The sequence below is a fragment of the Antechinus flavipes genome, chromosome 1 (assembly GCF_016432865.1).
Source record: "Antechinus flavipes isolate AdamAnt ecotype Samford, QLD, Australia chromosome 1, AdamAnt_v2, whole genome shotgun sequence".
Taxonomy (NCBI): domain Eukaryota; kingdom Metazoa; phylum Chordata; class Mammalia; order Dasyuromorphia; family Dasyuridae; genus Antechinus; species Antechinus flavipes.
Window position 1 is genome coordinate 555,773,401 of NC_067398.1, and position 72,089 is coordinate 555,845,489.

General features: G+C 33.4%; 1 pseudogene; it reads right to left on the reverse strand.

Annotated features, from left to right (window-relative positions):
* Nucleotides 1-4,782: 4,782 nt before the first annotated feature.
* Nucleotides 4,783-56,483, reverse strand: LOC127547262 (40S ribosomal protein S20-like; annotated as a pseudogene).
* Nucleotides 56,484-72,089: the final 15,606 nt, after the last annotated feature.

Genomic DNA, 72,089 nt, shown 5'->3' on the forward strand with positions numbered 1-72,089 from the left:
ACCTACCATACTGTGTGAAGTACTATTAGAGACTGTATGTTTTTACATACTATATTTTTAGGGAGCAGCAAAATTCATGAGTACTTTGAACTCAATGCTAAGGCTTAAGATATGAGTCACTGCTTTACTCAACCAAAAAGCACTGAGATATAGTAGGCCAATGTAATAAGGCCAGTCCAAAGATGTCAGGAAATCTAAATCTTATAATAGCATGTCATAAGCTTTACATTCAGTAAAATTTAGAAGATATATACATACATACAAACATGCACGAACAGAGTTTGAGCTCACAGAAAAAAAAAAAAAGATAATTCTACTTGAGAGAAAGAGAAATGAAAATACCAAATAGAAGTAGTTCACCTGTGTAGAAGTGTCTCAGCCCCTAAACAGAGCTATGGTTTATGAGTACCTACCCTAATGAGCTAAACTCCAGTGACCATAAAACTGAAATATAATTATGACATTAAAGATGCCTATATTTGAACTTAATTATTAATTAATTTAATGAGAGAATAGAAGGCTGTAAAATTGCTAATTAAATGGCTCTGTAAAACTGCAGACGGTAGAGGATTTACCAAATGATGAATCCCACAACAGTATTTGTACTATATCAATATTCTATTAATATACAGTATGCCAGAGGTACTGGCTAGTATGCTGCTCACTGGTAAGTTGATGTGACAGGCATACAGAGTGAAACAAAATGAAGGACGTAAAATTCCAAATGACAGCAACCTTGGCAATGATTTCAACTCCCACATCTATAGCAGTTACTAAAATCAGTTAAATAAACCAAGAAGTACAGGATAAAAATCAATCTCACTGCTATAAATGGAAACAAAAGAGTTTCTGGCCGAGAAGTCCACCTCATTTTTCTGGACATGGTAAATATTCCATGGTCTCTAGCTTCAGAGAGAGTCATGGCTAATGGTGATTTGTTGACATATTTTTATGAAACAATTTGAAAAATATATATATATACTTAATACCATTTATGGTAGATAGATGCATTTACACATATATATCATTTATATATTAATAAATACTTATGTGGGTGCATATATATATATATAAACACATATGCATTTGTGTGTATATACACTTATTTAAAATCAGTATCTCCTATTTTCTGATTGATAAAACAAATTTCTGACAACTCACCAAATATAAAACATGGAAATAGAACTAAAAAAGATTTTTTTTTTCTTTTTCCCTCCTTTTCCTCCTTTCTACCCAATTTCCAGAGTATATTGTATTGTGCTATAACAACAGGAATTATTTCACCTCAGAACATAAGGAATATAATAAGATCAACTGATGATAACTAATTTTGAAAAGAAATGTGGTTAGAGACAAAATACCCCATTCACTGTTCAATTCAACTCCAATGTGTCAAAGATATTTTTAAAGGAGCATTTAATTTATATTATTGCCAAGTATAAGAAAGAAAAAAAATACATTTATTAAAAGAAAAGACCCACATATTGCTCAATTGTACATTGTAAGCAGTCAAATATAAATGCAAAATTATCAGATTTTATTTGTTACTTTTTTGGGGGACAGAGCTGAAATATACTTTGTATAAGTAAAACTACTTAGTACAGGAAAAATAACAATTAAGAAACTATTTCACTTAAGTCTATGAAATGATTAAAATATTTGAATGGACTTTCATGCCCACTGATTTTTTAAACCTGCCTTATATAGAATTACTTTCTCCATGCATCATAAAATTGGGAAGTTTTTTTTTTTTTTTTTTTTTTTAATATCAGTGTCAATATGAGAAAAAAAAGTGCTTTGATAAGAAAACCAAGAAATCAGAAACTCAAGAAAGAATGTTTGTCAGTTTTCTTCAGAGAAGAATACATTTAATTTAACATCAAAATAATTACACAGTAGCCCAATTTTCTGGAACAGATTTCATAAACAACTGTGAGATATGCAAAGAGATCAGTTCTTGGCCCAAGGATTCATTTTGGGCCTGCCTCATGGGTCTATCTATAGTTTTTTGATATCTTGATTTCTAAGAGAGGAGTTAGTTTTGTTTTGAACTGAAAGTCTAGAAAGATTAATTAACTAATCTTGGATTTAAAAATTCAGACTAATTGAACAAGGAAAATAATTCAACTTATCAGCCAAGTCTCAGATTGGTATCATATAATACCATTTTGGTGTTCATGATTCAATCATAGATGAACAATGTCACAGCAAAAAGTTCAAAAGCACAGCATGCTTCCCCACTAACTACCCTTTTTTTCTTAAGGATTTAGAGTGAATGATAAAAGCAACGTTCTAGTAGCAAAGTAGTAGGAGGAGGAGGAAGAGGACTAAGAGTAGGAGTAGGAATAATAGTAGCTTAGTAGTAGTCATGTTTAGAATGGAAAAGAATACGTTGATATCCTAAGCAAATCCAAATAAATCAAATTCTTAATTTTCCTGACCTTCATTATCTACTCCATTTACCACTCACCCAAATATCATATTTTTACATAAACCCACATGCATATACATTCATGTGTGTGTGTCTGTGTCTGTGTGTATGTTACCTATATTCAAATACACATATCTTTGCATCCATATGTATATAAACATCAGAGTGAGCTAAATGAAATTATGCCAGTCTAACTGATTAATCCACAAGTATTTATTCAATGTTTGATATATAACAAACAATCTATTGGGTGCCCATAATACAACTGATTCAATTCCAGAAGGTGGTTGAAATCAAGGCAGAGATAAATGAGTATGTAGCTAGTCAGCAAATCCCCATGACAGGTCTTGTAGAAATACAATCTCATCTATGTTTCTTCTGAAGAGGTGTTTGAATAAACATTCATACATATAAATATATATGTACATATATGTACCTGCAAATATGGTTCTCTAGTTCACATATATACTTAGTACTTAGTATGGTGATGTCATGATTCTCTAGTTCACACATATTCAGTATGCTGTAATGATGTAATTATAATAGGGTATTTAAACAGGGGACAAAGTCAGACTCAGGGGGAGACTGGTTGAGACTGCCAGACTGCTAGAGGAACCAGCTCAGACTGAGACTAGGTCAGACTAAGACAGACACAGGCTATATAAGAGAAAATAAAGACTTTGAACTCTATTCTTGTCCATTTTCGAGTTGTCTATCCTGCTGAGAGCTAGGCCCTTCCCGAGAACCTCCAGAAAACTAGCTTGAATATTACATATATGTGTGTGTGTGTGTGTGTGTGTGTGTGTGATACATATATATTGCAAATACCTAGGAGACAGATCTTTTTTCCAGAATTTTTCCAGTTGAAAGGAGAGTAGGGGGCTAGTAGCCTCCAAGTGATCTATATTCACAATTAAATTGAATTTGATCAAGGAATATGGAAGAAGGATGAACAAAGTCTTCACAACATTCAGAAGGATATAGACTTCTAAATAGATTTTGCTTTATAATCATCAATTTTGCTTACTATAGTATAAACTTTTAGGATTCACAAAGCATGTTTTTCTGTATTGTTCCCTCAACACTTAATACAATTTCTTGAATATAGGATATGCTTAATAAATGTCATTTTGAAAAGGTCATTTTACATATATGTATCCTCTTTAGTCTTTTTGCCTCAATTTACCTACTGTAGAGATAAATGTAGTCATAAATTAACATTTGACACCTCATAAAATGAATTTCAGAATAATGGAAAAATTCTTGAAGTTCATTTAAAAAATAAATGGTCTACTTTAAATGTGAAATAATATTAATTAGTGCAGTTTGCTAAAGGGCTAGACTTTCTTAGCTTCATGGATACTATAAATCACTAAATCACAAATTCATCTGAATTTAGTTGAAGGAGAATTGAAAAAGGAATCCATATTTAAACCCCAATTTTACTATCAGTTAATTATGTGTAGGACTTTGTCAAAATAAATTTAACTCTCTGGTCCTCAGTTTCCTCATTTCCAAGGGAGTAATAATATGGCTTTTTAAAAAATAGATGATCATGATAAAATGGATGTATTACTTAAAACAATGAAGCACTTTTGTCACAATAGCCATATAAGCTAGATGAGGCCAATATTACAATTATCCTATTATGCAAGAAAAAAAGAGACTCTGAGAGATAAGTGATTCTACTATAATTACATGGCTAGTAAATGTTTGAGATAGAAATAAAAGAATCAGTGTCCTGACTCTTAAGTCTCATATTTTGATGTTGTTGTTGTTGTTGTTGTTGTTGTTTTGTTTTTATCATTTATCATTTAGGGTAGATTCAATAGAGAAATGAGAAGTAAAAAGCAAACATTTCATGGAAATATCTTTTGGCTCAGTAATAACAATTTTATTTTTCTAATATTCATGTGAAAAAGATTGGATTGTCTTGTGAAGTAGAAAGTTCTTCAGGAAGGATTCAGATAAAAATATATAATTTTTTTTCATATTCTGTGAACTAAATGGATTCTACTTTCCTGACTCACTATCTTATTTTCTTATTCTATGAATTATTCAGTTATAAGACTCAGCTAAAAGCTGAAAAATAAGTGCATATGAATAAGTATGAATGAAAGAATGTATATAGTCAGTCATCACACAGACCTCAGCCATCAGTGAAATCTAGTAAACTTCCAAAGAGTCTGATTAATAAACTTGATATTGCATTCCTGAATTGAAATTTGGACACTCGAGGGTAAAGCCAAAATGGCAGAAAAAAGATAGGGATTTGTCTGAGGTCTCCTAACTTCCTCTCCAAAAACTTTTTTTTAAATAGCTGTAGTCAATTTATTAAAATTGTTGAATGATTAGGCATCTGCATTGGTAACTTCAACTTCTATACCTGGTTCCATGCTGATAGACATCATCTGTCTAACAATTTCAGAAGAACTGTGCAAATCAATAAAGTGTTTGGGGATTATCATCTGAAACTGATGGCAAATCTTTGAACTTTCACCACAGGGAATTTCTCTGGTGATCTGAAGCATCTTAGCTGACATAAGGTCCATTCACTTTCATGTTCTCTTCTTTGGCTCCTCTAATTAGGTCAGCACACACTTTCTTGAGTAATTTCATATTGTGGCTGATGAGGGTGATGCTGATTTATGAATGCCCATGTGGGACTTCACTACAATCTTGCCAGTGTCTTTGAAAACTTCTTGGCCAACTTATTCCTTCATGAGATCAAACAGAGGTGAGTCAGGAGAAGAAATAGGGAATGCCTCCTGGATGTGGTAGAATTCATGATACAAGTACACAAAAAACTTGAAGTATGAGACAGCAACCCTCCACTTCCAGGTCAGAAACCAATATAGCATTGAGATAAAAAGTCAAGAAATAGGTTGAAAAATAAACAAACACAAACCACAACAAAAAGAACCTGGCTATAGAAAGTTACTATGTTCACCATGAAGATCAAACACAAATTCAGAAGACAACAAATTCAAAACTGTATATTCAAAGCTTGTATACAGGCCATGGAAGAACATAAAACTAAATGATTTTAAAACTCAAATAAGAGAGGTAGAGGGGGGAAATGGGAAAATAAACAAGAGTGATGCAAGAAAATCATTAACAAAAGAGTCAACACATTGGTAAATGAATCCCTGCCCCCAAAACAATACTGAAGAAAATAATATATTAAAAAATGTACTGGTAAAAGAAGCAGAAAAATCCATTGAAGTCAAGAATAAAAGCAAAATTGGTCACTTGGGAAAAATATACCAAAAAAATAAATAAATAATAAAACACTGAAGAAAAGAATTCCTTGAAAAGTAAAATTAGTCAAAAAAAAAAAAAGGAAATGCATAACAAAGAAAATAATTCTTTAAAAATTAGAATTGAGTGATTAGAAGCCAATCACTCCATATGACATTAACAAACAAACAAAATTAAAAGGATGAAAAAAAAAGCAGAAAATAATATGAAGTCTGGCATTGGTTAAGCAACTAACCCAAGAAAATAGAATGAAAAGAGATACTTTAAGACACACTAAACTATCGAAAGCAATGATCTTTAAAACAAGAAAGAAAGGAAAAGCCTAGATATCATATTTCAAGAAATTATCAAAGGAAATACATATATTTGAATCAGAGAGTAAAATAAAAATTAAAAGCATTGATCACCCCCTGAAATCCAAGTCCAAAGCTCCCATGTCAAGGAGTAAATATTTCAAGCAGCCAAAGAGAAATAGTTAAAATATTCTTGAGTCAAAGTCAGGTTAATACAAGATTTAGCAACTTGACATTTAAAGAATTGGTGGGGGTGGTGGAGCCAAGATGGTGAAGAGCAGATATGACTTTCTATAATCTCCTCTAACCTTCTCTCAAACCAACAGCAGATTAAGCCTCTAAATTGATTTTGGAGTCAGAGAACCCACAAATATTTGGAGTACAACACATTCCCGGAAGAAGATACCAGGGAAGAACTTCAGAACAGTTCTGTTTCAAACAGACAGGGGGACAATCAGCCAAGCTCAGACCACAACACAGGGACACCAGGACAAAAAGCTGGGGTAGGGAGTCAGAGTGTTTCAGCTTCCACAGACCTGGGAATCTTATGTTAGCCTTTTAGGCTACTCTGTCCTGACTGCAAGCAGGTGGTTTGGCAGATTTGCTACAGAAAGGCAAATTGTAAACCACTGAGTCCTGGAAGAACATAGGACCTAGCCGTAATTACCCAGCACCAGAAGTCAATAAGCAGAACTTCCCCACCCCAAACTAAATCAGCTAATGCTCCTTTTCATTAAAAACAGAACTCAACTATTAAAAAAAGATAAACAAAAAAATCAAAAAGAACTCTCACCATAGACAGATGTTATGGAGAGAGAGAACAGGCCTCAAATCCTGAGGTCCCTAAAAACAAAGCAACTCCAGATGAAGCCCCAAAGGGAGATATAAGCTGGTCCCCATTTCACAAGGTTTTCTTGGAAGATTGCATAAAAGATCTTAAAGAGAATTAGAAAAAAAATAAAAAAAAACAGAGAAAGGAAATGAGATCTTTGCAAGAAGGAATGGAAAAAGCATATAATGCCCTACAAAATAGTTATGAACAAGATGCCATCTCAGTGAAAATCAAAATTTGTGAAATGGAAAAAAAAATACAATGAATAAAACAATTCAATTGACCAAATACAAAAGGAGTTTTAAAAGGTAACTAAAGAAAATAATACACTAAAAATTAGAATTGAACAAATGGAAGTGAATGACTCATTAAAACTTCAAGCATCAGTCAAACAAAAACAAAACAAAAAGAAAAATAGAAAAAAATATGAACTACCTCCTAGAGGGAAAAAAAAAAAAAAACTGACTTTAAAAATAAATCTAGGAGAGACAATCTAAGGATTATTGGACTTCCTGAAAGTCATGATGAAAAAAAGAAACTAGACATTATCTTACAGGAAATCATAAAGGAAAACTTCCATAATATCTTAGAATCAGAAGGTAAAATAATCATTGAAAGAATTTACTGATCAACTCCTGAAAGAAACTCTAAAACTACCCCCCCCCCAGGAATATCATGGCTAAATTTCATAACTAATGCACCAAAGAAAAGATATTGCAAGCAGCCAGAAAGAAACAAGTTAAATACTGAGGAGCCACAATTAGGATTACCCAGGACCTAGCAACTTCCAACATAAAAGATCAAAGGGCCTGGAATCTGAGATTCCAAAAAGCAAAGGGATCGGGATTACAGCCAAGAAAAACCTAACCAATTAAAATGAGCATTATCTTTCAGGGAAGAGGATAGACATTCAATGATATAGGTGAATTTCACCTATTTCTAATGAAAAGACCTTAAGCATAAAAAGGTAAAAAAGGAAAGAACTCTTGAGAACTATATTTATGTTATAAATATACTTAGAGAATGCAGATATAATTTGATTTTATTATGATAATATGAAAAATAAATTAGAGGTGGAAAAGGGATCATACTAGAAAAAAGAAGAGTAAAATAAGGAAAATACATCTCACAAAGAGGCAAAGAAGACCTATTATAATTGAGGAAAAGAAGGGAGGCAGATGAGCATTGTGTGAATCTTACTCATTACATTTGACTCTAAGAAAGAATATCAGACATACTTGGTTTCACAGAGAAACTTGTTTCACCTTGTAGGAAAGTGGGAGAGAAAAGGAGAAAAGAAAGGGAAAGACTAATAGAAGGAAAACCAGAAGTATTAGGGGAAAGGTATAAAAAAGGGGGAGGGGCTTGAAAGAAGTAAGGCTGTTTAAGGGAAGTGGTCATCAAAAGTAAAATACTGGGGAGGAGGAAAGGGGGAAATGAAAGAGAAAAGCATAACTTAGGCTAAATAAGATGGCAGGAAGTACAAAATTACTTATTTTAACTGTGAATGTGAAGGGGATGAACTTTACCATAAAACAGAAGCAGATAGTAGATGGGATTAAAAGCCACAATCCTATAATATGTTATTTACAAGAAACACATTTAAAGCATAGTGATACATACAGAGTGGAGGTAAAGGGGTGGAGCAGAATTTATTATGCTTCAGGTGAAGTAAAAACAAACAAACAAACAAACAAACAAACAAACAAAAGCCAGGGGTAACAATCCTGATCTCAGATCAAATAAAATCAAAGATAGATCTAATTAAAAGAGATAAGGAAGGAAATTATATTTTACTAAAGGGTACCAAAGATAAGGAAGCAATATCAGTACTAAACATAATATGCACCAAGTGGTATAGCATCCAAATTCCTAGAAGAGAAGTTAAGAAAGATGCGAAAAGAAAGAAATAAAACTATACTAGTGGGGGAGCTCAACCTTGCTCTCTCAGAACTAAATAAATTTAATGACAAAATAAATAAGAAAGAAGTTAAGGAGGTAAACAGAATGTTAGGAAAGCTAGGTATATTAGATCTTTGGAGAAAATGGAATGGAGACAGAAAGGAGTTTACTTTTTTCTCGGAGGTTCATAGAACCTATACAAAAATTGATCATGTATTAAGGATAAAATCTAAAAAAAATTAATTTAAGGGAAAGAATGTAAAATTCATTTGCAAAAGGAGAAGGGAAAATACAATGAAGTAAATTATTTCACATAACGGAGACACACAAACAATTTATAATGGAGGAAAAGTGGTTAAAGGGGGCCACATTTGGACCTTACACACATTAGAATTGGTTTAATTAGGGAATGTCATCAGTTGATCTTACTATCCTAGAAAATAGAAAAATAAGGGGATAATATAAGATGAGATGCAGCTAGAATGGAGGATAAATTGGGGGAAGTGGTAATCAGAAGCAAAATACTTTTAAGGGTGGAGAGAGTGAAAGGAAAAAATAAAATTGGATAAAAGAGTAGTAAGATGGAGAGACAAAGCATAGTGAAAATAAGTGTGAAAAAACTATGACAAATATCTCTGATAAAGACTTAATTTCTCAAATACACAGAAAACTGATTCAACTTTTTAAAAATAAGATCCATTCCCTCACTGGTAAATGGTCAAATGATATGATCAGGCAATTTTCAGAAGAAGAAATCAAAGCTATATATAGTTATGGGGAAAAGTTGTTTAAATCATTATTGATTATAAAATACAAATTATGGCAACTAAGAGATAATCATTCCCCAGCCTAACCTCTCACACTGGCAAATATAGCAGAAAAGAAAAAGGACAACAATTGAAGGCAGTGAGGGAAAAATTGAAATGATAATGCATTGTCAGTGAAATTGTAAACTGATTCAACATTATTGAGAGCAATGTGAAGCTATGCTCAAACTGCTCTAAAACCATGGATAGACTTGCACCTAACAATACCATTATTCAATTTATATCCCAATGAGATTTTTTAGAAAAGCAAAAGGACCAATATATATATAAATACCTATATTAGTTATTTTTGGTGGCAATGAATTGGAAATTGGGGGGATACTTAGTTATTGAGGAGTGGCTGAACCTGTTGTGGTACATGAATGTGATAGAATATTTTTGTGCTATAAGAAATTATGAATGGGATGCTCTCAGAAAAAAAAAATGACCCCTTACATGAACTGAACTGATGCAAAGTGAAGTGAGCAGAACCTGAACATTGTATATAATAGGGCTTCTTAAATCTTTTCCACTAGTGACCCCTTTTTTACCTAAGACATTTTTACATGACCTTGGATATGTAGATATGTAAAATTAGTATACAATTCAAACATTTATTAATAATAAATCATAAGAAAATTTATTTTAAAATAATTATTTGATATAGATATAATTTTCTCATTTATTAAAGATGACAGCAAATTTGCATGGAATGGATGTGCTTATTTTTACATATAAAATTGAATCTTGGCAGAATATTTATATCTTATACTGTTGCCAAATTTTCTTAACTCCTCATTCAGTTATATGACACCATATGATCCACAGTTCAAGAAATTTTGCTAAATACTAATAACAACATAATAATCAACTATGAATAATTTAGCTATCCTTAGCAATACAATGATCTAAGACAATTCTGAAGACTTTATGATGAAAATGCTATTCCATTCCAGAAAAAAAATAATTTACGGACTCTGAATGCTGATATATATATATATACATATACATGTATATATACATGTGTGTATATATATATATATATATATATATATATATATATATATATGTATGTTTGTATATATATTTCTTCATTTCCTTGCTTTTTTATTCTGTTTTCTTGCATAAAATGATTAATATGGAAATATATATTTCCCCTCATTGTACATGTATGTTATTTATCAAGTTGTTTGCCTTCTCAATAAGGAGGGGGGCGGGGAGAAAATATAATCAGGGAGAAAATTTGAAATTCAAAATTTTAAAAGAAAATTTTTTAAAATTGTTTTTACATGTAATTGTAGAAATAAAATTGTATATAAGCACATGTAAGTATATATGTATGTATATATGCACATATATGTACAGATAGGTAAGCATATATGTATATATGTGTGTATATATATATATGTATATGTATATATATATATATATATATAAAATACTAAGAAGCTGAGATGCATTAGGGTTTAGTTTCTTCCATGTCCTTTCAATGCATGTCCTTATATAGTTTTTTTTTTTTCTCTTTAATACTAAATAATAAGAGGAAATTTGCCAGAAATTTTGGAATTCAACTTTTAATTGCCAACAAATCACTGCAGAGACTTCAAAACTAGCATTTTATACCTACAAAAGAAATGATTTTTTTTTCTAGAAAATATAATTACTTATGGCCAGCAGTAAATGCTACTTTGTTCTTTATCCATATCTTTATTTTTTTCATTTTGAATTATATTTTTAAAATAAAATGTCATAAAATTTTCTATAAATATACAAAAATACTTGATTTAATTTTTTAAAGATATGAATCATTTGATATGAATGTTTCAAATGAAAATAAGGTTCAAGTGCTTTCCCACCCCAAAGTTGCCACATTTCAATGTAAAAACTCTTTTATTTGAGGTAATTTATCCCCATTCAACTCTCCCTTTTCCTTTTCCCTTTTCCATAATACATTTTCTTTTTAACTCTATTTTTTTAGATTTTTTTTTGATATTATCCCATCAAAATAAATTCACAATCTCTAAATATACTGCTTCTAACTGTCTAATTATGATAAAGTTCTTAGGAATTATAAGTGTTATCGTCACATGTAGGAATGTAAACTTTATTCTTACAATGGAGAAACAAAATCTTTCTCCTCACAGAATGATCATAAGGAGATGAGTCCTATATGTGATTGATAAAATATATATCTATTTAATTTTTTAATGCTACATTGGTCATATTCCTGAGCCTTTGATGTGTTTAGTTTTTTCTGCATCAATTAACTGTAACTTAATTGTAGATTTAATTAAAACAAGTCACTTACAAAAGCCTAGGACATTATTTGTTCAGACATTTTTTAGTCTTTAGATCTTAAAATTCTAACATGACACTAAGGCCCTAACTTCAAATCTTCTCCATAAATAATGATGATGATGATGATGATGACAATGACCACAAATATGATGGCTTTTTTTTGTTCACTGTAACTCTTTTCTCTTCTCTTCCACATGTCAAAATCTTTTAGCATCAACTCTGTTCTTGAACAGTTCTAGTCACTGATTATATTGGCAAAGGCATATTAATTTTCTACAATTAATTAATATAAATATTAATAATTATATAATTAATATAAATAATTAATTGTTTTTATAATCTTCCCCTTTTTTCTAATATTAATTATCTCCTCTTCTGGTTTTTTTCCTCCTCTTTGTTTATAACCATATCCAAATATTTCCCCATTATGCAAAATCCTTCATTAGTTCCTACCATACCCACTAATCATCCTCCTCATTTTTCTTCTTTCTAACAAAACTAACAGAAAGTCATCTTCATTTTCCCTCCACTCATTTACTTTTTAAAAGATTTTTGTAAATTGACTTTCAGTCTCCTCACTCAACAGAAACTTCTCCCTCCTAAGTTACCAATTATCTCTTAAATGCTAAATTTGATGAATCAGTTCTTATCCTTCTTGACATCATGACAGCATTTGATATGGTTGAATGTCCTGGCTTTTAGATTATGAATTTCTCTGGATTTTGTGAATTTCTTTTCTCTGGTCTTTTGTAAACTGTTTCCTGTACTCCTCGGTCTCCTTTGCTGGATCATTTTTCATGGCCTACATACCAATACTTTATTTCAGGTTCTCTTCTTCTTCTTCTTTTTTTTTTTTTTTTGTGCTTTCTCAATTGATGACCTCATCAACTACTACCAAATGTTAACTTATCATTTCTATAAAGATGATAATTAGAAATCTCTCTAACCAGAATGGATTGCTCTCCTGAGAGGCAATTCAGAATAACAAATTTCCTGTTGTATATTTCAAATTAGATCTCGCCAATCTCTCAAACTCTAACTATCTCAAGCAGAACTCACTGTCTTTTCCTGAAAAAAAAATCCATATTTTGAATTTCCCTGTTTCTGATGAAATCATATCTGTCCTTTCAAGATTACAGGTTTGCAACTTCAATGATAACACCTTTATTTCTCACTCATCTTATCATATCCATTCAATTGACAAATTCTATAGTTTCAGCTTCTCCAGTATTAGTCACACCAGCCCCCTTCTCTCTATTCTCAAAGTTTCTTCTTAGGTCAGGTCTTATTTTCCCCCTAAATTGATTATTGCAAAAGCTTTCTGATTTGTCTGAATAAAATCCATACTCTCTATAATACATCCTCTGCATAGCAACCAGAGTTATTTTCCTTAAACATTGTCCTGATTGTATCACTACTCTATTTAACGTTCAAACATTTAATACAATTGCTATGTTTTTCTGTTTCTATGTCAGCCATAATACCTCTTCCAAACTCAAGCGGCTCCTTATTGCCTTTAGGATAAAATATACATTCTTCTGTTTGGCTTTTACAAACCCTTCACAACCTGGCCCCAGTCTACCTTTCCAGCCTTATTATAAATGTTCCCCCGTTTCACTCTAGAAGTACTGCCAACTGGTTTGTTCTAATGTTCTTCTCATACAGTCACCTCTTCACATTAGCTGTCCTCAATTCCTGGAATTAATTCCCTATCCTTTTTCTCATGGAATCCCTTAGTTCTTTTAAAACTCACCCAAAATTTTACCCTCCTCATGAATAATCTTCTGATTTCCTTCTCTTTTCTTTCCAGCTTTTAATGACTTCTCTCTCAATATTAACTTTTTATTTTCTACTTTTAATTTTCTATTAATTTCTATTTTTAATTTTCCTATTTTTTCATATGTTTTTCTCACATATGTACATATTGTTTCCTCTAATTAAATGAAACCTCCTTAAAGTCAGGAAAAGTTGTATTTTTTTTTCATTGTATCACCAGTACCTAACATAATGCATAGACAGACATTGAATAAATATTTATCAACTAATAAATTATGAAATAAGAGGATTGGGCTAAGATCTCAAAGATCATAAGATCATAATTCTAAAGCACAAAGAAATTTCAGGAATCGTCTTATCTTGCACTTTCAGTTTACAGATGGAGAAATTGAGGGCAAGAAGAATTCAGTACCTTGTTTTGGATTACATATTGTATTAGGGGTGACATTGGAACACAAGTGCTCAACTAAAAGTTTGTTCATGGTACCATGCTTCTTCCTTTCTAGCTTCTGGAAAATTCCTGCATTGCTAGTGATTATGGATACATATCAGGGAGGCAGACTAGTAAACAGAGAGCACACTAGCTTTGGGGTCAGAGAATGTGCATTTTATATGTGGTTCTGCTACTTATAGTATGTATGATACTGGGTAAATTAATCTTCTTTAAGCCTAAATTTTCTCTAAAATTTCCTGTTAAATGAAGTATTTAGACTAGATTAACTCTTCTGTTTCTTCCAAATCTAAATCTATAAAATTGAGGCAGTTTTTGATATAATTAAAGCATATTGAAGTTACTGAAGAGTTTATGCCAAAGATAACAAGTATTCCTAAGAGCTATAGTCTGAGTGATTAGTCAGTAAGTCAGCCAGCAAGTACTTGTTAGATAGTTACTGTATTCTAGGGAATGGGACAAAAATGGTCTGCTTCAAAGAGCATTGGATTTTAATGGAAGGAACAACTTAAGGACAACAAGATGGGCATATCCTTGTGATACTCTAATTTTTCCAGTATTTATTTGATGAGAGAAATTCACTATTACAACTATCCTTTCATTTCTCAGAGAGGTATAGACCTGGAAATTAGGTCTTAGTATAGGACAACAAATGGCTCTTTTACCAGAAGCACTTGGACTGATTCTTCTTTAGGTTTCAGTTAGGGAGTGATGTTGCTAACTGTCTTTTAAAAAGGAAAAGGCAACTGATCAACTTTGGGTAGAACAATAAAAGCTAGAATAGCTACCATGTTTCCCCGATAATAAGACACTGTCTTATTGTGGTTTTTTGGACAGAAAAAGAGGGCTTATTTTCAGGAGAGGGCTTATTTTAATGAACATTGACAGCAATTTTAATAAACAGGTAAATGTGAACAAAAAAAAAGTACCTTTATTCAATAATGATCATGTCATCTTCTTCAACAACATTGTCATGTGTCCATACCCTGAATTCCATCTTGGATGTCTTGCGCCTCTATTTCCTTCCAAAGAAGTGGACCCAATCTGTCATGTCCAGCAATATAGCTCTCTTTAAATGAACATGTCTTGTCCAGGTAACCTGCTCGTAGTGCCTTGGCAACACAGCTGTCAGTAATTTTATCCCATGACTTCTTCACCCAAGTCATGACTTCTTGCAGACAGGGCTTCACAAAGTTTCCATGCTGATTTCTTTCCATTCTATTTTCAATGTAGTCATTGACTTCCATGCGCAAATGGTCCTTGAATGGCTTGTTTATTGCAATATCAAGGGTCTGGAGATAGGCAGTCATTCCTGTAGGAATCATTACTTGATCTATTCTTCTCTCTGCAAGGAAGTTCTTCATTTCTTTAGTGTGGTGAGTGCTGGCTGAGTTCTTCTTTTATCCTCCATCATGCCCCCTGAGTTCTTCTTTTATCCTCCATCATGCCCCTTTTATCCTCCATCATGCCCCCTCACTCCCACTTACATACTGGGTTTTTATGTTATCCTGCTTCAGCTCTCCTCCATGGCACTGCTCTCGATGGCTCCAGCAAGCAAATCACTGGGGAAGAACAGGATGACACGCTCACTGCTGCAGCTCTGATTGGATGCAGCTTGGAGCGCAGCGTGCGTTTCACCCGGGGGGGAGGGTGCATACAGAGGGTACTGTAATGTAACGTGTAGCGCAGGGGATCACCTTCACTACAATAGCAATCTCAATAGGGCTTATTTTTTGGGGAGGGCTTATTTTAGAGGAATCTTACACAGTAAGGGGAGGGCTTATTTTTGGGATAAGTCTTATTATTGGGGAAACATGGTAGGTGAAGCAGTGGATGGAATGCCAGGCCTGGACTTAAGAATACTAATCTTCAAATACAGTCTTATCTTACTGGCTGTGTGAATGTGCACAAGTCACTTAACACTATTTGCCTCCATTTCCTCAATTATGAACTGCAAAAAGAAATGGAAAATAACTGCAGTATCTCTCAAGAAAACCCCAAATAGGATCAGGAAGAGTTAGACAAAACTGAAATGATTATCTACAATTGAACAAAGGGAAAGGCCTTAGCTCTATGTTGCCTGAGGACACCCCCCAAGTTTTCTAAAATGAATGCACCTGAAGATAATGAATATTGACCATATGTTCCAATTGCAGCATTCTCCCTAATGCACTGAGTGAACAAAGACAAATCATTGAATTTCTACAACTACCCCATTGCTTATAAAAGTAAGCTAATAAAAGCAACTTCTCTCTAAAATTGGCCTGTTAGGAGAAACTAAGTAAAAATGATGATGAAGTGCTTTGCAAACATAAATTCATCAACTCTTTAATGACAGGAGTAACCATAGCAACAGGCAGTCCAAATTCCAGCACATGTCTGTCTTTATCTGTGCCCAATTGCCACTTAGGAATGAATTCTTTTAAAAAAGCTATGTTATTGTAAAAGGGCATATGGGAACCTAATGTGTTCTTCAGCAAATGAAAAGCCAAAACATCTGGTGAGCTGAATGGAGGGGGAAAAATAGGAGAATATGGCCTACTCAGGGCTGTCCTTTTTAATATTCAGGTATATACTAACCATTGCTTGACTTGGAAAAAAAAATTCTGCCAACCTTAGCTTCACATCACTGAACTGGATTTTTCGAAGAACTGGAGAGTATTTTTATGACTGTATTATTTTTGTAAGTTTTTGCCCAGTTCTTATTATTACATAAAATATCTATGTATGTTACTTGTTGTCATTCAATTTCAGTCTTGCACTTGTAACAGATAAGTATTCAATGTGCTTCACTTTAAGCATACTTGATTCATCATTAGCAAAGGACCACATTAGGCAGATGATGAGGTGTTATGTGATATGAATCTGCAAAAACCAATAGTTCCCTTTATAAAGAATGATCAAGAGTAAGCATTTTGAACTATTGAAAGTGATGGAACAAGTAAAAGGAAGTTGAGTTTTGCAGACCATCCTAAGAATGTTTCCTGGAAGTCTTAAACAGCAAATCAATAATGGACATTTTAAAGAAAACAATACCAACAACTGTGCCATTGCCACTTAGTCACTTTATGATCAATATTTGTATTTATTTGCTTATGTTTAGAATTGTGATTTTTTTTTTTAGTCTAAGAATTTTTTGGTGAGAAAAAAATAAAAACTTTTCTAATATAAATTGGCACCTTCAAGCTTAAAGAGATGCCTGCGATGTTGAGTCCTATCACTAGTATATGTGTGAAAGAAAGCATATGAATACATATCTTGCCTCTGAGAACAACTCTCTCATTCACTATGCCATAAAATCTTTCATGTTACTAATGATCAAATGAGTTAATATTTGTAAAGTGTTTAGCACAGTGATCAACATATATTAAACACTTACTAATGTGTGTTCCTTCTTTCCTTCCTAATAAATTATGTACTTAAAAATCATAGTATTGGGATATCTTAATAGATTTCCTTTTAATTGCTGATCATTTAAAAGGTATCTGAACCTAAATTGAAATAGTAGTAGTTTATTTAAATCTTTAGATCAAACATTATAGTAACAAATTCTGGTCACACACACACACACACACACACACACACACGCACACACTGCATCCACAAAGAAAATGAAACCTAGTCCAATAATATAGACATGGACAATTCTTTGCACTTCTTTTTTCTTCAGTTCTATCGTTTCTAAAATGAGGAAGTTAAATGAGAATATCTGTAAACTCCCCTTTGTTCCTAAGTTTCCATAAATCTATAAAGTTCATTCATTCATTCACTCACTTATTCATTTATTTAATAAGAATCTCTTGAAAATCTATTGTACCTTTAGTCTATTAACCCACTTTCCATCATTCTGAAAACACTTATTTAGAATTTCTATGCCCAAATCTTTCCATCTCATTCAAAATATATCATAAAAGATTTTATCAGATGTACAGCAGTACTTTAGGGATATCTCATTTGCTTGTGCAAATTCACTTGTGCAAATCTAAAACCCTCTCCAAATTCTTGAATGCAGATATTTAGTAAATATTTGTTAAATTAAATTGTGAGGGGAAAAATAGATCACTCTACAGACCAATGATCTTTGGAAAGCAGCTATTCATCCTGAAGGTGGGTTTATTTTCAGTTCTTTCTGTCATAGTAAGAAATGCCAAATATTGCACTTCACTAGTATAGCTTTTGTGCAATTAGTGTCACTTCTACTCTATACTCACGATACTGAAATGGAATTCAATGTAAGCTGTTTTCAATTGACTTACTAAAATTCAAGTGTCTTATAAAAACTATCAGACCAACTAGTCTAGAAATCCTATCTAAAAAAAAAAATAATAATGAAGTTAGTCTGGCAAGATACATTCTTGATGAACTTATACTGGCTTATACTGACTGCAACTTCCCTTTCCAAGTGCTTACAAACCATTTGTTTATACTATATGAGCAATATAATGAAGCAATAGAAAGTAAGGGGTGGTCCCCTCCTTTTTTTTTGCACTCCAAGTATCTACAATAAAACTATATAAGATACACTTAACAAATGCATTTTGCATAATTGAAATAAAGTCCTTCCAAACACCCTTGATTAAAAGACCATACCTGAGTAGAAACATTAAAACATAAATACAGGAATCAATCAAAATATTTTAAAAAGGCAAATGTGTTGAGCATTTGGATGGAGTTATAGAAGGATGGATTTCTCATATTTTAATTGAAAGAGAAAAAAAATGTTATCCTCAAAAACTCATGTCAGCAAGGGCCATAGAAAGAATTAAATAAGAAAAGGATCGTAGGAATGATTTTTATTGTTTTGATGATTTTAAGGAAGAAAGAAAAAGGAGGAAAAAAAAAAAAAGAAGAGAAAGGATACTTACCATTTCTCACAATTCAGGAGCACAAGTAGAAGATAGAAAGAGGAAAGGAATGTAGGGAAGAACATCTCTACTGTTGATGATAAGGGAATCTGCATTGATATTTTGATATTTTTGCTAGCTACAGTTTTTATGCTTGAGGAACCCTTCCTTTTCCTGTGCAGAGAGAAACCCTTCCCTTATTTATACAGACATCTTCATGCTTGCTATGAATGAGTAAACTGATCACCTGGAAGCTAACTTAAAGGTGATAAGCTTCAGGGAAGTCAAAATCATTCACTATAGAGTAGGGTACCAAGATTTAAAAAAAGAAAGGGAAGGGAAAGGGAAAGAAAAAGGGAAAGGGAAGGAAAAGAAAAAAAGAAAAGGAAAAGGAAAAGAAAAGAAAAGAAAAGAAAGTTATTTTAGAAATTTGTTATATTGTTCAAATATGCACAGAAATTCTTCTTTATAGTTTTCTAATTTCCATTTTTTCATGACACAGTTGAAGACTATTTCTTCCTATTTGTTCCTCTAAACTGATCTTTTTTTTCCCCCTGCTTAAGAACATGTTATATAAACAATATAATTACTACTATGTTTTCATCACAATCCTCTTTGTTGTTTTCTTATAGGTCTTATTTTAATAAACAAGATTAATTTTGTTTTATGAACTCTTTCATCATGCTTATTGTCTTTATAAAGTATGTATGAAATGAAATGAAATGAAAATAAAATACATGAGACTGACTGGATTAAAGTGGGAAAATGTTCTCAAGGGCCATGAAGATAAAAAAGAGACCTGGTACCACACTATTTGAAAAAAAAAGCATACACAATAATCATTGCTTTACTAGAAACACCTTCATTCTGTCTGATTCACTAGGACATACATATTCAAATAACAAATCACATTCTTGAGGAGCTTCAAATTGGATATGTATCTCACTGACAAAGTGCATAAGAAAAGTAAATATAAAAATTCTCCCAACAATCTCATATATTTACACTCTATGTACTTGAAAATAATGAGGGAGAAGATGTTTATTGGTTTGTGTTTTGTGTTTAATTTCCTTTTAAAATAGAATATAGTATGTAGTGGTATCTCAGAGTTGTCTTAATTTACACTTCTCTGATTAATAATGACTTGGACCATATTTTCATATGGCTAGAAATAGTTTCGATTTCTTTGAGAATTGTCTGTTCATATCCTTTGACTATTTATCGATTTGGAGAATGGCTTGATTTCTTATAAATTAGAGTCAATTCTCTATATATTTTGGAAATGAGGCCTTTATCAGAATCTTTGACTGTAAAAATGTTTTCCCAATTTATTGTTTCCCTTCTAATCTTGTCTGCATTAGTTTTGTTTGTACAAAAACTTTTAAATTTGATATAATCAAAATTTACTATTTTGTAATCAATAATGATCTCTTCCTCTTCCTTCCTCTTCCACAGGTCTGAGAGGTAAACTATCCTATGCTCTTCCAATTTATTTATAATCTCATTCTTTATGCCTAGGTCATGAACCCATTTTGACCTTATCTTGGTGTATGGTATTAAGTGTGGGTCAATGCCTAGTTTCTGCCATACTAATTTCCAATTTTCCCAGCAATTTTTGTCAAATAATGCGTTCTTATCCCCCCAAAAAAACTGGGATCTTTGGGATTGTCAAACACTAGATTATTAAAATTTTTAGATGTTTTGTCCTTTGAACCTAACCTACTCCATTGATCAACTAGTCTATTTCTTAGCCAACACCAAATGATTTTGGTAACTGCTGCTTTATAATATAATTTTAGATCTGGTACAGCTAGGCCACCTTCATTTGATTTTTTTTTTCATTAATTCCCTTGAAATCCTTGACCTTTTGTTTTTCCATATGAATTTTGTTGTTATTTTTTCTAGGTCATTAAAATAGTCCTTTGGGAGTGTGATTGATATAGCGCTAAATAAATAGATTAGGTAGTATTGTCATCTTTATTTTATTTGCTCATCCAATCCAAGAACATTTAACATTTTTCCAGTTGGTTATATCAGACTTAATTTGTGTGGAAAGTGTTTTGTAGTTTTGCTCATAAAATTTCTGATTTTCCCTTGGTAGATAGATTTTTAAATATTTTATACAATCAATAGTTACTTTAAATGGAATTTCTCTTTGTAACTCTAACTATTGTGTTTTGTTAGTGATATATAAGAATGCTGATAACTTATGTGCATTTATTTTGTATCCTACAACTTTGCTAAAGGTGTGAATTGTTTCTAATAACTTTTTAGAATCTCTGGGGTTCTCTAAGTATACCATCATATATAGCAAAGAGTGATAATTTGGTTTCCTCATTGCCTATTCTTATTCCTTTAATCTCTTTCTCAAATCTTATTGCCAAAGCTAGCATTTCTAATACAATATTAAATAGTAACAATGATAGTGAGCAAGCTTGTTTCACTCTTGATCTTATTGGGAATGGTTGCAGTTTGTCCCCATTACATATGATGCATACTAATGGTTTTAAATATATGCTCCTGATTATTTTAAGGAAAAATCCATTTATTCCTATTCTCTCTAAGGTTTTTAATAGGAATGGATATTGGATTTTATTAAATGCTTTTTCTGCATCTATTGAGATGATCATATGGTTTTTGTTAATTTGGTTATTAATGTAGCCAATTATGCTGATAGTTTTCCTAATATCGAACCAGCTCTGCATTCCTTCCCCAGCCGGAAGTAACTCAGGCCTGCAAGGCTGAGCTGGGAAAGTGCCTTGCAAAAAACCCCTGCTGTGTGGGATAACGACTGCCCTGGGAATAGACACTGAGCAGTGAGAGTTTCACTACCCCAAGCCAAATCCCGCCCTGGGGCTGTGGTTATTAGCAGTTGAATAGTGAATGGCCTTACAGAGACTGGAAGTATTTCTGCCCCAGGAAGCACACTTGGTTGTGAAAGTTGTATTGCCCCAGGCTGTGCCCCTCCTGCCATGCAGATTTGTACCTACCCAGCAAAAGCCCTGAACTGCAGGATGTGGCTGCAGAGCTGTGTTACCGTCTTTCTGAGTCACTTCTGGGTTTGAGTGGTTACAGCCAGATCTTGTTAGGTTCTGGCGGTTTTTTAGAGTACCCTCTGTTTTATGCTTTAATTTCTCTGCCAGTTTACTGCTTTGTAATCAAGGCAGATCAGTTAGCCTATAGCAAAGTTATCTCTATAACTTCTCTAGCCACAGAGATCACCCCTGCCCCTGGTCTCCTCAGGACACTAGCCTCTTGCTACTAGTGCTAGTCTGTTCCTGGCCCCTCAGGAGAAACATTTCCTGGTGATCTTCCAGATTATCTTCTGCTGTTAAGTTGTGTGCTTCTAATCTTCATGAATTTTAGCAATGAAAAGCTATTTTTGAGGCTGAATTATATAGTTGGTTGAGGGGATGAGAGGAGCTTAGAAAGTTGTGTGTGCCTTCTCTGCCATCTTGGCTCCTCTATTTCCTAACCAATGACAGAATGTTTTGATAAATACTACATTGTAATATGCTTTGAAATCTGTGTACTGCTAGTTCACCTTTATATTTTTGTTTATTGATTCTCTTGTTATTTTTTTTTCCTGTCTTCATGTATTTCCTGAGTTTGTTTTAGTAGATAGACTCCAAAATATTTAATATTAAATGAAGTTATTTTAAATGAAATTTATCTTTTTTGGCAATATATAATACTAATGATTTGTGTTAGTCTGTTTTTTATCTTGAAAATCTGCTGAAGTTGTTATCGCAACTGTTTTTAGTTGATTTTTCAGAATTCGCTTGGTATGTCATCATATCATCTACAAAAAGTAACTGTTTTGTTTTTTTGATTGCCTACACTAATTCCTTCAAATTCTTTTTCTTCTGTTATTATAGCTAGCAATTGTCAAGTAAAAGTAGTGACAATGTGCATACTTGCTTCATTTCTGTGCTTTGTGAAAAGGTTTCTGATTTATCCCCAATACTGATAATACTTACTAATGATATTAGGTAGCTATGACTTATTATTTTAAGAAAAATTCCATTTATTATTATGCTTTCTATGTTGCATTTTGTCAAAATATTTTTATTCATTTATTAATATAATTATAATTTTGTTTGTTTTTTCAATATGGTCAATTATGTTGTTAGTTTCCCTAATATTAAACAAGATCTGAAATCCTTACATAAATCTCACCTGGTTGTAATGTAAAATCACTGTAACAATTACTAAAATATTCTCCCTACTATAATGTTTAAAACTTTTTATGTCAATATTCATGAAATATATTGGTTTATAGTATTGCTTTTCTGTTTTTGCTTTTTATGGTTTAGGGATAAATACCAAATTTGTGGGGGTTTTTTAAAGGAGTCGTGTGATGCTTTGTGTCTAGTCTTCCAAAAAGTTTTTTTTTTTTAATATTGGAATTAATTATTATTTAAATGTTTGATAGAAGAATGCACCTCATCCTGAGGTTTTATATAATTTTTAAAATATCTTTTTCATAAATAAGTTTATTTAAATATTCTACTTCTATTAACCTGGTCAATTTATATTTTTGTAAATACCCATCTATTTCACTTAAATTGTCAGATTTGTTAGCATTCAATTATACAAAATAGGTACTAATAATTGTTTTCATTGGTGATAAATATTCTTTTTTTTTTTCATTTTTTATATTGGCAACTTGTTTTTCACTTTTCTTTTAAAAGCATAGTGACTTTATTTTTTTCTATAAAACTGAAAGTTTTACTTATGTTAAATTCTATTAATCTTTTTGATTTTTAGGATTTCCAAGTTTTATCTTTAATTGATTTCTTCTTATACTTCTTTTTACAGTGCATGCCTAAATTTTTGTTCTGTTTTTTTTTTTCCTATTTTATTGATGTAAGCATATAGAGATAGAAATTTTTCCCTACATATTTCTTTGGTTGCATCCCCAAATTTTGGTACTTGTCTCATTATTGTTATTCTTTTTTAATTAAACTTTTTTCTAGGATTTATTCTTTGATTAGATCATACTTTAAGATCAATCAATTTAGTTTCTAATTAAATTTTAAAATATAATTGCATGGCCCTTTATTGAATGTAATATTTATTGCATTATGTCCTAAAAAGTCTGTATTTAATTTTTCTGCTTTTCTACTTTTGCTTGTACCCCAATAGATGGGCAGATATTTGTTTGTTTGTTTGTTTGTTTTAGGTAGCTATCCTGTATAGATGAGAAAAAGGTTTCATCATTTTTTTCCCATTCAATTTTCTCCAGAGATCAATCATACTCAACTTTTCTAAAATTATATTTATCTCCTTAATTTTTGGTCTTATTTTATGGTCAGATTATCTAATTCTAAGTGGAGAAAGTTGAAATTTCACATTACCATAATTTTACTATTTCCTCTTCTACCTCATATCTTTTAAACTTTTGCCTTAAGAATTTGGATGCTATACCATTTGGTGCATATATGTTTAGTTATATTGTCTATATAGTACTTGTAAGCAAACTGCAACTTCCTTATTTCTACAATAGATCTATTTTGCTTTTATTTTATATGAGATCATGATAACTGATTTTTTTTTACATTAGAAGAAGAGTAATAGGTTCTGCTCTAGCCCTTGTTATTACTTTTTTGTTTCTTTTTTTCTTTTTTCTTTTTTTCTTTTTTTTTTTTTTTTTTTTTTTTTTTTGGTAAGCAACATGCTGTTGGACTCCATTTTTAAAAATGTATTTATTTTTCATACACATTGCTTCATGAATCATGTTGGGATCTAAATTACAGCAAAAGGGAAAAACAAAGGGAGAGATGAAATAAAAATAAAACAGATAAAGAAGTGAACATAGCATGTGTTGATTTGCATTCAATCTCCATAGTCCTTGTTCTGTATTGAAATGTTTTTTATGTCCAGAATCTATTAGCTTGTTTTGGATCATTGAACCACTGAGAAGAACCAAGTCTTTCATAGTTGATCATCACACATTCTTGTTGTTACTATGTACAATGTATTTCTGGTTCTCCTTTCTTCAGTTGGCATCAGTTCATATAAATCTTTCTAGGCCTTTCTAAAATCAGCTTGTTCATCTTTTTTCCTAGAACAATAATATTCCATTATCTTCATATACCACAACTTGTTCAGACACTCTCCAACTGATAGGTAGGTATTCATATTCTAATTCATTGCTACCACAAAAAAGCTGCTACAACAGTTTTCACATGTGGGTGCTTTTTTCTCCGTTCTGATTTCCTTGGGATACAAACCCGGTAATGTCACTGCTGGAACAAAGGGGATACATAGTTTCATAGTCCTTTAGGCATAGTTATAAACTGTTCTGCAAATGGATGGATCAGTTTTCCCACATCCCCTACATTATCATTATCTTTTCCTGACATTTTAGTCAATCTGAGAGGTATGAGATAGTACCTCAGAGTTGTTTTAATTTGCATTTTTCTAGCCAACAATGATTTGGAGTATTTTTATATGACTATAGATGGTTTTAATTTTGTAATTTGAGAAGAATTATCTGTTCATATCATTTGACCATTTATTAATTGGGAAATGACTGGTATTCTTATAAATTTTACTCAGTTCTTTACATATTTTAGAAATTAGGTCTTTATCTGAAATATTGACTGGAAAGATGTTTTTTCTCAGCTTTGTACTTCCCTTTTAATCTTTGTTCTATTAGTTTTGGTTGTGTTGAACCTTTTTGATTTAATGTAATCAAAGTTGTCCATTTTGTCTTTCGTAATGTTCCCTAGTTATTCTTTGAATATAAATTCCTCCCCTCTCTAAAGTTCTGATAGGTAAATTATCCTTTGCTCTCCTAATTCTTGTATGGTGTTGATGTTCTTTTTCTTCTTTAAAATATAATAAATAAGATGGATGGTTCTTTCTGGGGGAGAGGGTAGGTTTCTCGGGGAGGTTTTCTTGGAGGCAGCCTTAGTATCAGTTCAAATCAATAATTACCCCAAATGCAGCCAGCTGATAAAAGTTCAGATCTTTTATTGTCCCTAATATAGCCCTGTTAGCTTAGAGTCCTAGAAGCTATCTCTCTGCTTGGTTCCAAGAGCTCTCTCCGAATGTCGCCAAATCCAAAGATTTTGTCCTTCAGCCTCTGCCTCTGCTTTCTTCAGCCTCCAGCCAGCTCTACTCTTCATATCATTCCAGTGAAATCTCATTTGTGGCTTCTTCTGACTTGACACTCTTCTCTTCATGTAATTTGGCTGAATCCCCTCTGAGCCTCTGTCTGTTTCTTTTGTACAAGAGAGAGGAATTGTGGGATATGAGAGAGAGGGATTATGGGTTTCTTCCCAGAGTGCTATCTGGTCCTAAGAGCTTCAAGGGAAGTGTGAATTCACAAAGTTACAAAGTTTACTTTGTGAATCTGGCATACTTGTGAACTCCAATGAGTAAAGGTGTGAACACAAGCATTGTATCAATTAGTTCTACTTAGTACCTTGTTTCAGGTTCTGGCCCAAAACATATTCTTGTAAGATCAGATCAATAATCAATCAACTTTAATGAGTTAGCAGTTAGTTAGTAAAGATTCCAACATCTCCCCCTTTCTTTTGTTTTAGAACATAGGGTGGTCATGACCTCCCTGACTTCTCAAGGAGGTGATAACCCCCCAAAAAAGGTGATCACGCCTTCCCTGACACCTCAGGAAGGGAGATGAAAACACCAAAGGAAATAGGAAGTCAAATCAGATTAGCGGGTTTCTGAAGGGGCTCACTTGAAACAGGTACACATCAATCCATCAATATGGGCCAGAACTTTGAAACAGATATATATGGCATACGTAAATCCATCAATATGGGAGGCATTATACATAATTTACATAAGCACATAGCAATATAACACAGGCTAGTAATAATGTAACAAATAACATGAATCAACTTGAGAATTTACACATGTCCATAAGTCCTAGAAATAGTCCATAAGGAATCCATTGTCCATTAGTTCATATGCCAGGAATCTAATAATTCCTGTAAGCTCTAAAGTACTGCAAAAAGTCTCATCAACAATTTTTCATCTCAAGGAATTCAATGATTCTCGCTAGTTTTTCAAGAACTAAAACAGTCTCATCTTGTATTAAAAAATCCAATGATTCCTGAAGATTTTAAGAGTCCTTTTCAGTGTTATTGTCAGCCATGCTCTTTCAGTGTCAGATGCTTCTTAAATCTCTTTTGTTTTGAAGTTTTTCTCTTTTTCTATTTCGTCTCAGGAAATCCGATGATTGTTGCTGGTTTTTCAGGAACTGAAAGCTGAAGATTTTAAAGTTCTTTTGACAGTCTCATTGTCAGCCATCTGATTCCTTCTCTACCTGTGGAAATATAAGCAGATCCTCTTCCCCAAGCAGTTAACCTAATTCCCTTCTATTTACCACTTTTGGGATTTCTTCTCATCATCTGGTAATTACATTGGAGCTGTTTGCACTGGATACTGCTTTGTTGTCTTAAAAGGCCTGTATTCTTCCCAACTGTAATCCTGATTGCTTTTCTTTTGGTTGATGATATCAGAGTCCTGAACTTCTAAAGTCTCTCTGGGTGTAACCTTAGCTGCTATCACACCCCACCTGTCCTTTGATTGATACTTTGGAGCTGGGTCCTGCCTCTCATTTTTCTGGGTCATCCTACATTCAGAGGCCCAGTGAAAGTCTCAGTTACATTTTGGACATGGGGTTTTGGTGTTGGAATCCTTACTAACTGCTAAGTAGTTAGAGTTGAAATAATCTTACAAAAAGATGTTTTGGGCAGAACCTGAAACAAGGTACTAAGTAGAACTACCCATAATCCCTCTCTCTGGAAGGAGCATAAATAGGCCAATGGGCCAGTCGGAGAGTTCTAGAGAGGAAGACGCTACAAGTCGAGATTTCACTGGAATGACATGAAGACTGGAGCTGGCTGGAGGCTGAAGAAAGCAGAGGCAGAGGCTGAAGGACCAGACCTTTGGATTTAAAGACATTTGGAGAGAGCTCTTGGAACCAAGCAGAGAGATAGGCCTCTAAGCTAACCGGGCTATACTAGAGATAATAAAAGATCTGAACTTTTATCACCTGGCTGTGTTTTGAGAAGAAGAAGATCACAACATTTTGGCGCCCAACGTGGGGCTGTTCTTCATACCCTGTGGCAAAACCGTCCATTCATATCTTTTATAAGGCTCAGCTAAATTGACACTGGGCACCGAAAAGGCAAATCTCTTCATATCCTCCTTATCCAGAGGAATGGAATAGAAACAATCTTTGATGTCTATAACCCAAAGAGGCCATTCTCTAGGAAGCTGAGTAGGAGATGGAAGTCCAGGCTGAAGAGTTCCCATAGTTTCCATCTGTTCGTTCACTTTTCTTAAATCAGTGAGCATCCTCCATTTTCCCGATTTCTTTTTTACAACGAACACTGGTGAATTCCAAGGACTTAGAGAAGGTTGTAAATGCCCTTGTTCAAGCTGCTCCTGTACTATATCTAATAAGGCCTGAATTTTATCGCTACTTAAGGGCCACTGTTCTATCCACACTGGTGTATCAGTTTTCCATTGGATAGGAATAGGTGAAAGTGTTGGCAGGCCTTCAACAGCAGCCCTGCTTAAAAAACCGAAGTACTCATTTTTAACCCCAATTGTTGTAAAACGTCTCTTCCCCACAGATTGATGGGGATTTTTTCAACTATAAAAGGAGTAAAAACTCCTGTTTTGCCTTCAAAAGTCCATCTCATAGGGGCAGCACTAACTTCAGCTGCTATTGATCCTCCTACTCCAGAACCGGGACAAAATTTATTGTGGCTTTCAGAGTTTCATGAATTATGTAGGATTCAAGCCCAACGCAATAGGCAAACAGGAGCTATTGTACAAGTTGCTTTTGACCAACTAACTGGAGAAGGTCAGTATGCAGAGAGTTCAGAACAGATTTATTATCCCATAACAGTGTATGAGCAAATTTCTAAGGCTGCAATAAAAGCTTGGAATTCTCTCCCTGGACAGAAAGATGGAAATAATGCTTTCACAAAAATAGAGCAAGGTCCCAATGAATCTTTTGCAGATTTTGTGGGACGTTTACAAACAGCTGTAATAAGAACCATTGGAGACAATGCAGCAACAGAAATAATGACTAAACATTTGGCTAAGGAAAATGCCAATGAGGTTTGCAAAAGAATTATATGGGGGCTAGACAAAGATGCTCCTTTAGAAGAAATCATAAGACGCTGTGCCACAGTGGGCACAAATGCTTATTATGCCCAGACTATGATGAACATGGAAAGACAAGGTCCTTCTTGGCAGAGGAATTCTAGAGAAACTCGTCAATGTTTTCAGTGCGGAAAAATTGGACATTTGAGAGCTCATTGTAGATATGGAGATAGAGTGAGAAGACAGGGTGAGAGAAAACCCAAAACCCCATGTCCAAAATGTAACCGAGGCTTTCACTGGGCCTCTAAATGTATATTGACCCAGAGGAATGAGAGGCAGGGCCCAGCTCCAAAGTATCAATCAAAGGACAGGTGGGGCATGATAGCAGCTGAGGTTACACCCAGAGAGACTTTAGAAATTCAGAACTCTGATGTCATCAACCAACAGAAAAGCAATCAGGATTACAGTTGGGAAGAATACAGGCCTTTTAAGACAACAAGACAATATCCAATGCAAACAGCTCCAATGTAATTACCAGATGATGAGGAGAAATCCCAAAAGTGGTAAACAGAAGAGAATTAGATAGGTTAACTGCTTGGGGAAGAGGATCTGCTTATATTTCCACAGGTGGAAAAGGAATCAGATGGCTAACAATGAGACTGTCAAAAGAACTTTAAAATCTTCAGCTTTCAGTTCCTGAAAAACCAGCAAGAATCACTGGATTCCCTGAGATGAAAAATTGTTGATGAGACTTTTTGCAGTACTTCAGAGCTTACAGGAATTATTAGATTCCTGGCGCATGAACTAATGAACAATGGATTCCTTATGGACTATTTCTAGGACTTATGGACATTTGTAAATTTTCAGGTCGATTTATGTTGTTACATTACTACTAGCCTGTGTTATATTACTATGTGCTTATGTAGTTTAAGCAATTGCAAGAATCATTGGATTTCTTGAGATGAAAGATTGTTGATGAGACTTTTGCAGTAGTTAAATTTTCATGTTGATTCATGTTATTTGTTACATTACCACTAGCCTGTGTTATATTGCTGTGTGCTTTTGTAAATTATGTATAATGCCTCCCATATTGATGGATTTATGTATACCATGTATATCTGTTACAAAGTTCTGGCCCATATTGATGGATTTATGTGTACCCCCTCAGGAACCCCCTATGTTTTAAAACAAAAGAAAGGGGGAGATGTTGGAATCCTTACTAACTGCTAAGTAGTTAGAGTTGATCTAATCTTACAAAAAGATGTTTTGGGCAGAACCTGAAACAAGGTACTAAGTAGAACTACCCATAATCCCTCTCTCTGGAAGGAGCATAAATAGGCCAATGGGCCAGTCAGAGAGTTCTAGAGAGGAAGACGCTACAAGTCGAGATTTCACTGGAATGACATGAAGACTGGAGCTGGCTGGAGGCTGAAGAAAGCAGAGGCAGAGGCTGAAGGACCAGACCTTTGGATTTAAAGACATTTGGAGAGAGCTCTTGGAACCAAGCAGAGAGATAGGCCTCTAAGCTAACCGGGCTATACTAGAGATAATAAAAGATCTGGACTTTTATCACCTGGCTGTGTTTTGAGAAGAAGAAGATCACAACATTTTGGGTTTTCTCTCACCCTGTCTTCTCACTCTATCTCCATATCTACAATGAGCTCTGAAAACATCTACGAGTTTTTCTAGAATTCCTTTGCCAAGAAGGACCTTGTCTTTCCATGTTCATCATAGTTTGGGTATAATAAGCATTTGTGCCCACTGTGGCACAGCGTCTTATGATCGCCTCTAAAGGAGCATTTTTGTCTAGCCCCCATATAATTCTTTAGCAAACCTCATTGGCATTTTCCTTAGCCAAATGTCTAGTCATTATTTCTGTTGCTGCATTGTCTCCTATGGTTCTTATTAGGGCTGTTTGCAAACGTCCCACAAAATCTGCAAAAGGTTCATTGGAACCTTGCTCTATTTTTGTAAAAGCTTTACTTCCATCTTGCTGTCCAGAAAGAGAATTCCAAGCCTTTATTGCAGCCTTAGAAATTTGCTCATACACTGTTATGGGATAATAAATCTGTTCTGAACTTTCTGCATACTGACTTTCACCAGCTAGTTGGTCAAAAGTGATTTGTCCAATAGTTCCTGTTTGTCTGTTGCATGGGGCTTAAATCCTACATAATTCATGATACTCCGAAAGCCACAATAAATTTTGTCCCGGTTCTAGACATGTTCTCGCTGTGGATTTCAAGTCATTTGGGGTTAAGATTTCATAAGACAAATAATCTAGTAACATCTTCACATAAGATGATGTAGCCCCATAAAGAGTGCAACCCTTTTTCAAATCTTTAATTTTTCCCGAATTAAAAGGAGTGTATTTTCTCTCTTTTTGACCTGAAGAGTCAAGCTTTTCAATAACAGGATATGCATTTATAAAATCAGATATATCTTCACCTTCATTTTTTGCCTTAATTAATGCCTCTTCTAATCTTGTTATATTCTGCTTCACAGGAGACTCTGATTGTGTTTCTGCCTCTCTCCCTCCCCCTTCTTCCTCCACCCAGGAAGGGTTAATTGAGGGGGGAGGGTCCTGAGATGTGGAATGACCTAATTCCTCCTGCTGTGAAGTATCACACTCAGAATTGTACTTAACTCCATTGTTATCTGATTCTTGCTCCTTTTCACCGAGTATAGTTGGCACCTCTCCCTCCTGAACTTTCTTTTTCTTCATTCTAACACTTACATAATTTCTTATAGCCAATTGTATTAAATTGTATGTATAAAGTATATTTTTAGAAATTGAGTTTGGATGAGAATTGTAGAATTCACCTAGCTGTTCTCCCACTAACTTCCACTCACTTGGATCCAAAATTTTTCTGTAGAGAACCAAGGAGATGTGTGCTGTACAGTTTTTAAAAGATCAATGACATGCTCCCAGGTTATAATTAAACCTTGATTTTTTATAAGTCTAGCAATGCTCTCTAAACATTTTCCTTGAACAGAAACAGAAGGTTGTTTTCTAACATTTGTCCCACCTTAGCTGAAATTCTACTTTAATTCTTTTAACACAATTTCTTTGTTGCACTCACCCTAATTTCTGGGTCAAGAAGACTTTTCCACTGGATCAGGATTAGAGGCTTTTCCACTGGAATCAGGATTTTGTCAGTCCCTGTTCAGGTGCCAAAATGTTGGTGTTCTTTTTCTTCTTTAAAATATAATAAATAAGATGGATGGTTCTCTCTGGGGGAGAGGGTAGGTTTCTTGGGGAGGTTTTCTTGGAGGCAGCCTTAGTATCAGTTCAAATCAATAATTACCCTAAATGCAGCCAGCTGATAAAAGTTCAGATCTTTTATTGTCTCTAATATAGCCCTCTTAGCTTAGAGTCCTAGAGGCTATCTCTCTGCTTGGTTCCAAGAGCTCCCTCTGAATGTCGCCAAATCCAAAGGTTTTGTCCTTCAGCCTCTGCCTCTGCTTTCTTCAGCCTCCAGCCAGTTCCACTAAATGTGTATGCATCAAGTAAGCCAGTTACAGGAAGAAATAGGCAACAATATGATACTTCAACCTTCCCCTATCAGAATCAGACAAATCTAACCCCAATATAAACAAGAAAGAAACTGGGGAGGTAACCTAGATATGATAAACTCTGGGGAAATTTGAATAGGGACAGAAAGGAATATACTTATTTCTTGGGACCTTCACATGATACCTTCAAAAAAAATTAACCATGTATTAGGCCATAAAAATCCTCACAATCAATGCAGAAAGACAGAAATAGCAAATGCTTTCTTTTCAGGCCACAATAAAAATATATATTCAATAAAGGGCCAGGGAAAGATAGAGTAAAAACCAATTGGAAGTTAAATAATCTAATTCTAAATAATAGTGGATCAAACAACAAATCACAGAAACAAATCATAATTTCATCTAAGAGAATGACAATCATGAGACAATATATCAAAACCTATGAGATGTAGCCAAAGCAGTCCTTAAGAATAATTTTATATCTCTAAATTGCTACATGAAGAAAATAGAGAAAAAGGAGATCAATGATATGGGTATGCAACCAAAAATGCTTGTATTAAAGCAAGTCTAACAATCTAATCGAAATGGATTTAATGGATTGTGGGTTTCTTCCCAGAGTGCTCTCTAGCCCTAAGAGCTTCAAGGGAGGTGTGAATTCACAAAGTTACAAAGTTTACTTTGTGAGTCTGGCATACTTGTGAACTCCAATGAGTAAAGGTATGAACACAAGCATTGAATCAATTAGTTCTACTTAGTACCTTGTTTCAGATTCTGGCCCAAAACATCTTCTTGTAAGATCAGATCCATAATCTATCAATCTAATTTAGCAGTTTGTAAAGATTCCAACAGTATGGTATCATCATTTATGCTGAAATCATGTCTCCATTTTGATCTTACTTTGATAAGGGGTGTGAGATGTAGTTCTATGCCACGTTTCTAACATTTTTTTAAAAAGTTTTTTGTATGTGAAAAGGTGAGTTTTTATTCCGAAAGATGGAGTTTGGGGACTTGTCAAATACTAGATTAATATAGGCCTTGATTATTGTGTCATGTGCATTTAATCTATTCCACTGATTCACTATTCTATTGCTTAGCCAGTAACAAATGGTTTTGATAACTGCTGCTTTATAATGTAGTTTTAGGTTTAGTGCTGCTAAGCCATCTCTTTTGTATTTTTTTTTTATGAATTCCCTTGATATTCTTGACTTTTTTTTCTTTCAGATGAATTTTGTTATTATTTTTTATTTCTACAAAATAATTTTTGTCAGTTTGATTGATATGACAATAATTAGACCAACTTAGGTCAGAGTTGTCATTTTATTATATGTTCAGCCTACTCATGAGCAACTGATATTTTTTCCAGTTGTTTAGATCTGACTTTATATGTGTGAGAAGTGCTTTGTAATTGTGTGTGAGAAGTGTGTGAGAAGTGTTTTGTAATTGTGTCATATATTCTTGAGTTTGTCTTGGCAGTAGACCTATGAACATTTTATTTTGTTTACAGCTATTTTAAATGGAATTCCTCTTCCTATTTCTTGCTGATGGACTTTGTCAGTAATATATAGAAATATTGATGATTTATATATCTTTATTTTGTATTCTTCAATTATCTTTTCTAGTAGTTTTTGAATGATTTCTAGGATTCTCTAAGTATATCAATATATTATCTGCAAAAAGATAGTTTTATTTCCCTATTGCCTATTCTGTTTTTTTTTTTTTTCCTTTTCTTACTGCTAAAGCCAACATTTCTAGGACAATGTTGAATAATAGTGGGGATAATGAACATCCTTGTTTCATCCCTGATCTTATTGAGAAAGTGTCCAGCTTTTCTCAATTAAAAATAATGCTTATTTTAGATTTTAGATAGAAATTGCTTATTATTTTAAGGAAAATTAACTTTACCTTATGTTCCCAAGAATATCATATGATTTCTGTTGATTTTGTTATTGATATGATCGATGATGGTCATAGTTTTCCTGATATTGAAGCAGCCCTGCATTCCTAGTATAAATCTTACTCAGTCATGGCATATTATCTTGCTGATAAGTTGCTGATCTTTTATTTAACATGTTTGCATGAATATTCATGAGGGAGATTAGTTTGTAATTTTCTTTTTCTGTTTTGGCTTTTTCTGGTTTAGTTATCAATATCAAATTTGTGTCATAGAAGGGATTTGGCACTATTTCTTTAGTTATTTTTCTAAACAGTTTACATAATATTGTAATTAATTGTTCTTTAAATGTCTGGTAGAATTCACTTGTGAATCCATCTGGTCCTGGTGATTTTTTTTTTCTTAGGGAGTTAATTAATGGCTTGCTCAATTTATTTTTCTAAAATGGGATTATTTAAGTAATTTATTTCATCATGTTAACCTGGGAAATTTATATTTTTGTAAATATTCATCCATTTCGATTAGATTGTTAGATTTGCTGCAATACAAGCATTTTTGGTTGCATACCCATATCATTGATCTCCTTTTTCTCTATTTTCTCCCATTCACATTCAGTTATTATTTTTTTTTATTTTTCTCCATCCTATTTTTCTCTCTCTCTTTTTTTGTCTCTTTTTATCTCTGTTTCTCTGATTCTGTCTATGTCCCTCTGTCTTTCTATATTTCTGTTTGTCTCTTTGCTGTGTCTTTGTCTCTATTGTCTCTGTTTCTCTATCAGTCTGTTTGTCTCTGTCTCTATCTGTATGTCTGGTTTTCTGTCTATCTCTCTCTTTCCTGTCCTTCTTCTCTCTTATCCTTCAAACAACCACTTTTAATCTGTCTTACCTTCCACTAGTTTCATTACTTTTCTTATCTCTGTTGAATTCTACTTTCCTGGAGGAAAGTTAGATTCATATACCTGAATGTGTATGTCATTCACTCTTTGATCTATTCCAATGACAATAAAATTTTTTTTTTATTTTATTTTTTTTTTATTTTTTTTTTAAATTTTTTATTTAATAATTACATTATATTGACACTCATTTCTGTTCCGATTTTTTTTCACCTCCCTCCCTCCACCCCCTCCCCCAGATGGCAAGCAGTCCTTTATATGTTGGATATGTTGCAGTATATCCTAGATACAATATATGTTTGCAGAACCGAACAGTTCTCTTGTTGCGTAGGGAGAATTGGATTCAGAAGGTATAAATAATCCGGGAAGAAAAACAAAAATGCAGATAGTTCACATTCGTTTCCCAGTGTTCTTTCTTTGGGTGTAGCTGCTTTTGTCCGTCATTTATCAATTGAAACTCAGGTCTCTTTGTCAAAGAAATCCACTTCCATCAAAATATGTCCTCATACAATATCGTTGTCGAAGTGTATAATGATCTCCTGGTTCTGCTCATTTCACTTAGCATCAGTTCATGTAGGTCTCTCCAAGCCTCTCTGTATTCATCCTGCTGGTCATTTCTTACAGAACAATAATATTCCATAACATTTATATACCACAATTTACCCAGCCATTCTCCAATTGATGGGCATCCATTCATTTTCCAGTTTCTAGCCACTACAAACAGGGCTGCTACAAACATTTTGGCACATACAGGTCCCTTTCCCTTCTTTAGTATTTCTTTGGGATATAAGCCCAATAGAAACACTGCTGGATCAAAGGATATGCACATTTTGATAATTTTTTGGGCATAATTCCAGATTGCTCTCCAGAATGGTTGGATTCGTTCACAACTCCACCAACAATGCATTAGTGTCCCAGTTTTCCCGCATCCCCTCCAACATTCATCATTATTTTTTCCTGTCATCTTAGCCAATCTGACAGGTGTGTAGTGGTATCTCAGAGTTGTCTTAATTTGCATTTCTCTGATCAATAATGATTTGGAACACTCTTTCATATGAGTGGTAATAGTTTCAATCTCATCCTCTGAAAATTGTCTGTTCATATCCTTTGACCATTTATCAATTGGAGAATGGCTTGATTTCTTATAAATTTGAGTCAGTTCTCTATATATTTTGGAAATGAGGCCTTTATCAGAACCTTTAACTGTGAAAATGTTTTCCCAGTTTGTTGCTTCCCTTCTAATCTTGTTTGCATTAGTTTTATTTGTACAAAGGCTTTTTAATTTGATGTAATCGAAATTTTCTATTCTGTGATCAGTAATGGTCTCTAGTTCATCTTTGGTCACAAATTTCTTTCTCCTCCACAAGTCTGAGAGATAAACTATTCTATGTTCCTCTAATTTATTTATAATCTCGTTCTTTATGCCTAGGTCATAGACCCATTTTGATCTTATCTTGGTATATGGTGTTAAGTGTGGGTCCATGCCTAATTTCTGCCATACTAATTTCCAATTATCCCAGCAGTTTTTATCAAATAATGAATTCTTTTCCCAGAAGTTAGGGGCTTTGGGTTTGTCAAACACTAGATTGCTATAATTGACTATTCTGTCTTGTGAGCCTAGCCTTTTCCACTGATCCACTAATCTATTTCTTAGCCAATACCAAATGGTTTTGGTGACTGCTGCTTTATAATATAATTTTAGATCAGGTACAGCTAGGCCACCTTCATTTGATTTTTTTTTCATTAATTCCCTTGAGATTCTCGACTTTTTATTGTTCCATATGAATTTTGTTGTTATTTTTTCTAGATCAATAAAATATTTTCTTGGAAGTCTGATTGGTATAGCACTAAATAAATAGATTAGTTTAGGGAGTATTGTCATCTTTATTATGTTCGCTCGGCCGATCCAAGAGCACTTAATATTTTTCCAATTATTTAAGTCTGACTTTATTTGTGTGGAGACTTTTTTATAATTTTGCTCATATAATTCCTGACTTTCCTTTGGTAGATAGATTCCCAAATATTTTATGGTATCAACAGTTATTCTGAATGGAATTTCTCTTTGTATCTCTTGCTGTTGGGTTTTGTTGGTGATGTATAAAAATGCTGAGGATTTATGGGGATTTATTTTGTAGCCAGCTACTTTGCTAAAATTATGAATTATTTCCAATAGCTTTTTGGTAGAATCTCTGGGGTTCTCTAGGTATACCATCATATCATCTGCAAAGAGTGATAGTTTGGTTTCCTCATTGCCTACTCTAATTCCTTTTATATCTTTCTCGACTCTTATTGCCGAGGCTAGTGTTTCTAATACGATATTAAATAATAATGGTGATAGTGGGCAACCTTGCTTCACTCCAGATCTTACTGGGAAAGGTTCCAGTTTTTCCCCATTGCATATGATGCTTACTGATGGTTTTAAATATATGCTCCTGACTATTTTAAGGAAAAGTCCATTTATTCCTATGCTCTCAAGTGTTTTTATTAGGAATGGATGTTGGATTTTATCAAATGCTTTTTCTGCATCTATTGAGATGATCATGTGGTTTTTGTTTGTTTGGTTATTGATATAGTCAATTATGTTAATAGTTTTCCTAATATTGAACCAGCCCTGCATTCCTGGTATAAATCCTACTTGGTCATAGTGTATTATCCTGGTGACAATTTTCTGTAATCTTTTTGCTAATATTTTATTTAAGATTTTAGCATCAATATTCATTAGGGAGATTGGTCTATAATTTTCTTTCTCTGTTTTCAGCCTACCTGGTTTAGGTATCAGTACCATATCTGTGTCATAAAAGGAGTTTGGTAGGACTCCTTCAATCCCTATTTTTTCAAATAGTTTATATAACATTGGAGTTAATTGTTCTTTAAATGTTTGGTAGAATTCACATGTAAATCCATCTGGTCCTGGGGATTTTTTCTTAGGGAGTTGATTGATAGTTTGTTCTATTTCTTTTTCTGAGATGGGACTGTTTAGGATATTTACTTCTTCCTCTGTTAGTTTGGGCAAGCTGTATTTTTGGAGGTATTTTTCTATTTCATTTAAGTTGTCGAATTTATTGGCATAAAGTTGGGCAAAGTAACTCCTAATTATTGCTCTAATTTCCTCTTCGTTAGTGGTGAGTTCTCCCTTTTCATTTTTAAGACTAACAATTTGATTTTCCTCTTTCCTTTTTTTAATCAGATTTACTAAGGGTTTGTCTATTTTGTTGGTTTTTTCATAGAACCAACTCTTAGTTTTATTAATCAATTCAATAGTTTTTTTACTTTCAATTTTATTGATCTCACCTTTTACTTTTAGAATTTCAAGTTTAGTGTTTGACTGGGGGTTTTTAATTTGTTCCTTTTCTAGCATTTTTAATTGCAAACCCAATTCATTGACCTTCTCTTTCTCTATTTTATACAAATAGGCCTCTAGAGATATGAAATTTCCCCTTATTACCGCTTTGGCTGCATCCCATACATTTTGGTATGATGTCTCATTATTATCGTTTTCTTGGGTGAAGTTATTAATTATGTCTATGATTTGCTGTTTTACCCAATCATTCTTTAGTATGAGATTATTTAGTTTCCAATTATTTTTTGGTCTACTTCCCCCTGCTTTTTTGTTGAATGTAATTTTCATTGCATCGTGGTCTGAAAAGGATGCATTTACTATTTCTGCCTTACTACATTTGAGTTTGAGGTTTTTATGTCCTAATATATGGTCAATTTTTGTATAGGTTCCATGAACTGCTGAAAAGAAAGTGTATTCCTTTCTGTCTCCATTACATTTTCTCCAGAGATCTATCATATCTAGCTTTTCTAGTATTCTGTTTACCTCTTTGACTTCTTTCTTATTTATTTTCTGGTTTGATTTATCTAATTCTGAGAGTGCAAGGTTAAGATCTCCCACTATTATAGTTTTACTGTCTATTTCTTCTTGCAGCTCTCTTAGTTTCTCTTTTAAGAATTTAGATGCTACCCCACTTGGTGCATATATGTTTAATATAGATAGTGCTTCATTATCCATGCTACCCTTTAGCAAGATATAGTGTCCTTCCTTATCTCTTTTAATTAGGTCAATTTTTGCTTTAGCTTGATCTGAGATCAGGATGGCTACCCCTGCTTTTTTGACTTCACCTGAAGCATAGTAGATTTTGCTCCAACCTTTTACCTTTAACCTGCATGTATCTCCCCGCTTCAGGTGTGTTTCCTGTAAACAACATATTGTAGGATTCTGGCTTTTAATCCATTCTGCTAACCGCTTCCTCTTTATGGGGGAGTTTACCCCGTTCACGTTTATGGTTAGAATGACCAATTCTGTATTACTTGCCATCTTGTTAACCCCGGTTTATGCTTTCCTCCCTTCTTTCCCCTTTCCCCCCTTCCAAGTATTAAGCTTGTGAGCACCCCTTGCTTCTCACAGTCCTCCCTTTTTAGTGTCCCTCCCCCCGCCTTAGAGTTCCTCCCCCTATCTTACCCCTTCCCTCCCAGTTCCCGTATTCCCTTCCGCTTAGCTTATTCCTTCCCTTTCCACTTTTCCCTTCTCACTTTTCAATGAGATGGGAGAAGTTTCACCATAGATTGAATATGTCTTAAGATTTTTCACTTAAAGCCAATTCTGAAGGCAGTAAGATACCCACTATATTCATCCCCCTCCATTCTTTCTCTCAGATATAATAGGTTTCCTATGCCTCTTCATGAGATGTACTACCCCCACTTTACCCTTTTTCTGGTACAATGTCCTTTCCACATCAATTTCTAGAACAAGGTATACATGTATTCTTTATACATCTATATAGTCAAAATATAGTTCCCAAGATTAATCTTTACCTTTTTAGATTTCTCTTGAGTTCTATATTTGTAGATCAAACTTTTTGTTAAGTTCTGGTTTTTTCATCAGAAATAGATGAAATTCGCTTACTTCGTTGAATGTCCATCTTCTTCCCTGGAAAAAGATGCTCATTCTCGCTGGGTAAGTTATTTTTGGTTGCATACCAAGTTCCTTAGCCTTTCGGAATATCATATTCCAGGCCCTTCGATCTTTTAATGTGGATGCTGCCAGATCCTGGGTGATCCTTATTGTGGCTCCTTGATACTTGAATTGGGTTTTTCTAGCCGCTTGCAATATTTTTTCTTTCATCTGAGGGTTCTGGCATTTGGCCACTATATTCCTTGGTGTTTTGATTTTAGGATCCCTTTCAGTGGGTGATCGATGAATCCTTTCAATGTTTATTTTTTCCTCTGTTCCTATGACTTCTGGGCAGTTCTCTTTGATAATTTCCTGGAAGACAGTGTCCAGGCTCTTTTTTTCATCATGTTTTTCTGGGAGTCCAATGATTCTCAGATTGTCTCTCCTGGATCTGTTTTCCAGGTCTGTTGTCTTCCCCAGAAGGTATTTCACATTTTTCTCCATTGTTTGATTTTTTTGGATTTGCTTGACTGATTCTTCTTGTCTCCTCGAGTCATTCAATTCCACTTGTTCAATTCTGATTTTCAGTGAAGTATTCTCTTCACTCACTTTTTTAAAATCTTTTTCTAATTGTCCAATTGAGTTCTTTTGTTCTGTGGAATTTTTTTCCATTTCGCCAATTTTGTTTTTTAGAGAGCTGTTTTCTGTTTCCAGTTCACTAATCCTATTTTTCAAGGATTTTACTTCTTTATCCACTCTCTCTTTAACTTTCTCCAGGCTCTTTTCCCATTTTTCTTCTAGCTCCCTTGTGAGAGCCTTTTTAATCACTTCTATGAGGTTCATCTGTGCTGAGGAACAGACGATCTCCTCCTTTGGGGAATCACCTGGGGACTGCCTGTTTTTAGTCTCCTCAGGATTTAGAGTCTGCTCTCTATCTGTGTAGAAGCTGTCAAGGGTTAAAGTCCTCTTCAGCTTCTTGCTCATTCTGTCTATTAATCAGAGACAAACTACCAAAGAAAAACAGAAAAAACTGGAGTCTTTCTTTGGGGGGGGCTGGGTGTGTTATCGAGCTTCCTCTACAGACTGCAGGGGGCAGCAGTGAGGCACTAGCAGGACTGTGCTGCGCCTGCGCTCTGAGATCCCAGAGCGTGCTGAGTCACTGAGGGGGGGGAAGGGGGGGCGGCCAGGTCCTGAGAGACTCCAGCTGTTTGGGGTTGTGTTCTTCAGCCCCGGTGTTTTTAGCTTCTCTGCTGGGCTGTTGACTTGCTGCAGGTTCCAAACCTGTAGCGAAGCTCTCCCCGCAGAGACGGCTACGATCACTCCCCACCCCCTCTCCAGTCTGCTCCCGTGCTCTCACTGCCGCTGCCCGCCGCCTGCGCCCGATCTAAAACCGCCCCAGCCCTCCAGTAAAGACAGACCTTTCTTGGCGGATCTCAAGGATGGCTTCTCTTGGTAACTATTTGTGGGTTTTTTTCAGTCAAGCATTGATTCAGAGGCTTGTAATGAAGTGGATAGTGAGAGAAAGCGCGGAGCTTATGCAACTGTGAGCCTCCTCTCCGCCATCTTAACCGGAAGTCCCCCAATGACAATAAAATTAAAAACATATAAATGCATATGTGAATATCAGTTTATACATACATTATATCCTATGGAAGTCCTATTAAGAGTTAGATCATTATCCATACAGCTAAACACATATTTTTAAAAATCAAAGGATATTTGCACAGCTAAAGTATGGGAATTCCTTACTAACTCAGGGGGAAAAAAGATGATATAGCACATGTTGTGGATCAGATAAGCAGTCTCATGTTTACAAAAATTACAATATTCCTGTTTCAATCCATTGAGATCCTAATTGGTTAATAAACAAAAGGCAATTGAGCAATTTTCATTTACAAAGTATGAAATAGAATGAAGAATGAGGGTCTTTTATGTGATTTTTGGTCAAGAGAATAAGAGATGAAAGAATTAGTTAAAAAAAAAAGCCATTCAATTTTTATTTAGCATTATTCTCTAGCTAGGAGCTTGATCATTAGAGATAAATAGTTAAAATTAATTAATGATGCATGTAACATTTTCTTTCTGTCTCTCTGTCTGTCTAAATGTCTATTGCTCTTTCTCTCCTATCCATCCTTTTCTCCTTCCACCTCTTCTCTGTCTCTCTTTTTGTCTCTTTCTCTGTGTCTGTCTCTCTGTGTATATGTGTGTGCGTCTCTGTCTCTGTCTCTGTATATGCATCTCTCTCTCTCTCTCTTGGTCTCTCTGTCTCTATCTGTCTCTCTCTTTCTCTCCCTTTTCTTCTTTTTTCTATTTGCCTTGTCTGGCTTTTCCTTTTCCCTCTCTCTTTCCCTTCCTTCCTCCCTCCATCCCTCTCTTCCTTCCTTCCTTCCCTCCTTCTTACCTTCCTCGTTTCTTTAATTTCTTTCTTTTCTCCCCATCTAGACCAGACTGGAAGTATACCAGTTACCTAAGAACCAGTCCCACTGCTGATTGACTTAGAAACTTTGACCTGCTCTGTTTCTGACCTCAGCCAATTTGTTGCTCTTTGGGTAAACTATTAAAACTTTTGGGAAATCTTGCATTGTACAGATTTGATTGTAAGGATAGAAAATCAATTAGACATTTATTACTAGAGTGCACAGAAGAGGTAATATAGGCCTGAAATTTGTTGATGAGAATAGCAATAGAAATTAGTGGGCAAGTAAGCATTACATTACCAAGGAAGAAATCACAGAATTTGGTTACTAGGAGGTAAGTATTGAGAGGGATAAGTCAAATATAACTCTTTAGGACATATATACATACACACACATATATGTAAACACACACATGTATAGATACACATATAGATAATATGAGTTGGATTGCAGAATATACTTATCCAGATACACACACACGAGTGTATATACACATACACACATACATAGATGTATATATATGCATATGTATATGAAAGAATATAGAATTAAAACTCTGAAAATACACCATAAAAACATTTTAAATGACATTTAGTTTTGGAAGTCTTGTCACAAAAATCTGCATAGTTCTTTTTATTATATTTCATGAATATATGTAGCATACAAAACTCGATATGACACTACATAAATAAGAAAAATTTCACATTCAGATTTTTTAGTTGTCTTTCAATTCTGCCTAACTCTTTGTGACCCCATTTGGTGTTTTCTTGGGAGAGATGCTTGATTGGTTTGCCATTTCCTTCTTCAGCAAACTTTACAATCCCTCTACTTATCAACAACAGCCATGCAAAAATAAATAAATGAATAAAGATATCAAAAAATTAAAATTGAACCATGTATCAGCCCTGTATGGAAATTTAATTTCAAATCAATAATCAGCCAATATTCGAGGATACAAAAAATTGTACTTAGAAGGGAAAATGAAGAAAAAAACACCTAAAATATACATGTCATTCTTTAAAAATATGTAACAATCCAAAACCTAATTGAAATTGTTTGCTTTCTCCTATTGTCTCCTCTCCAATGTGAGATAAAAGCAGAGAAAAAATTCTTTAGTTGTATGCAGGCATACAATAGAAGTATGAGCTGTATGTAGCATCATCTCTCCCCATACTATTTTTAATATTTTTATTGGTTTTATATATATTTAAAAACTATTAAAAATGCATAAGAAGTCAGGAAAAATAGTAGAGCAAGAAAGAGATGTCAAAATTCAGGCAGTGGACTATTTTCATCTATATTTAAGTTTACATTCCTTACATCAAAGCAGACTCTGCTTACAGATGGACAAAAATGGCTTTGAAAGACCCTATGGATTTTCCCTATACTTAAAATAAGTCACCTGACTGTATAATTCTGAACATGTTGCTCAAAATATCAGAACTCCAGACAACATGCATTTTGTCAAGGGAGTTTCTTAGGATATTTATAAATCAGTGAGATCACAAGTCAAGTCCCTATTATTATTCCCTATATTAAAAATAGGGTAATACATTTTACTTCCAGGATCACACTTAAATCAAGTTTGAATCAAATTCTGATCTGGATCTCAGAGATATTTCTCTCTTACCAGCCTCAAGTTTTGCTTAGTGATCAATGAGCACATCAGCATATACATATTTACTTTCTGCCTTTTGTACAAGATTGTGTCAATCTATGAGAACTATGTTAACAAATCTTAAAATAAAACAATTTGATTGACTGCACTATTTTCATATAATCTTCAAAGAAAGTTTGATTATGAACTAGAATAAGATTTTCATATGAAGTCAATCAACAAACAGTAATTACTTACTATGTTCCAGGTGCTATATTGATGATACCAAAATAAAGCAAAATCAAAGGATCATAGAATATTAGAACTGGAAGGAATTCCAACTATCCTGTATTCTAATACCTGTTTAAATTATCTGGATTTTAAATGTATAATAGAGGAAATGAAAACCTCAAAATGTATTATGTTTTATTGAAAATCACACAAATTGGCAATGGAGAACTAGGCCTACAATGGAAATCCCTTAACTGAGACTAATGTGTATTTCATACATGTTTCAAAATAATTTACATAGTTCTTTTTACTATCTTGATATATTGGTTCAAGGTAGCTGAGCTCAAAATTATATTTTATCATCTGGAGCTTCTCTCTGCTAGATTGAGAAGAAGTTCTCACTAAATGAAATTAGAGATATTATATTGCATTATTTCTAATTGAGCAATGGATAGAAAAATATGTGGGTTTTTGAGAAACTCCTTCTGGCATTTAGTAGGCAGTAAAACAAATTCAAAATTACATTTTGTAATTCAATAAATCTTTTGGAGGAGAAGGTAATTCAGATCAGTTAGATATATAAATATACTGTTGGATATAAACAAGTTTTGTGCCTTATTTTTATTTTATACCTTATATATTTATCTTATACTTTAATAAGGCACAAAATTAAACAAGTTTTCATATATTTCCTCCTATAGTTACTAATTGTGCTTAGAGTTTTAAAATTGAGTTTCGACACATGTTCATAAGTTATTTTGCTAGATGGCCCTTGCGCCAATTTTCTATGTTCAGTCCTCTCAGATTCCAGCTAACTTGAAGTATAATGTAATTTAAATATCCATCTCAAAGAAGCAATGTATATGATTACTGTATCTTAAAACGAACAAACAAAAACAACCAGAAGAGATTAGTTGAAATGTCAATCAATTGTTCCTCTTTCTTCATAGTGTAACAGATATTATTTCCACAAGTAGGTGACTGAACCAAGTTTTTCTAGCAGTTTTTTCTTCAACTGTACAAGTCTCTTCAGGAAAGTTCTATTTATTTTCTTTTTTTGTCTTATACAGATCTTTTCAAAATTAACCATTTGGTACCTGTCCCAAAATTTTCTGTATTTTCTTAAAATCACAGTAAAAGTATCCAAAGCTTCTATGAGTTAGTCTATTTAAGTAAGGTTAAGTAGGGTAGCAAAAATAGATAACAGGAATCCCACAAACAATGGTCATCTTTTTAGAATCATTTAATCCTTATCTTGAAATGGATCTCAATGGCCATCTAGTTCAAGGTGGACTGGTCCAAATCCCTCACTATAATATGCCTAGCAAATGGTATACAGACTTTTCTCAAACCCCCTCAAGTTAAGTAGAGACCACACCATCCCAAAACAACTTAATGTTTTTAGATAGTTTTAATTTTTAGGACTATATTTCCATTTATTAAGTCTAAATTTGATTTTTTATGACTTCTATGACTTATAATTTTGCCTTTTAGAGCCAAATATCACAAATAAAATCAGTCTGCCCTGTCCTCCCCCCACATAGGATAGTTCTTCAACTACTTGTAATAGCTATCATATCTTCCTGGAGTGTTCTTTTTTCCAGATTAAACTTTCCAATCTTTTTTAAAATCAACTCTTGGTTAACAACCTCAAGGCTCTTTATAATTCTTGTAAAATATCCCTAGTATCCCTAGGGCATCCTAGCTTATAATTGTTATTTCTAATTTGAACTTAACATAATACTCCATATAAATTCTAACCAAGATGGCATACCTTTTAACTGTCATCTTGATCTTGTATTAATCAATACAACCTTAGATTGAATTAGCTTTTGTGGGGCTACTCTTGTTGTTTCCTATTGAGCTTGATATTTACTAAAATTACCCATATGTCTCGCATTGGATTCTTACATTTTTAAAAACTGTACATATCCTGGAAGTGAAGTGTTGAATCATTTACCTCAACTTGCACTTACATAAACAGTAAAGCAGAGGAGATAGAAATCCTTGGAATGGTAAGGATAGTGGAAAGAGTAGGATCTTAATACCTATCACTAAGGTACTAAAAGTACTGAAGTATAAACTATCAGACCTCAATGGAGGACTTTTTATTCATATAAAAAGAATTCCATTAAATCTTAAGCTTGAAATGTGAACTAAAGAAGAAAAAAAGTTATGACTTCTTATTCATATAAAAGGAATAATAGCAATTCCATTAAATCTTAAGAATGAAATGTGTAATAAAGTATAAAGAAAAAAGTATGATAGAGTCAAAATAAGGAAATTCAGGAATAATTAAATGTAATTCTACTCATAAACATGGATTTAACAATGAATACATTTGGGTAGAGGAAAATGGCAGAGACTTCTAGAAACCAAGAGTTGAGGCTTATCATGAGAGAAATCTATGTTTTTGGGCAAAGATGTTATTGTGATTAATGAAATAAAATATTTAAAGACCTTTGGAAATCTTAATGCATGAATGACAATTATTATTGTTATTATTAGTATCAGTTATTTGTTCAGTGATCAGGCCTCCAAGACTGAGGTGACAAATTCCTGAACCTTCTGCTGAAATTCCCTGAGTTCAAGCAATGTTTATAGAGAAATACAGAAGCACATGTTAAATGTTTAACAACTAGGCTCTGAAGGGATAATATGGGGAATGCATACATACATACACTTTTAAATTTAAACCAGATTATTATTAACAATTTTTAAAGTATAAACAAAATAAAATTGAATCAAGCCCTATATTGTAATAATTTCTATTTCTGAGGTATAAAATGCTTATAGTGACAATTTGGCAATTAACTCTCACAAGTTAGTGAAAACAAATTTTATTATATGCACTTTCTTATGCAGCTCATAACCCTGAATTAAGTTCTTGATATCATTGATCTCATCACAGTATATTATACACCACTTTCTACTTGCTAGAAAAAAAAAATTGCTTCCTCCTTGTCCTAAAAGCAATACTTCTATGTCAACTCAAGCTTATTCTCTCATTATTGGAGCATTTTCTAGCTATCTTAGCATGTAGCCACCCAAACTTCTCAGGTTCTGTGAAAATGTTTTTATTCTTCTAGTGAAATATGTCACCAAAACTACTACAAAGTCTGATTTTGCCTTTATTCCTCTCTTAAGTTATAAGTGAATAAAGAAATGAATAAATAAAAACTAACCCTGGATCTAGAGAAAAATGACTCGTTTGGAAGCTACCTTACCATAATGGAACAATGCATCAAGAAGTTTTGAATTAAAAATTGAAGTTCAAATTGTATGATTTTTTGACACATATTGAGACCATAGGTTGCTAGAATCAACATATTTTTTTTTAAAATGTATTGCACTAAATACAAAATAAGAAAAAAAAAGAACAGAAAAAGGAAAGACAGAAAAGAAAAATATAAAACTAAGCAAAATATTGTCATTTTACCCAGTAGAATGTCAATGAGGAATCAAAACATATAACAATAAATTACCATTTCAAGAAAGCATATACAATAATAGAAGAAATTATATTCATGATTGTCTCTTTGCTTTCTTGTAGGTTATTCTTTTGTTTTCTATCATGCACTTTTTACTTTGTTCTTTTTTTCCTTCTTTCATCACTCTCTCCTAAGTAGGCTACAGTTAAGCACAGATTTTTATGTAAAAATACACATATACATATATACATATACATACATAAAATATATAAATACATACATACACATTCGTACCCATCCACAGACCCCCATCATATATAAATATATTTATATATACATATACAAAGACCTACATGCATACACACTCATATATACTCTCACACACATTTACATATATGTAAACATGCATCTAAAACAATATTACTATGGCTGACATATATTTCAGATTTCTCTCTTGATTTAATTTTTGACTTTATATGAGATCAATCATTACTAAGTCCTACTTTTGTTCTAATAAATTCTGCTCCTGATCCTTGTTGTAGTGTTTCTGTATATCCTATCCCTGCAAAATCCTCTTTAATTCTGCTTCTTGTCTTTTTATTACTTACCTACCTACCTACCATTGGATCCCTCTCTTATCTTCTCCCCATATCCTTACCTTCTCTCTTTATTTAATAGCCATTTATTTAATAGCCTTACCCCACTCTGATAAATCTAAACACTTCCTATACTCCACCTTATCCTTTTCCCTCCCCTCTTTATTTTTAATAGATTTTGGAGGGTGTTATACCCTTCATGGTATGTATGTAGTGTTGCCTTTTTAACCTATTCATGATGTGAGTAGATTTTCAGAACAGAGTCCTCTTCTCCCCTCTAATGTCTCTGTGTTTTTTCTTCCTCTACTTCTCATTTGTATAATGTTTACTACTTTTTTTTTCCCTTTCCCTAGACAGTTTTGCTTTTTTAGATTCAGATCATATTCAACTGTGCCCCAGTCTTTCTTTTGAGCTACCCAATTATTGAAGTAAGTCTTTAACATGTGATATACTTATTCATGTAAAAGAAAAAAAATAAACAATTTGTCCATATTAAGTTCCTTAAAAAATCTTTGCTCTTATATATTAAATTTTCTACTAAGTTCAGGCTTGGTTAAGACAAAATCCTGAAAATCTGCATGTTCATTGAATATCCATTTTTATCACTCCATAATATGGATAATTTTGGTGAATATTTTTTTTTTTTGGTCTTAGATTTAGTTCTTTTGATTGCTGGAATATATGATTCCAGGTCCTGCAATCTTTTACAGTGGCTACTGATAAATACTGTAAAATTCTAATTGTAGCTTCAGCATATTTGAATTTTTTTTTCTGGTTTCTTGCAAAATTTTCACTTTGATTAAGGAGTTTCAAAATTTGGCAATGATATTCTGACATGTTTTCCATAAAGGATCTCATTAAAGTGATGATTGGTGGAATTTTTTTTCTATTTCTAGTTTTCCCTCATGTTTTATTGTTCCAGGACAATTTTCTTGGATTGTTTCTTGCATTTCAACGTCAAGGTTTTTTCTTTGATCATAGCTTTCAGGTAGTCCAATAACTCTTATATTTTGTCTTCTCCAGATCTGTTTTTTTTTTTAATAGATGTTTCACATTCTGTTCTGTTTTTTATATTTTATTTTGTTATTTCTTGATCTCTGATAGCTGTACCAGCTTCTTATTGTCCAATTATAATTTTCAAAGAATTTTTTTTCATCTTTAAAACTCTATCTTGAGTCAAGATGATGGAGAAGGCACACCCAACTTTCTGAGCTCTCTCATACCCTCATTATTAATTATTAAATTCAGCCTCAAAAATAGCGATTGACTGGTAAGATTAACAAAGATTAGAAGTGCAACAACTTACCAGCCAAAGATAATCTGGAAGATCACCAGAAAAGTTGTGTACTGAGCGGCAGGAGTAGACCAGCGCAAACAGGGATAGAACCAGAGGGTAGCGTCTGGAACAGACCAGGGGTGGGGGTAGTCTCTTTGGTTGGAAAATTTACAGAGAGGACTCTACCATAGATTGGGCTGTTCTGCTTTGTTTGCAAAGCAGTAGACCAGCAGAGAAATAAAAACCCAAAGTAGAGGGTACTCTAAAAAACACCAGAACTTAACAGGATCTGGCAATATCCACCCAAAACCAGAAGTGAGGGAACCAACACCAGCCACAACAGAGCTACGCAGCCACATTCTGCAATGTGGGTTTTCACACAAATCTGCACAGCAGGGGAATGCAGCCCTTGGAAGCCTCTAATCTGCACAGTGTGGGGCTCGGCCTGGGGCAATAGAACTTCTGCAGCATAACTGTGCTCCCCTGGGCAGAGACACTTCCAGTGCTGTGTGGAGCAGAGCAAATGCTAATACCCACAGCAAGTTTTTAGCAGAAGTAGTAATACTTTTGCTTCTCAGCCTCTAGCCCCAGGGAAGTTACTCATCTGCACAGCAGGGCTCTTAAGAAGGCACTTCCACAGCTCACCAGTGCAGGCCTGAGTCACTTCTAGTGTGGAGATTTTCCCAGAGCACTCCTGCATCCTGGCCACTCTTTGCAGCCCATTGCCAGGATAATTACTATCCATATACCTATCCCTGCTCTGCAGGGGAAGCTGGTAACCTCCTTGCCCTGAAGGCAGACCCTAAAGGCTTTAAAAATGAGTAAAAAAATCAAAAGGATAATCGCAGCTTCTATACAGAAAGAGAGCAGGTTTTCAACCCCAAGAAAACTAATAGCAGACAGCCTCCAAACTGCAAAGGCAAATGTAATCTGGTCCCCATCACACAAGGCTCTCCTAGAAGAAACTATAAAAATTTTTAAAAAGAAAGAGAAGAAAAATGGGGTAAGGAAAGAGAAGTTTTGCAAGAGAGTTACAACTTCCTGAAATGTGAATTGGAAAAGGTAAAGAACTCCCAAGAAAGTAGAATTTATGAACCAGAAAAGATAAAGAACTCCCAAGAAAGTAGGATTTGTAAATTGGAAAAAGAAAATAACTCAGTTAAAAAAAAAACTAGTGAAATTTAAAAAAATTCCATAGAGCAAAACAACTCATTTAAAAACTCAATTGGACATATACACAAAGAAGTTTTAAAAAAAAGCTAATGAAGAAAATAATCCATTAAAAATCAGAACTGAATAAATAGAACTGAATGATACATTGAAACATCAAGAATCAGTCAAGCAAAATCAAAAAAAAAAAAATGAAAAACTAGAAAAAATGTTAAATGTCTATTGGAAAAAACAACAGACCTGGAAAATAGACCTAGGAGAGATAATCTGAAGATCATTGGACTTCATGAAAATTATGATGAAAAAAGGAGCCTAGACACTATTTTACAGGAAATCATCAAAGAGAACTGTCCAGCTGTAATAGAATCAGAAGGTAAAATAGTCATTGAAATAATTCATCGAACACCTTCTGAAAAAGACCCTAAAATAAAAACTCCAAGGAATATTATGGCTAAATTTCAGAACTATCAGACTAAAGAAAAAATATTACAAGTAGATAGGGAAAAAAAATTCAAATACTGAGGTGCCACAATAAGGATCACTCAAGATCTAGCTGCTTCCACATTAAAAGATTGAAGGGCCTAGAATCTGATATTCCAAAAGGTAGAAGAACTTGGAATGCAGCCAAGAATAAATTACTAAGCTGAGCATTTCCTTCCATGGAAGAAGATGGACATTTGATGAAACGGATGAATTCCATTTGTTTCTAAGGGAAAAAAAAAAAAAAAAACAGAACTAAACAAAAATTTTGATCTCCAACCATAGGACTCAAGAGAAGAAGAAAAAATAAAAAGAACTTTTGAGAACTGTATTTCTGTTGTGGATATACATAAAGAGTGCATATGTACTTTGATTTTATTGATATAACATTAAAAAGGAAAGTAGAAATGGAAAGGGGATAGTGTTTGGAAAGGGGGAGATAAAAAGATGGAAACTACATCCCATGAGGAGGCAAAGGAAACCTATCATATCTTAGGGAATTTAGAGAGTGGGGAAGAACATTGTGTGAATCTTACTTTCATCAGAGTTGGCTCAAATAGAAAATAACTGACATATTTGCTTTACAGAGAAACTTCTCTCACCTCATTAAAAAGTGGGAGAGGAAAAGGGAAAAGGAAAAGTGTAATAAGGAAAAGGTACAAGAAAGGGGAAGGGATTCAAGGAGGTGGGAGGGATTCTAAAGAGGGAGAGCTATGTGATGCAAGGGGTGCCCACAAGTTTAATACTAGGAAAGAGGGTAAGAGGACGGGGCAAGAAAAAGAAAAGCATCATCTGGGAATAATAAGATGGCAGGAAATACAGAATTAGTCATTTTAACCATAAATGTGAATGGGATGAACTCTCCCATAAAGCGGAAGCAGATAGCAGACGATCAAAAGTCAGAACCCTACAATATGTTGTTTACAGGAAACACATTTAAAGCAGGGAGATACATACAAAGTAAAGGTAAAAGGCTGGAGCAGAATCTATTATGATTCAAGTGAAGTAAAAAAAGCAGGGATAGCCATCCTTATCTCAGATCAAGCAAAAACAAAAATTAATCTAATTACAACAGATAAGGAAGAAAATTGTATCTTGCTAAAGGGTTGCATAGACAATGAAGCAATATCAATATTACACATATATGCATCAAGTGGTATAGCATCTCACTTTCTAAAGAAGAAGTTAAAAGAATTTCAAGAAGAAATAGAAAGCAAAACTGTAATAGTGGGAGATATCAACCTTGCACTCAGAATTAGATAAATCAAACCACAAAACAAATAAGAAAGAAATTAAAGAGCTAAATAGAATATTAGAAAAATTAGGTATGATAGATCTTTAGAGATAATTGAATGGTGACAGAAAGGAGTATACTTTCTTCTCAGCAGTTCATGGAAGCTATACAAAAATTGACTATATGTTATGACATAAAGACCTCAAATTCAAATGCAGTAAGGCAGAAATAGTAAATGCATCCTTTTCAGACCACGATGCAATGACAATTACATTCAATAAAAAGCCAGGGTGTGGTGTTTTTCTTCTTTAAAATAATATAAGAATGGTTCTTTCTGGAAGCAAGCAGGTTTCTCGGGGGAGGTTTTCTAGAGGCAATCAGTTCAGATCAATAATTACCCCAAATGCAGCCAGGTGATAAAAGTTCAGATCTTTCATTGTCTCCAATATAGCTCAGTTAGCTCAGAGGTCTATCTCTCTTCTTGGTTCAAGAGCTCCCTCTGAATGTCTCCAAATCCAAAGGTTTGTCCTTCAGCCCAGCCAGCCAAGTGGAAAATGAAATGGATCTCTCTTGCAGCTTTGTCCTTCGCTTCTGCCTCTGCTTTCTTCAGCCTCCAATTCAGCTCCAAGTTGAATCTGTCTTGCCTCTGAGAGAGGGCTTCTGATTCTCAATCTCCCAGAGTGCTTCTCTCCGACCCCAGTCAATATTCCGAAGTAAAACTCATTACTCAGAGAGGGTTTCTGACTGAATTCACTTGACGCTCCCCTCTCAATCTAAATTCAGCTGAACTCTCAACTCGTAGCTTTTTCACTTTGAAAACTCCCTTGATTGGCCCACTGAAGCTCTATTTATGCTCCTTTGAGAGAGAGGGATTGTGGGATGCGAAAGAGAGAGAGAGAGAGAGAGAGAGAGAGAGAGAGAGAGAGAGAGAAAGAGAGATTATGGGTTTCTTCCCAGAGTGCTCCCTAGCCCTAAGAGCTTCAAGGGAGGTGTGAATTCACAAAGTTACACAGTTAACTTTGTGAATTTTCTATACTTGTGAATTCCAATGAGTAAAGGTGTAAACACAAGCATTGTATCAATTAGTTCTATTTGGTACCTTGTTTCAGGTTCTGGCCCAAAACATCAACTCTAATGAGTTAGCAGTTTGTAAAGATTCCAACACCAAGGGAAAATAGACCAAAAAGTAATTGGAAACTAAATAAGATCATCTTAAAGAATGATTGCATGAAACGACAAATCATAGACACAATTAATAATTTCACTCAAGATAATGACAATGTGAGACATCATACCAAATTTTTTGGGATGAAGCCAAAGCGGTAATACGGGGAATTTTTATATCTTTAGAGGCTTACTTGAATAAAATAGAGAAAAAGAAGATCAATGAATTGGACTTACAATTTAAAAAGCTAGAAAAAAGACCAAATTAAAAACCTCCAATCAAATACTAAACTTGAAATTCTAAAAATAAAAGGAGAAATTAATAACATTGAAAATAAAAACACTATTGAATTAATAAATAAAACCAAGAGTTGGTTTTATGAAAAAAACAATAAAATAGATAAAATTTTGGTAAATCTGATTAGAAAAAGGAAAGAGGAAAATCAAAGTGTTAGTCTTAAAAATGAAAAGGGAGAACTTTCCCCCAATGAAGAGGAAATTAGAGCAATAATAAAGAGTTACTTTGCCCAACTTTAAGCCAATAAATTTGATAACCTAAGTGAAATGGATGACTATCTCCAAAAATATAGGCTTCCCAGATTAACAGAGGAGGTAGTAAATTGCTTAAATATTCCCATTTCAGAAAAAGAAATAGAACAAGCTATTAATCAACTTCCTAAGAAAAAAATCCCCATTACCAGATGGATTTACATGTGAATTCTAGCAAATGTTGAAAGCAGAATTAGCCCCAATGCTATCTATATAAACTATTTGAAAAATGGGGAAAGGAGGAGTCCTACCAAATTCCTTTTATGACATAGACATGGTACTGATACCTAAACCAGGTAGGTTGAAAACAGAGAAAGAATATTATAGACTAATCTCCCTAATGAATATTGATGCTAAAATCTAAAATACAATATTAGCAAAAAAACTACAGAAAATAATCCCCAGGATAATCCACTATGATCAAGTGGGATTTATGCCAGGAATGCAGGGCTGGTTCAATGCTAGGAAAATTGTTAGTATAATTGATCATATTACTAACCAAATTAACAAAAAATCATATGATCACCTCAATAGATGGAGAAAAAGCATTTGACAAAATCCAACATCCATTCCTATTAAAACACTTGAGAGTATAGGAATAAATGGACTTTTCCTTAAAATAATCAGGAGCATCTATTTAAAATCATCATGGACACTGATACATTATTGGTGGAATTATGAATACATTCAGCCATTTTGGAAAGCAATTTGGAATTATGCTCAAAAAGTTGTCAAACTGTGAATACCCTTTGGTCCAGCAGTGTTACGACTGGGCTTATATCCCAAAGAGATTTTAAAGAATGGAAAGAGACCTGTATGTGCAAGAATATTTGTGGCATCTCTCTTTGTAGTGGCCAGAAACTGGAAACAAGTGGATGCCCATCAATTGGAGAATGGCTGAATAAATTGTGGTATATGAATGTTATGGAATATTATTGTTCTGTAAGAAATGACCAGCAGGATGATTTCAAAAAGGCCTGGAGAGACTTACATGAACTGATGCTGAGTGAAATGAGCAGGATCAGGAAATTAGTATATACCTGAACAATAGTACTATATGATGATCAATTCTGATAGGCACGGCCCTCTTTGGCAATGAAATGAACCAAATCAGTTCCAATAGAGCAGTAATGAATTGAACCAGTTACACCCAGCAAAAGAACTCTGAGAGATGTCTATGAACCACTACATAGAATTCCCAATCTCTCTATTTTTGTCCACCTGAATTTTTTATTTTTTCTCAGGTTAATTGTACACTATTTCAAAGTCCAATTCTTTTTGTACAGCAAAATACTTATTTGAACAAGTATACATATATTGTATTTGACTTATGTTTTAACATCTTTAACATGTATTGGTCAACCTGCTATCTGGGGAAGAAGGTGGGGGAGACGGAAAGGAAAAATTGGAACAAAGAGTTTTGCATTTGCCAATGCTGAAAAATTACCCATGCATATATCTTGTAAATAAAAAGCTATAAAAAATATTCTAAAAAAAGAAGAAAAAGAAAAAGAAATGTATCTCTTTTTCTAGTTGGTTAACTTTTTTCCCTTCATCTTCTTTGTCTTGAATGGTTCTTATTCTTTTTTAAAGCTTTTCCTTGATGTCTCTCATTTAATTTTTAATTTTTTTTTTTGAGTTCTAGTAATTCTTTCTGGACAGGGAGCCATTTTGAGGTAGAAGCTTTTAATTCTTCAGTGTCCTCCTCCGAAGATGAGTCCTTGCCTTCCCCATTCTCATAATTAAATTTGTCTGGTTGCTTTCTTTCTTCTTTGCCTGCTAATTTTTTTTTTTAATAAGAGATTTTAATTTAAGTACCTCTAATCCTGTGGTGGTGGGGGGAATGGTGACTCCAGCTTCACTTCAGCTCTTCCCTCTGGCCTGGATTGATCCCCAAACCAAGAGCTCTACCTACCTGCAAGTGTGTGCAGCTGAGTCTCTGCCCCAGGGTCTGCACTATGGTTCTGTGGGTTCCCTCTTGCCCAGGGTCCCAGTCTCTGCAGCACAGCTGGGTCTGGTGTTTTCTTACCATCTAAGTTTCCCTCAATCTGCCTCAAGTCGGATCTGGTCCCCTTACACAGTCCTGGAGGTGAAAGTCTCTGTGTTTTCTGCTTAAGCTTTAGCCAAACCCAGCTCACCTTTAAAGTCCCCATTTGGTGTTTCTGTGGAACTAGTCTGAAGGTATTAAGATTTCACAATGGTTAATCTTTAGCCCGGAGACTTTCTTTGGAACTACTAGAATTATTGGGAAGGGGACTCCTGTTCTATGCCAGATTTACTGTGTTTTTAATTAGTCTGTGTTAGCACTGAGGCACAAATTTGTTCTGTTTGTTGGAGAAATCTGGAGAGCTTGAAATTGGCTGATCCATTTTGTCTTTCCAGAATCCTCCCATCAACATAACTTTTTAAGATATCTTTTTAATAATTTATCCCATTTTTCTTGTGAAATTTATTTTTGCACCCAAGTACAAGACATTATATTTATCTGTACTGAATTTTATTTTGTTAGATTCAACCCAATGCTCTAGATTGTCAAAATCCTTTCAGATTTGGGATCACTGTGAGGGTGATCCTGCCCATATCTGTCATGTACAAATTTCATGAGAATCTCATATTTATCTTTATACAAATCATTGTTAAATTTTTTTTAATGTTAATTATGGATCTATAGAATTTTTCCACTATATACCTCCTGCTATATCAGTAGTGTATCATTAACTAATCTTTGAGTCTAGCTATTTAACAAATTCTGAATCCATCTGATTGTATTATTTGGTATCTCCCCACCTTCTCCACAATAAAGATGAGATATTTTATGAAATGATTAATTAAACTTTAGATGAAATACATTCACAACAATCTCTTTACTAGTCTTATAATACTTTCAAAAGAGAAAAATTAGGTTAATCTAGCATGATCTATTCTTGATCAAGTCATAATGAATCATAATATTCACTATTTCCCTCTACAGATATTCACCACACATCTCTGATCATTTGTTCTAAAATATTCTCAGGAATAAAAGTTAAAATCATTAACTACAAGCTTGCAGAAGTTGCTTTATTCCCTTTAGAATTTAGAATTTCCTGCCAAAGTTTTATCAATCTGCTTGTATTTTCCAAGATCTTAAAAAATCTAAAAAAAGCAACCCCCAACCCCCCCCCCAAAAAAAATCGCCCTTGCTAAACAACCATATTTCTCAATCATTTCAGGATGAAAAATATATGTCATTTGGGCCATATGATGTAAATCTATCAAAAGAAGCCTAGTACTGCCCTGTTACTCACTTTTGGGGTTTTGTTTCATACACTAATTTCTATTAGTCATTTTTATCCTGTTATTTTCAAATAAAATTTATTCTCATTTACAGAGAAAACAGAAAAAATTAGATTTAAGCAGTTCTTCATCTCTATGTTCCATTATAAATATCAAGTTTATCCAAACCATCCTAAGAATCCTTTTATAGAGTCTATTTTTTCAACTAATAGACTTAAAACAAAAACAGTTGGAGGAAACACTTCTTATTCATTATTGCATCATATCTGCGTAATAAAATTGATACTATTTAAATTAGTTTACAGGAATAGTTCTAATAATCAAATGACCAATGATTTTTTTTTAAATAGAGCTGAGCAAAATAACAAATTAAACTGGAGAAATAAATTTTCTAGACCTTTTTTTTTAAATAACTTTTTATTGACAGAACATATGCCTGGGTAATTTTTTACAACATTATCCCTTGTACTCACTTCTGTTCTGATTTTTCCCTTCCCTCTACCCCCTCTCCTAGATGGCAAGCAGTCTTATACGTGTTAAATATGTTACAGTATATCCTAGATACAATATAAGCATGTGGAACTGAACAGTTCTCCTGTTGCAAAGGGAAAATGGGATTCAGAAGGTAAAAACAACCTGGGAAAAAAACAAAAATGCAAATAGTTTATGCTCATTTCCCAATGTTCCTTCTCTGCATGTAGTTGATTCTGTCCATCATTGACCAATTGGAACTGAATTAGATCTTTTTTTTGTCAAAGGTATCCACTTCCATCAGAATACACCCCCATACTAGAAAAAATAACAACAAAATTCATATGGAAGAACAAATGGTCAAAACTTTCAAGGGAACTAATGAAAAAAAAAAAAATCAAATGAAGGTGGCCTAGCTGTACCTAATCTAAAACTATATTATAAAGCAGCAGTTGTTTTTTCAACTTCTTGTTGTTGAAGTATATAATGATCTCCTGGTTCTGCTCATTTCACTTAGCATCAGTTCATATAAGTCTCTCCAGGCCTTTCTGAAAGCATCCTGCTGGTCATTTCTTACAGAACAATAACATTCCATAATATTCATGTACCACAATTTATTCAGCCATTCTCCAATTGATGGGCATCTACTCAGTTTCCAGTTTCTAGCCACTACAAAAAGGACTGCCACAAACATTTTGGAACATACAGATCCCTTTCCCTTCTTTAGTATTTCTTTGGGATATGAGCCCAGTAGTAGTAGTGCTGGATCAAAGGGTATGCACAGTTTGATAACATTTGGGGCATAATTCCAGATTGCTCTTCAGAATGTTTGGATTCGTTCACAACTCCACCAACAATTCATCAATGCCCCAATTTTCCCACATCCCCTCCAACATTCATCGTTATTTTTTCCTGTCATCTTAGTCAATCTGACAGGTGTGTAGTATATCTCAGAGTGGTCTTAATTTGCATTTCTCTGATCAATAATGATTTGGAACACTCTTTCATATGAGTGGAAATATTTTGAATTTCATCATCTGAAAATTATCTGTTCATATCCTTTGACCATTTATCAATTGGAGAATGGTTTGATTTCTTATAAATTAGAATCAATTCTCTATATATTTTGGAAATGAGGCCTTTATCAGAACCTTTAACTGTAAAAATGCTTTCCCAGTTTGTTGTTCCCTTCTAATTTTGTTTGCATTAGTTTTGTTTGTACAAAAGGCTTTTTTAATTTGATATAATCAACATTTTCTATTTTGTGATCAATAATGATCTCTACTTCTTCTTTGGTCACAAATTCCTTCCTCCTCCACAAGTCTGAGAGGTAAATTATCCTATGTTCCTCTAATTTATTTATAATCTTGTTCTTTATGCCTAAATCATGGACCCATCTTATCTTGGTGTATGGTATTAAATGTGGGTCCATGCCTAATTTCTGCCATACTAATTTCAAGTTTTCCCAGCACTTTTTGTCAAATAACGAATTCTTATCCCCAAAATTGGGATCTTTAGGTTTGTCCATCACTAGATTGCTATAATTATTGACTGTTTTGTCCTGTGAATCTAACCAATTTCATTGCTTAACTAATCTATTTCTTAGCCAATACCAATTGGTTTTAGTGACTGCTGCTTTATAATATAGTTTTAGATTAGGTACAGCTAGGCCACCTTCATTTGATTTTTTTTTTTCATTAGTTCCCTTGAAAGTCTTGACCATTTGTTCTTCCATATGAATTTTGTTGTTATTTTTTCTAGGTCATTAAAATAGTTTCTTGGGAGTCTGATTGATATGGCACTAAGTAAATAGGTTAGTTTATGGAGTATTGTCATCTTTATTATATTTGCTCAGCCTATCCAAGAGCACTTAATATTTTTTCCAATTATTTAAATCTGACTTTATTTGTGTGGAAAGTGTTTTTGTTTTTGTTTTTGTTTTTGTTTTTAATTTTGCTCATATAATTCCTGACTTTCCTTTGGTAGATAGATTCCCAAATATTTTATGGTATCGACTATTATTTTGAATGGAATTTCTCTTTCTATCTCTTGTTGTTGGATTTTGTTGGTGATGTATAAAAATGTTGAGGATTTATGTGGATTTATTTTCTATCGTGCAACTTAGCTAAAATTATGAATTATTTCTAATAGCTTTTTAGTAGAATCTCTGGGGTTCTCTAAGTATACCATCATATTATCTACAAAGAGTCATAGTTTGGTTTCCTCATTACCTACTCTAAATCCTTTAATCTCTTTCTCAACTCTTATTGTCAAGGCTAGTGTTTCTAATACAATATTGAATAATAACAGTGATAGTGGGCAACCTTGTTTCACTCCTGATCTTACCGGGAAAGGTTCCAGTTTTTTCCCATTACATATGATGCTTACTGATAGTTTTAAATATATGCTCCTGACTATTTAAAAAAAAAATCCATTTATTCCTATCCTTTCAAATGTTTTTATTAGGAATGGATGTTGGATTTAATCAAATGCTTTTTCTGCATCTATTGAGATGATCATATGGTTTTTGTTAATTTGGTTATTGATATAGTCAATTATGCTAATAGGTTTCCTAATATTGAACCAACCCTGCATTCCTGGTATAAATCCTACTTGGTCATAGGGCATTATCCTGGGGATGATTTTCTGTAATCTTTTTGCTAATATTTTATGTCTATTTTGTTGGTTTTTTCATAGAACTAACTCTTAGTTTTATTAATTCAATAGTTATTTTTAATATATACTTTCAATTTTATTGATCTCTCCTTTTATTTTTAGAATTTCAAGTTTGCTGTTTGACTGGGGATTTTTAATTTGTTCCTTTTCCCGCATTTTTAGTTGCAAGCCTAAGTCATTCACCTTCTCTTTCTCTATTTTATGCAAGTAGGCCTCTAGTGATATAAAATCTCCCCTTATTATTGCTTTGGCTGAATCCTACACATTTTGGTATGACTTCTCATTATTGTCATTTTCTTGGGTGAAGTTATTAATTATGTCTATGATTTGCTGTTTCACCTAATCATTCTTTAGTATGAGATTACTTAGTTTCCAATTTTTTTTTGTTCTACTTTCCCCTGGCTTTTTGTTGAATGTATTTTCATTGCATCGTAGTCTGAAAAGGATGCATTTACTATTTCTGCCTTACTGCATTTGAGTTTGAGGTTTTTATGTCCTAATATATAGTCAATTTTTGTATAGGTTCCATGAACTGCTGAGAAGAAAGTGTACTCCTTTCTGTCTCCATTTAGTTTTCTCCAAAGTTCTATCACATCTAACTTTTCTAGTATTCTATTTATCTCTTTGACTACTTTCTTATTTATTTTGTGATTTATCTAATTCTGAGAGTTCAAGGTTGAGATCTCCCACTATTATAGTTTTGCTGTCTATTTCTTCTTGCATATCTCTTAATTTCTCTTTTAAGAATTTAAATGTTACACCACTTGGTACATATATGTTTAATGTTGATATTGCTTCATTACCTATGCTACCCTTTAGGAAAATATAGTGCCCTTCCTTATCTCTTTTAATTAGATCAATTTTTGCTTTTGCGTATCTGAGATGAAGATGATTACCCCTGCTGCCTTTTTTTTTTTTTTTACTTTACCTGAAGCATAGTAGATTCTGCTCCAACCTTTTACCATTACTCTCTATGTATTGCCCTGTTTCAGGTGTATTTCCTGTAAACAACATATTAAAGGATTTTGGCTTTTAATCCAGTCTGCTAACTGTTTCCTCTTTATGGGGGCATTTACCCCATTCACATTTATGGTTAAAATTACCAATTTTTTATTACTTGACATCTTGTTAACCCCTGCTTATGCTTTTCTCCTTTCCTTCCCCTTATCTTCCTCTCCAGTATTAAATTTGCTTCTCACAGCCCTCCCTTTCAGTATCCCTCCCCCCACCTTAGAATTCCTCCCTTTATCTTACCCCTTTCCCTCACAATCTCTGTATTCTCTTCCACTTAGCTTATTCCTTCCCTTTTCACTTTTCCCCTCCCACTTTTCAATGAGGTGGAAGGAGTTTCACCATAAATTGAATATGTCTAATATTTTTTCTCCTTAAGCCAATTCTGATGGCAGTAAGATATGCACTGTGTTCATCCCCCTCTATTCTTCCTCTCAGATATAATAGATTTCCTTTCCCTCTTCGTGAGATGTAGTACCCCCACTTTATCTTTTTCCTGGTACAATTTCCTTTCCACCTCTAGTTTCTGGAATTAAGTATACATTAGTTCCTTATATATCTTCATAGCAGAAATATATTTCCCAAGATTTTGTTTCACTTTTTTTTTGTTTCTCTTGAGTTCTATATTTGTAAATCTAAACTTTTTGTTTATTCTGGTTTTTCATCAAAAATAGATGAAATACACTTATTTCACTGAATATCCATCTTCTTCCCTGGAAAAAGATGCTCATTTTGGCTGAGCAAATTATTTTTGGTTGCATATCAAGTTCCTTAGCTTTTCAGAATATCGTATTCCAGGCCCTTTGATCCTTTAATGTGAATGCTGCTAGATCCTGGATAATCCTTATTGTGGCTCCTTTCTATTTGAATTGATTTTTTTCTAGCAGCTTACAGTATTTTTTCCTTTGTCTGATAGTTCTGGCATTCGGCCACTATATTTCTTGGTGTTTTGATTTTAGGGTCCCTTTCAGTAGATGATCAATAAATTCTTTTGATTTCTATTTTACCCTCTGTTTCTATAACTTCTGGGCAGTTCTCTTTGATAATTTCCTGGAAAATAGAGTAGGCTCTTTTTTTCATCATATTTTTTCCAGGAGTCCAATAATTTTCAGATTGTCTCTCCTAGATCTATTTTTCAGGTTTGTTGTTTTCCCAAGAAGGTATTTGACATTTTTTTCCATTGTTTCATTTTTTTGCTTTTGCTAGGCTGATTCTTGGTGTTTCCATGAGTCATTCAATTCCATTTGTTCGATTCTGGTTTTCAATAAAGTATTTTCTTCACTCACTTTTTTACATCTTTTTTCTAATTGTTCAATTGTGTTTTTAAGTGAGTTGTTTTGTTCTATGGAATTTTTTCCCCCATTTTTCCATTTTTTTTTTTTTTTAGAGAGCTATTTTCTTTTTCCAACTCACTAATTCTCTTTTGCAAGTATTTGATTTCTTTATCCACTCTGTCTTTAAATGAGTGGGATGACTTATCCAATCTCTCTTGCCAAGCTTCCCTTTCCTTTTCCCATTTTTCTTCTAGCTCTCTTGTGAGAGTCTTTAATTTCTTTCATAAGAGTCTTATGTTTTGAGGACCAGATCATATCCCACTTTGGGGATTCATCTGGAGACAGTCTGTTTTTAGTCTCCTCAGGGTTTAAAGTCTGCTCTCTATTCATATAGAAGCTATCAATAGTTAGAGTTCATTTTAATTTTTTACTCATTTTGTCAAAGAAGGATCAAAGAAAACAAACAAACAAACAAACAAACAAAAACAAATGCAGTCTGCTTTTTTTTTGGGGGGGGGTGGAGTAGGGTGGGGACTGGATGGTATTAACGAGCTTACTCTACAGATTCCAGGGGGCAGTAACGAGGCAGTAGCAGGACAGTATTGGCTGTACTGCATCTGAGCTCTGAAACTCCGAGAGCATGCTGAGACACTGTGTTGTGTGTGGCCAGGTCCTGAGACACTCTAGCTTTTTGGGGTTATAGTCTTCACCCCCTGTGATTTTAACTTCTCTGCTTGTCTATTGGCTTGCTGACAGGGCAAAGAAGGCAAAACTCTGTTAAAGTTCTCTCAACAGAAATGGCTGAGATCACACCACTTCCCACTCTGCTCTGCTCAGCTGTGAGCTGCCTGCCTTACTCTGTCTGCTGTGCTGCTGCTGCCTGCCTTCAGTCTATGCCCAATCTATCCATCCCCATTTACGAGCAAAGACCTTGTCTGGGGAATTTTGAGGATATCTTCTCAGTAATTATTTTTGTTGTTGTTGTTGTTGTTGTTTTGGGTTTTTTTAGTCAATCACTAATTCTGAGGCTTGTCATGAAATAAATTATCTGGACAGAAAACATGGAGCTTAAGTAGATGTGTGTGTCCTCTTCATCATCTTGGCCAGAAGTCCCCTTTTCTAATGACTTTCAAAAGAAATAATGGTTTGTAGTGGGGAATAAAGATGGTGGGTAAGTATCAAACTATTTCAAGATCCTCATAAATATTTTTGTATTGTATAAAAATAGAATAGACAAAATATACAAAAATAAGGAAAACAATTAGAATCTGCTTGTTCAATAAAAACCAAGACTAGAAACTACTTGGATAAATACTTCCTATTCCATAATTTCAAGGAAAAGTTGATATCAGTTTGGCAGAAAGTAATTTAGTAGCATCTTATTCCAAGTGTTACAAATTGAAAATCAATACATGGTCTAAATATAAAAGGTCATATTTTAAAAGATCCAAAAAAAATGAATGAAAATACCTTTTTACCACTAAGAGTATGGAAAAAATTTTAATTCAATAAGGGAGCAAAGATAAAACAAAAATAAAATCAATTATTTGATTACATGAAATTGAAAAGGTTTTGTATGAACAAATCAGTGGTTACAATATAAAATGTTCGTTCTGATTAGGAAATAACCTCTGTAGCAGATAGCTATCTGCTATGTGTGTGAAAACCATAAATTCAATATTGCTACAAATATATCGGACCAATAATCATTCCATAATGACTTGGTCAAAAAGCATAGAAATAAGTATTTTAAAGAATGGAAAATTACTTATACTTAAATGAAAAAAAATGAGTAATAATAAGGGCAAATTAAACTCTGACAGTTTTAATATCACATGTAGAACATTGTCATAGATGATTTTATTCAAAAACTACTTGATTAGAATGTCAATGTTTATTGAAGAAAACAAAGACATATCTTTGTAATAGAACTTACTATCATATTAAGGAACTAGAAACAAAACAGGAACTCATATTTTCCTTTTTAATTATCATTCTTTTAGTTTTTTAACTGAAAGCAACATTAAAAGTTATTATGATATAAATTACTCATTAGGTTTCTTTCAATTCATTTAGTTGTTCCTTTGTAAGTTTAGATAGTTAGCATTTACAAAATATAAGACACTTGTCTCACACTTGTTGTGCTTATGTTAGTAGAGAAAGATTTTTGTTTTCTCTTGCTTTATCTGGAAGAGATCTCTGGATTTTTTTTTTTTTTTTTTTTGCAAACCAATTATTCCTGGCAGAATATTCTGCTTCCTCGGGCTTTGGAGAGCTCTAGATATATTATCTCCATTTTACCCCACCCCCTCTACAAAAGGGTGGAAAAAAATGAGATTTATTTCTTATTGCTGCAGAATGTTTTGTTGGAGGCAGGAATGAAGTTTTCTAGTAGAAAATTACAATTGCAACATAGAAAGTGTTGCGTAGATTCTAGTGAAGAAGCATTTTGACAGCATACTCTTCCAGAAAATGGAACCTGTTGCCAGGATACTAAGCAAATAAAAATTAGCATTCTCTGCTCTTCAATCATGAGGCTGTTACTTTTTTAGATTTGATATCTTGGGCTGTGGAGACAATGATCATTGCTTTTCTTCTGGAACACATTTCTTTTTGAGGAAATTTTGGATAGTGTAGTGAGGATAGAAAATATCTACTCCTCAAACTTCCTTGTCATGAAAACTGGAAGTTCTAAATAAGTTTTAAGCCTTTTGCTTCTTTCATTTTTATTCTAAAACATGTTGCTCCAAAGACTATTTATTATCACACTTTTCACCTTATTGTTGAAGTTATAAAATATTTTCTTTATGTCAGTGTGAGTTGGATGATTTATAAGGTTCTGCACAGAGTTCATTTACTTTCTTTGATCTTCTGAGAAACAGACATGAACACTCATTTTTTAAACTATCTTTGTAGACATTATGAGAACCTCAGGTGAGATACTTAACTTCATGAAATGAATAACAAAGAATTGATATTTGTTATTGTTTCTAGAATACAAGATGAAATCAACTTTACCAACTCTCATTTTTAAGGAGAACTTGGGAATTATTTTTCTATTGCCTAAAACTATAATGCAATGTTTTTACTTAAAGATATTCATCTAATAAGATTATTTTCTCCATTAATTTGTTTTTGTTGGATAAAAATTTCATAAGTATGTTATCAAAAGTTAATTTTTGATTTGATACCCTTTTCCTAAAATTTTCCTATTCCCTTTCAACCATTATTACCATGAAAACATAAATAGATCATAAAATATTAGTAAGAAATTAGTAAATTACTGTTTTGTGGATTTTTCTCTCTCTCTGTATATATATATATATATAATGTAATATTAAACTTATTCTTCTCATCTTCTCCCAAATAATCAGGTTGGGTAATGCTAACTAAAATCTCAAAGTGACAGCAAAAATTGTGGAAGAATATGAGGAAAGAACACTGACTGGAATCACAGAACCTTTATACAGATCTCACCTCTTAAGTTTACTAGCTGCATGACCAAGGATACTTAACAGTAGTTTAGTCTTAGTTTCTTCATCTAGCAAATTTAGGAGTTAATCTATATGGTTTCTAAGATTCCTTTCAATTCTAGATTTATGATCTTACTCTCTTATATGGACTCACCAAGAGAGGAAAAAAGAGGTCTGAGCTCAAACCCTGAAATTAACCATTTTAAAGGATTATGATAGTCAAGCAAGATAAATAAAATCTAAAATGCCTAATAGAGTTTATCTCAGCTTTTTTTTTCAAATCCCAATGATTTTTTTCCCCTTTAAGAAAATTTTCCTTCTCAAAGTAGATAAAAATTACATGGAAAGGCATCTATATTCACACAGACAACTAGAATATATAAAAAGAATAGTTATCATGAAATAATTTATGGAAAAAACACTCAGTTAAACAATAAATTGTGACTAAAATATTTACCTCATATATATTGAGAGATATGAAGGGAATTTGGGTAATTTAATTTTATTACATGGTCCTAGATGAAATTTTCCCAAAATAAATTCTTAAACTTGCTCACCATCTTTTGCATTTTAAAATTTCTACCTATATTTTAATTCTAAGATGATGTGATTTATTTTATGGCATTGATATTGACAAGCAACATAAAGTGTTTAGTACAAGTCAAACAGATTTGAATTATGAACACAAACAGATTTGAGAAATTTTATCTTCTTTTTGAGAATTCTTAGTTAAAAAAAATACTTAGAAAGTATTCATGGCATTGACCACTGGGCATTACATTACTAGAATTGTATTAGACTTATTTCTGAACTGGTATTTTCCAACTCTAGGTCAGATGACTATCAGTCAAATACTGGACAGTATTTACTGTTGAACTCTAACTTTATTACTGCTAGATCATTTACATTCTGTTAAATGATGTGCATATTCAGGAACACTAGAAACTACCTTCTTTCAAATTGTATGTGGTCTTGTATTTAAACATTAAACTAAATGAAATTGCTTTTTTAAAATAGCGCCAATAATACTTTTCTCTAAAAAAGTGAAATTGAGGAAAAGTCAATGGTGTTATCAATTTAGTACCTATCAGGAGCCTTGTACAGAATACTTTCTTTAAGAGATCCATATTTTAACAATGTAAATATTTCTTCCCTAATTGTAAAGCATATTTTAATCCACATTTGTCTGTCTTGTGCTACTTGTATCTATGTTCTACTATTGATATTGAAGAACAGAGAAATAAGTTAGTGCTCTTCTTTATAATCTTTCATAAGCATCAGTGTAGATCTTATTGTCTTTCTGTATGTACTTTCTTTAATATGATCTGACCATCTGTTTTTCATCATACATTTCATAAACTTCTTGATATCTATCATTTATAATACGAACTAAGTATATCTCTGCTACTCTTTGGATTATCTTTATTTTGTTTTTAAACAAGCTATAGTCTACCAGCATTCCTAAACCCCAGAAAACAATTTATTTGTAATGACTACGAATTTTTGTTTCACTTTGTTTCATTTTGCTTTGTTAGCTTTTTCCTTCTTTTTTAATCTTTCGTTATTCTGTACTTAAGAAATAAAAAAAAATCAGTAATATAGAAGAGATAAAAAGGTGATTGCACAAAAAATTGCAAATCTATCATTTAAAATTTGTTATTGTTCTTAAATATCCATTAAAGTTACCATGTAACTTTCTTTTATTTTTCTTTTTTATATCCTCCCCCATCCACCTTAGAGATGGCTACCCATACAAATATGCACACAAATAATCATTCTATAAATATTTCAATTACTCAAAGAGAACTGCTATAAATATTTTAGAACATATAGATTCTTTTCCTGTATTCCTAAAGATCTTTTGAAATAGGCCTAGTATTGCATAGGCAGTTTAATAACTCAGGCATAATTCCAAATTGCATTTCTCAAGTTTAATTTTTAGGATTTACCATTTAATATTTAATTAAGGATTTTTAGTTTGTTCTTTTGCTAGTTTTTCTTTAAATTATTTGACCAACTGGATTTATTGACCTGCTGTATCCTATAATAATAGCTACCCTAGATATTGTGCATGTATTATTGTATTGATTCAATGTATTTTCCATCCCACTGAATACCATAGCCAATTCTTCATGCATATATATATTTTTTTCTATATAAATTGTTACTTACTTTAATCAATCATAAGTCTCACACTCACTACAATAATCTGGGATTTGTTGCAATCATCTTCATGTCATTTTCAATGAAGAAAATCATGAATGGAGGTTCTTCAACTCTCTCTCACTCTCTCTCTCTCCTCTCTCTTTCTGTGTGTGTGTTTCTGTCTCTGTCTTTCTCTTTGTCTCTCTGTCTCTGTTTCTGTGTCTCTGTCTCTGTTTCTCTGTCTCAGTCTCTCTGTCTGTCTGTCTCTCTCCCCCCATCTCTGTGTGTATGCATGTGTATGTGTGTGTGTCACTCTGAGATGTTGATTAAGATGATGATCTCTTATCATACACTTCAACAACAATACTATATGAGGATCAATTCTGATGGAAGTGGATATCTTCAACAATGTGAGGATCCAAATCACTTTCAATTGATCAGTAATGAACAGAACCAGCTACACCCAGCAAAAGAACATTGGGAAATGAGTGTGGACCACAACATAGCATTTGCACTCTTTTTGTTATTGTTTGCTTGCATTTTTATTTTTCTTCCTAGGTTATTTTTACCTTCTTTATAAATCTGATTTTTTTTTGTGCAGCAAGACACCTGAATAAATATGTATACACATATTGTATTTAACACATACTTTAACATATTTAACATGTATGGGACTACCTGTCATCTAGGGGAGGGGGTGGAGGGAAGGAGGGGAAAAGTTGGAACAGAAGTTTTTGCAAGGGTCAATGTTGAAAAATTACCCATGCATATGTTTCATTAAAAAAAAGAGCTATAATAAAACAACAACAACAAAAGACAATGATCTCTTCTTAGAATCATCTTAAAAGCAATAAAATAATACAAAATAACAAGCAAAAGCCCCAGAATCTCTCTTTAATGGGGTCATATAAACATTTAGGTAAATACAAACTGCATACAGAATATATTAAAATAATCTGAAAAAAATAAGCATTAGCAACATGCTGGATAAAGAAATTTTTCCTATTTATTCTGTGTATACAAGAGCTTCTTTGGACATATTTGTTTGCTTGTCATAGTTCCTGTCAGTTTGTGAACTCATTAAAAATGAGTTTTTTTTGTTTTTTTTTTGTTTTTGTCTTAGTACAATGCTTGATATATAATAAATGTTTATTAAGCAATTCAGGTAATGTAATGGAGCTATTAAAGTACTGAAGAAGTTACATAATAGGCAGAGGTCTCCTTCTTTCACACATGAGGTCCATTTTCTATATGTGCAAAAATGTTTGTAGCAGTCCTTTTTGTAGTGGCAAGGAACTGGAAACTGAGTGTGTGCCTATTAGTTGGAAAGTGACTGAATAAATTATGGTATATGGATGCTATGGAATGTTATTGTTCTATAAGATAATTTCAGAAAGGCCTGGAGAGACTTACATGAACTGACGCTAAGTTATGAAGAGAACTTTGTACATAGCAACAACAAAATTATATGATCAATTCTGATGGACATGGCTGTTTTCAACAGTGAAGTGCTTCAGGCCAATCCCAATATACTTGTGATGAAGAGAGCCATATGCATCCAGAAAAAGCATTGTGGAAACTCAAAGTGAATTACATTATAGTATTTTCACCTTTTGTCTTATTGCTTGCTTTTTGTTTTCTTTTGCTTTGCCCCCCTTTTTTATCTGATTTTTCTTGTGCAGCATGATGAATGTGGAGATATGTACAGAAGGACTGCACATATTTAACGTATGTTGGATTACTTGCAGTCTAGAGGGAAGGGGTGAAGGAAAAGAGGGAGAAAATTTTGGAACTCAAAATTTTGCAAGAATGAATGTTGGAAACTATCTTTGCATATAATTTGAAAATAAAAAGCAAAACAGATATATATTTGTTTGGACATTTTGTTTTTCATTTTCAGTATGTTTTTATAATACTATCCTATTTTTATGCTATTTTGGAGATGCCTACATCAAAGATACTATAATTATATTTTATATTTTCTTCTTATTTGTCCTTATAACAATCCATATACTTTCAGCTTGGGCATTAATTAACACAAATATATGATCCCAATTACTGCAATAAATGGAAAAGATGAAGAGATGAAAGGGCTTATTTATTCCTACTTAAATTTCATTTTTAAAATTCTATCAAATGTCTCTTTTTTCAGAATTCTGTTCCTTTTATAACTATTAATGTAACCTAGCTTTGCTCTAAGAGCACTTGAAGGGCTCAGAGGATCCATTCAAGGTATATTAAAACACCACAAAAATAAAATAAATTAAATTAAATGAACAAAACAACTTTAGCATTATTTTTGTATGTCTATCCATTAGTGCTGTCAATTTTTCTTTTTTGAAGAAACATGTGACAAAAAAGAAAAAGAGCCAGCTTGATTTCAAAAGTCAAAAACTCTCAAAAAGATCAAGCAACTCCAAAGTGAGATTTTCATTGCCAGAATGTTGCAAATAAAATATAGACAAATGAACATAGAGAAAAGGAAAAGTTCTTTGATTTCTAGCATAACATCAAGGATGATGTATTTTCTGAAAGCCACCCAAGTATAACTATTTATTTTAAGTAAAGTAATCAAGATTAATGTCAGCAGTTATGACACACACTGTTTGCTAAAGAACACATAGAACAATTGCTCAGGGCAAGCTTCATTAAGAAATCAGATAAAATTAGTAAAACTGATTATATTTCAAAACTCAGCAGCAGCTTAAATTGCCATTCAGGAGCTTCCAATTAACAAAATTGGTCTTGTTCACAATCAGCTATTGCAATCTCATTAGCTTATTATATTTTAATCATTGTGATATCAGCACAAGAAAACTTACTTTATTTTGTCCTAGTGGAGTTTGGCCAAATTGGATGTGTGGGCAAAAGGAGAATGAGACACATGGTCTTTTGGGAGGTATATTAGACTTTCTTTTGTTCCAAGTTATCTATATTATGTGTCTACTGGACATGGAACCTTCCATACTCCTTCGATATTAGGGAAAAGGAAAAAGAAATAGAGATATAGAGACTGACCATAGGGAGGGGGACCCCCTACATGGGGAAACCTTCAGGCATATAGAGACATGCAGAGAGAATACAGAGAGATAGAGAAAGAGAGAGGAAGAGACAGAGACAGAGAAGGAGGGAGAAAGAGAAAGATAGATACACAGAAAAAGAGAGACAGAGAGATGAAGAGACAGAGAGATAGAGAGACTTAGACAGAGAATGATAAAGAGAGACAGGAAACAGAAAACCCTTTCTCTAGTGTATTGCATTGTTTCATAAACACATTCTGGATATATCTGTTTTAGAAATGCAATTTTTTTGTGTGTCTTTGGTGGATGTAGTCTGCATATACCACACTACTACTGTTTCATTCAGAGTGAGTATTGCTCGGAAAAAATTACATTCTATCAATGGGAACTGGGGTGTAGCATCTCTCTCTACA